This window comes from Stylophora pistillata, chromosome 13 (assembly GCF_964205215.1).
Source record: "Stylophora pistillata chromosome 13, jaStyPist1.2, whole genome shotgun sequence".
Lineage (NCBI taxonomy): Eukaryota > Metazoa > Cnidaria > Anthozoa > Scleractinia > Pocilloporidae > Stylophora > Stylophora pistillata.
In genome coordinates this window covers 12,540,705-12,612,112 of record NC_142531.1, presented here as the reverse complement: position 1 = coordinate 12,612,112, position 71,408 = coordinate 12,540,705, and the positions used below count along the sequence as shown (strand labels likewise).

Sequence of the window (71,408 nt, the reverse complement as noted above, 5' to 3'; positions counted from 1 at the left end):
ACATTGACTGATCGAGGAGTTAATTATATTACCTATTGGTTTAGCAATCACGGCTGCCGACTCTTTAAGTAATCTCAGAGAAATCATGTCGTGGCCACAGGATTTTTGAACATTTATATCAATAAGCAATTTTTCTACCAGAACCTGGTTTGTGAGTTGAAATTTAAAATAACCTTGTGGGTTGTGTTTATGAATGGCAAGAATGCTCGGATGATTTGCATAATCCTGTCCAGGCTCTACTTCACTTACTTGGGTAGCACAATCGGCAATTTAAACAAAATGATTATTAAATAAATCAGCATATTCTTTCTTAATTATCACTTATAATAATATCATTCTCCTTTGAAATAATATCATTTGCTTGTCTTTCTCCGCAGAGGACTTGACTGGAAATCTAGTAAAAACTAACACTTTTAATGAGTTTAGTTTCGTAGTGTCTAGGGGCAGTTTCTGGTGTGTTCCATCTGTATTGCTGGTGCTCATCTCATCTATAGTAAAGACCTATGGCAGAAGCATAAGCATGCATTTGTGCCATTCCGATTCACTCTGCAGAATGTTCATCACAGCTATTAGCTTTCTTGGGGTCACGCAGCTACCAATGATCTCATCGCCAACTTAAGTTTCTGTTAATCCGTGAAAGCTTTGGGTTGCAGGGGTTCAGGACGTTGAAGCTGTAGGTGGGGTTAGAACCGTTGGTGTTTCTGAAGGTAGTGCAAAGATGTCCATATCTTCGTTTAGACTGGCCAAGGCAACAGAATCTATAGTTTCAAGATCATCATGCTGAAGGATACTGCTGCCTGATAATGGCAGCTCAGTTTCTGGTTGTTGTATCTATTAAGAAGTTAAAAGTTGCGTGTCATTCTGTAACAAGGGAATTCAAAATATTTAAAAAAGGCCATTTTGGTTTGATGAGGTTGAGTGTGTAGAAAATAAATTGAAACCGCTAGCTTTTGATGGTCTTCTTTGATTATAACCTGTGTTTTATAATTCTCAAACTGCTTTTATTAGAGAGTAAAGAGGCATTCGAACAGTTTAGTCTTCTCCAACAAAGTTTGTCAAACTAGTAGTTCCATCTGTCTTTAAAGCCATAAACTAAAAAGACGTTAAAACTTACCATAACGTTTTGCTCTAAAGAATCCAATCTTTGTTCAATTCTACCCAATCGGAGTGTAATGTTTCTCTCCACTCCAGACAGGGTGTCCTTGAATTTCTCCATCATCTCTTTAAGTAAAACAAACAAATGAACAGTACGTTAATGAAACAAAGTGAACAATCAAACATCGGGCAAAACCAAAGAAAGTGTCTGTAAAAAAGAGGTTTCCGTATTAAGCGGGTCAGAAAGAATGATTTAAGACAGACGTACACTTTTCACTGGGTCAAAATACAACACATTAACACTGTCAAACTGACCGTATCTAACTTTAAAAAGTCGAAATATGATTCCATAGTCTGCCAAAGCACTCTGAAGATGCTTATATATAAATTACCCAGTAAAAAAAGTAATTTAGAGGTCATCGAAAGGTAAGGCTTGCTTCAGAAACTCACGGTTGACACTGGGTGCCCATAACGTAATCAAGGGTGCCAAATTCAGAGAAAAAAAAACTTAAAAGGACTTTCCAAGCGAAATTTTCTCGACAAATAATGCATTGTTGTTATGCTTACCTTACAGATACTCTATTGTACCAGCAGCTTTATGGAAGTAGCATCTTCTGCAGTTGCACCAGCACTGAAACTATTGGCCTCCTTTTCCTCATTTTCCTCATTTCTTGCTTTCTTTGCTTTAGCTTGCACACACCACTGTGCCTCTCTGTTCTGCCAAAAATGCTTGGTATGGGTTACCAGGGGTTGCAGAAAGTTTTTTCTGCCCAGCCTTCACCTAAAAGATCAATACAACATTTATCAAAACCAAAGTCTGTTATGGTAGTATAACATCTAACAACTTTAATGTGATAATACAATGTTGAAACAGGCTAGTTCATTTTGTCTCATGCAAGAAAACGTGATCTTAGACTTTCTGATGTTCGGGTTTGGCATGGGTCGCACTTGGCAAAGTTTGGTGCAAATGTGGTCACTTTGGTGTAAAAATCTGTCATCGGGGCACATTGCCTAATGCTACCCTAACTTTTCCGGTTCGCAAAAACTTTGAAAACCGGCCAAAACGTCAAAGACGCCGTAGTGCTTGGGTGGGGCAGGCAGATTTTGGAAAACTCTGGCTAAATAATAGCTATCACAGCGGTAACTGTCATTGCTTGTCAGTTAACAGCAAACAGATAATCTACAGCACGCGAGATCTGCTTCAGTTCGCGCTCTTTCTTTACCATGGACGGACGTGGATTTTATTATTACAGTTCATCACAGTTCCCCTTTTATTTTGGTGGCAACGCAGAGTATTCACAATATGTGTACCCTCAAGGCCAACGTTGTGGTCCTGAAGAGGCAGCTATTGAAAATATTGAGAGCCCTTCGCAGACTTCCTCTTCATCATCGTCTCCGGAGCTTGTCAAACTCAGTGGACCAATTTCTCCGTCTTCTTCTGCTGAGGAAAGACGAGTGTACGCTCGCTGGTCAAACGATGAGGAAAACATGTTGCTGAGGTTATGGGCCGAAAATTTTGACCGCTTTGAGAGCAAGGAAGCTCGAAAAGCGTGGGACGTTATTGCCAAGAAAATAAACGATAAATTCGGTATCAAGAGAACAACAGACAAGTACCAGAAGAAAATGAAGTACCTTGTCGATCGATACAAGCAGGCCAAAGACTGGAATAGTGAGCAGTCTGGAGGAAATCGAAGGAAATCAGCTCATTACAATGAAATTGACAAAGTTCTGGGTTACCGTGACATCGTTACCCTTCAAAATGTCCAAGAAGCGGGGAGTGCGTCGGAAGAAAGAGATAAAAACAAAATGAGTACCAATGCAAGCGTTGAATGCGACGATGACGCTTTAACAACTAGCAAGAAGGAAGCAAGATCAGCAAGGAAGAAAACAAAGAAGAGAGGAAGAAAAGGACAATGAGGACAGGAAAATGTTTAAATCTGCCTTGACGGGACTTGAAACTCAACTTTCTGACATGAATTCTTTTGCAACCAATTTTTCCAGAATGCAAGAACAACAACTGACGACCATGAATGCCTTGGTGGGTGCTCTAAGTAAGTTTTTAGAGAAACAGTAATACAGATCTGAACATATGATGAGCTTTTATTGAACGTTCTATTGCACATTTCATTGAACATTTTTGTTCAACATTTTGTGTTTATTTAGTTTCTGTTTCCACAGCATGCTTCCGATCGCATCTGTAGGACTGCAGTTTGAAGGAGACTAAAATTGTGGTTTTTTTGCGAAATGGTAAAAATTTTGTTCAATACACTTTTACTGAAAACCATTGAAAATTTCATGGGAAAATTGTATTGTTAGATTGTGGTGTTGCCGCTTATGCTGCGAGTGAAAAATCAAGAAAATCATGCAAATATACCGTAACAACAGATGACAAAAAATAATGTTAAAGTGTTCTTAATTGAATAAAAAAATTATTGGATGTAATCTATTAGGATTTCTCAAATGTTTTCTGCATCACGAATAATATTTGGCCCTGCGATAGGAGGGCAGGGGTTGTCATCATCGCAATCTTCTTCTTCCCAGTTGTCACCCAGTCATATGCAAAGGTTACGAAGAACTGCACAAGCTATAGCATTTTTTACAGCAAAGTCTACAGTAGTGTCAAATCTTTTCCGTAAAATTTTCCATCGACTTTTAATCAAACCAAATGCGCATTCTACTTTTACTGTAGCAGAGGAAAGTTCTTGTTGAATTTGATTTCATCACGATCTCTAGTACCTTCTGCATACGGTTTCATTAACCATGGGCTGAGGGGATATGCACTGTCGCCAACAAGGTACAGACGTATTTCGTTCCCATTTATGTCGACAGTAGGTGCAATCAGGATATCACCTCTCTCCGCTCTCCTAAAAATTGCGCTATGGCATAAAACTCGAGCATCATGCATGCTTCCTGGATAACCACAAGCAAAATCCAAGAAAAGTTTTTGGCCATTTACGACTGCTTGAATAATAAAGTCATGCTGCTGATATCTACTGAAATAGTCAACCGCACTGTCCTTGGGTGCCTTAATTCTTACGTGAGAGCCATCAATCGCACCAACTATGTTCGGTAGATTTGAGAGATCTTGAAATGTTTCTATGGCCAACCTCGTTTCTGCTTCACTTTCTGGAAATTTAATGTGTTCATTATGCATTTCGTAAAGTGCTTCCACCACGTCTTGCACCACTTCAACAACGGTCGCTTTACCAACATTAAACAATGGTCCAATGCTTACATAGGAGTTTCCATGACCCAGGCGATAAAGTCCTAATGCAAGTATTTTCTCCGGTGGTAATGGGTCCCTGAAACGCTATTGCTGTCGTACCAAACAGTGGTTGAACGTGTTCAAAATCTGGTCAAAAGTATTTCTTGTCACACGAAGCTGCTGACGGAAAAATTCTTGAGGTATAGTTGGATCGTAGTAGTGTAGGTCAAACCAGGAATCGACTGGTCTCGGAACTGACCAGGCATATGGCGCTCAAAGCAATCTTCGCTGACATCGATTTTTCGCTCTAATCATAGTGGCAGTCAAAACAGTTAAACAGGCGTTCCATCTTTCATACATCATACGAAAGGCAAAAAAGTGCTCCTGAATTAAGTGAATAAAAAGAATACGTATCATCGTGATCGTTATTAACAAAGCTTCAACGGGACGCATTTTTTTAACTTTTGTTTTCCTTTTTCAGCTCACTGCTCTCTCCCCATAACACGTGGATAAACGTGTGTCTGGTTTATCAGTGTCATCACTGACATATTTTAACACCTAGTGCGACCCTGGTAGTTGAAATTAAAAGTTTGCTTCCCGGTTGCGGTTTCAAATTTTCTGTGGTTTTTTTTCCGGCAAAGTTGAAAACTTTGCCCAATTGCAACCCATGCCTTATCAACAAAAGTCGCGTTAAAAAATATTTATAACTTATATAAAACAATTGCTGTAGATGGTAAATGCCCACTGACATAAAACTATATTAGAATCATAAAGGCAGCTTGTGCATTACATAATTAATTTCAATTACTTACACTTCACAAGAAGGTAAAAATACCACTTTGAATTTTAAAGTGACCGGCGTTATCAACATTTGTATAAAACGCGTTACTGAAGAGCACCATGTAGTAATCAGAATTACCTTGGTTGACTTGTTGGGCTGCTTTACCTCACTCTTTTGGCATGGTTGTTGGGCAATTTTCTTGGGGTCTGACTCCGGGTGTTGGTTGCAGCCCAAACTTGGTAACGGCGACAGGTTTATTTCCCACCACTCCAAGTCTTCCTGATTCAAGACTTATTCGTCGCCTACAAAAATAAATCGTAAGTATGGCAATTAGTTAGAGCTCAGACTAGTTACTTAAGTGAGTATTTGCAATGAAACTGACTTACACAAATATATTCCTGTGAATTCTGCCATGTAATTGAGATGTGAAAGGTATTACTTACCACTTAAGGCTAATAGTTCAGCAGGTACCTTTCTTCCTCGCCAGTTTATGGCCACCGCCATTCCTTCTTTTAAATCTATACTATTTTCAATGATGAGGCATGTTGGCGCTATTCCCGTCTTCTTTTCGTCTCGAAAAGAAAAAAAGGGGCCTTGCGGGGTCATCTACTGCTTTCTTTGCACAACTGTCTTACATTTGAAGCCATTTCAGGTCAAACGATGTCATATATACAGAATGGTCTCTCAAACTCAAATTTGTCGTACGTTAGAAATGGTTGTGAAACAGTGAAGAGTAAGATGCCTTTTTATACCAAGAACGCTTAATGAGGAGGATCGAAAATCTCGCTTTTTTGTTGGAGTAAAAAAATAAACATGGTAACATTTATTTTAATCCAATTACTAATCGACGAATCACAATACGACACAGTTCAGTTTTTTCCTAAGAAGTCCGTACTAAGATAATATTATTTGTGGCACGTTCCTTTAGAAGTGTTTTCGGTCAACTATGGACAACTTTGAAGCTGTTTTTACCATTACAATACAATACGTTTATTAGTAATTCCCAAAAGGGATTTTCAATACTAGTTTAGGCTAACAAATGAATATAAATTATTAAATCCTAATGAATGGACATAATGGCAAGAGAATAAATTATAAAACTATAAACTACTAAGAATTAAACTCATATTGATTTATCATTAAACGGGCCCACAGCTCCGCTCGGGCTGAGCGTTTGAAGCTGGTTATGTTTGTTCAATTTTTAGTGTCATCACTTAAGTTGTTCCATGAAGATATAGCATGGTCAAAAAAGGACATCTGAACTTTCTTTTTATTATTAGTTTTGCCTGGATATGTATATAATGAGAAAAATATTAATAAGAAAAATATTATTAAGAATATATATATTCAAAAATATCAGTAAGAATATATATACAATAAGAAAAATATTACAACAAATACAGGCAGGGGTGCCACAACAGCCAACAGGCAATTAGTGTGGTCGCAATTGAAAAACGATATTACAAAATATTTATAAATACAAGATCAAAAACAGCAGCAAACACTTACAGACAAATTACAGGTTACATTACAAGAAGGACAGATTGATTTCCAGGTTTTGGCGTCCTCAGGGTCGCACCACTTTGATAGAGCGGTAAAATAGTATTGGTACAGAGTAGACTTAAATCGATTAATATTTAAGTTTAAGGAGAGTTCCAAATCATTGGCAAGGCAGTTCCAAATTCTGAAAGTTCTATTGAACAACGCTCTTTGAAAGGTCGTTGTTCTACATCTTCTTTGCAGAAATTGAATGACATTAGGATTGCTATTAGATCTAGTGGTACGAGCTGAACGGATTTGGAGGAGAACTTCAGAATTTACATATTCTAGGCCAGTTACTGCTTTAAAAAAGAAAATCATGTCCAGTAGTTGATGCCAGTGGGAGATTGGGAGAAGGTTCAGTTTTATTAGCCTGCTTCTGTAAGATTCTTCACATCGAAAGGGCAGGCCCATGATAAACTTCGACGCACGTTGATGTTCTTTTGAGTGTAATGTTTATGTTGTTCTTTTGCCTGGTATTATAGTAATGGATGGTGGAATGCTTGACCAACTTGATTTCGAGGTAATTTGGAGCAAGGCCATGCAGACATTTATATACCACGATGATGTCTCTAAACTGTAACATTTCATTTATGGGTAGCCATCTTAGTTCCTTAAGGGATGGTGAGATATTGTGATACTTCCTCTTAATCGGTCAATATCCTAGCTGCAAAGTTCTGTCATAGCTGTAGTTGGTGGATGTTCTGCTGTGCTGTTCTCAACCAAACGGTGGAGCAATAAAACAGCTTACTGACTACCTAAGAGTTTAGGATAACAAAAAGAGTATCTCTCGTAAACAGGTGTCGGACTCTGTTGATTTGACACAGCTTAACTATCAACGTGGATGATAGGTAATCTATGTGATCGTTAAACGATAGGTAACTATCAAATATCACTCCCAAATCCTTGCAGAAGGGGGATGGAGATAATTCTTTACCAAGGACGGAGATAGTGATATCACTCAATCTTCCAACCAACCGTCTTGTTCGAAAAAGCATGAACTTCGTTTTTTGAGGATTGATCAAGTGCCGATTTGTGCAACACCACTCTGCTACTCTGTTAAGGTCTTGACTAATCTGACTAAGAGTGCTGATATTGTCAATAGTTGCAAAGGATAGGAAGAGCTTCCTGTCATCAACTAAGACTCAACTGAACAGTTTTTGCTAGTGTCAGGTAAGTCGTTCATATATAAACTGAATAACACTGGTCCCAGAATGGAGCCCTGCGGAACGCCATGAGTACCTGTTAACGACGAGGATATAGATGTTCCAATGCGAGTAGTTTGTTCCCTATTTCTAAGGCAGCTTTCAAACCAATCAAGGGCGTTCTTAGATGTTCCTAGTACCTGGAGTTTGTTTAGTAAGGTGAAATGGCTGATGCTGTCGAATGCTTTACTTAAGTCAATAAGTACCATAGCTGTAACTTTCTTCTCGTCAATAGCTTTGAAAAGGTGATGTGTGACCAGGAGGCTGAGGGTCTTGGTGGAATGGTATCTCTAGTTTCCACTTTAATGTTTGGTCAGGCGATTTTTTTCAGACAGGAAGGAGGTGAATTGTTGTAATGCCAGTTTTTCAGCCACTTTTGAAAGTAGAGGAAGAAGCGAGATAGTCTGTTGTTGTCTGTCACCTCATAATCACCTCCCTTAAGATGAGGGACAACCTTAGCCTTCTTCCATGCGCATGGAAAAATGGACGACTTCAACGACAGATTTATGAAATTAGTGATAATAGGCAATATGTGAGGCAAACAGTCCTTGTTGACTGAGACTAAAACTTTATCGTAACCCGGAGCTTTATTATTAGGGATCTCCATAATCACTTTATGAACATCAGAACATAGAACTGGTCTAAATTCAAACAGCTCATCTCGAGGAAGATTAGGGCAACTCGAACTGAGCGTATCATGTAGGGTGTGTAGGCCATATGTCTCGGCAAGTTTTTGTGATGCCAACGAGGCTTTTTCCCCTACAGATATGAAGAAACGATTGAACTCCTCTGCTAGAAGAGAAGTTTTGTAGTATATTCAAGATTAAAACTTGATTTTAGTGGTAAGGCACGGCGTATCGTTTTCTATAGTGATGCACTGTTGTTCTTGTTGGAGAGAATCTGATGGTTTTAATATTTGGTTTCTGATTTCTTATGCGCTAACTTTACTTTGCATCTTTGCTGTTTGAAGGCATTCCAGTCCCTGAGAGATCCACTCTGACAAGCAATCCTGTGTAAATTATTTCTGTGAACAATCATTTCTCTGATGTCATCTGTGATGAAGGGAATTGATTACGTTTGACTTTGACTGTCTTGTAGTTGCATGGTCGTTAAGACAAGCCAGGAATAAATCACTGAAGCCATCAACCTTTGCTTCAAGAGAGTCCATGAAGTCCAAGGTATTCCAAGGGATGTGCGAAATATCAGAAGAAAACTGTTCTGCATTGTAGTTCTTATAGATCATTTTCACTCACGTGACCACAACCCTGACAACTGTTGCTACGCCGCCATATTTGTGTACAGATATCGCATGCAAATCTACTGCGTCCTTTGAAAGAAGATGGTTTTGTGCTTGATTGTCGGCTGTGGAAATAGAAGTGGAAGGGACATATTTTGCCAAAGTACCTTCGATAATTCAAAAACAAGGAAAAGAAGCCAGAGAACTGTCAGCAGAAAGACGATAGCGCTGGATTTCTGTTATTAGCAGAGACGATCTCACCGATACCATTTTGGAAAACGATTGCGTGTGTGAGAAACACTTTGTTTCTGGAAAGGCCGCAAAATCATGGGATAAATTTAACATTGATTGGGTCCCAACTCTAAATTTAGGACATAATAAGAAGACTGGCCGTATGGATCGAGAACAAGCAGCAAAAAGAAGTAAGAGGGCGAGGGTACGCAAATTGGTGAAGAAGCTGGCGTTTGCCAAAAGGGTGAAAGTACTAGAGTCTGAGAGGGAGGAGAAGTTTTTCAAATTTAACGAATCGGGGCAGCAAAGTTTAGATTTAAACTTCGACGGTAGCGAAGCAGAAAGTCTAGAGAAGCCCGCAGGGGACTGGGTCAAGCAATGTGACGGAGTAAACGTGTTTTTGTCAGCTCCATGTTTTGAAGCTTTGCATGGCCACTTCTAACAAATTCCCCTCGAAAACAAATAAATACTATCAAAGACACTGAGACATACCTTGTTTGGCACAGAGAGAGGCTTTATTACCCACGACCGCCCCCAGGAGGAGACGGATGGGAAGAACACTAAACAATAAGAACCTCTCTGCCCACCAAAGGGTGGGGAGGGCGGGTACAAAAATACCGAACTAACTTTAGAGCGTACGAACTGAACACAAACGAAGATTAGAATGAAACAACAACGCCTTGAAATACGAGATCGAAATCATGTGACCTCCCTGTTAACCTCGGGAAATTAACCATTTTGAGTTCCCCAAAATAACACAATTCCCCTCGAAAACAAATAAATACTATCAAAGACACTGAGACATACCATGTCTCAAATCATTTCAGAAGAAAACGGAGAGGACTGTGAATGACATAGAGAACAGGATGAACCTCGCTGATGAGAAAAGGAAATCCTTCATGATGAGAATCCAAGAATTACAAACCCAGCTTAACCAGCTCAAAGATGAAAAACTTTATATGGAGGTCTGCCAGCCGCAGGAGAACTTACGCCTTTTTGGAATCAAAGAAGTAGGCGTAGAGGAGGACACAAAGAAGGTTTTGGTTAATTTTTTGAGAACAGAGCTAGGTTTGGAAGATGTCGATGGATTAGAATTTCAAAGAGTACACGGGATTGGAAAGCGGGACCCCTCCGACAGAAAACCCAGACAGATTATTGTACGTTTCCTGAGATACCCTGATCGAGAGAAGGTCATGTTTAATGCCAGAAAACTCGAAGGAAAAGACTTTGGGATATTGCCGAATCTTCCTAAAGAAATCATGGAGGCCAGAAAGAAGAATTTGGAACTGTTCAAGAAGGCTAAAGAAGATGGCAAGACCACCTATTTTAGTAGGGCAGAACCTGATAAGCTTTTTATCGACGGTGTTCAAATATAGAATTGTAGCTAAATACCAAAATTTGGGCCATGAACAAACATTTTTATATATTCAAATTCAAGCAATGTTTTGCTTCCAAAACCGGAGATTTTTGTAATCGTACTGTCTCTACGTGTTATGAGAATTGTAAGACCCTGTTTGTTGGTAGCTTACTTAGCAGCTTTTGCTGGCTACGTTGTTAATTGTTTAGTTGTATATTCTGTCTTTTTCCTTTTGTGTTCAACCCTAGAAATTAATGTGTTAATTGCTTATTGTACTATTACGTGTGGCTTGCACAACACCTATGGCTTGATGTGTGAAAGGGCTTTTCATAATATTAATCTCTCCCCTTACTTTATAAATTCTGGCACCGCTTTCATATTTTATGAAACTTAGCTTAAATCTCAAAATGTTATCTAAATGTTCGAGGGATTCGTTCTCTTGACAAAAGGAAAGCGTTATTTAATTGGCTTGCCAAAGAGAAATCTGATATCATCCTTTTACAAGAAACGTACAGTACTCCAGAAGTTGTTAACTTGTGGAAAGCTCAATGGAGGGGAGATATTTTCTACAGTCATGGTTCAGAACACAGCAAGGGAGTTATGATCCTTTTCAGGGTGAATTTTGATTACGAAATTGAGGTTATTTGAGAAGATGAGCAGGGGAGATTTGTTATTTTAAAGTGTCTTATTAAGAGCGAACCGTTTGTTTTGGTAAATATTTATGCGCCTAATAAGATTAAAGACCAAAGCGTTTTTCTCCAAGAAATCCAATAAAAGCTCGATGACTTAGAATTAGTAGAAAATTGCGAAGTAATTATTGGAGGCGACTTCAATGTCATTCTTGATGCCAATTTAGATGGTTCTGGAGGCAAGCCACAAATGAAAGAATCTTGCAAAAAGATCGAGGATTTGTGTTCGTCGTTTGATTTGATTGATATATGGAGAGTCAGAAATCCAGATGTCAAACGTTTTACGTGGAGACAAAAGAACCCAGTTATACAACGCCATCTAGATTTCTGGCTAATTACCAGTAGTATTCAGGAAGAGGTAGAGAACGTAGATATTATTCCGGCAATAAGAACCGATCACTCCGCTATTTCAATACATATAAATGAGATCGAAGAAACAAGAAGGAGTCCATTTTTTTGGAAATTTAATTCCAGTCTTTTAGAAGATGATGATTACATTAAATTAGTAACTAATAGATATAACATCTGGCTGGAAGAATGAAAAGATATCCAAGATCCAAGGGTCATTTGGGACTTTATTAAGTACAAAATCCACTATGAAACAATTTCCTATAGCAAACAGAAGGCTAAAAATCGAAGAGTGAAACTGTCACTGTTGGAACAAAAATTAAAAAAAGGCACAGCAAAATACGATGAACAGCCTAACCCAGAAAACATGAGTGAACTGGAAATCCTGCAAAGTGAATATGATAGACAATATTAATATATAGCTCAAGGGGCAATTATCCGATGAAGAATAAATTGATATGAACACGGAGAAAAAAGCAATAAATTTTTTTTGAATTTAGAAAATTATAGAAAGAAAAAAAGTAGTGTTAGAAAATTAGTGGTCACAAACAATGAATGCATGACTGATCCGAAACAGATAATGACAGAGATCCAAAACTTTTATGGAAGTCTCTACGATACAGGTTTACGTGATTGTGATGGCATATCAACTGACCAACTGTGACGAATCCGCGCCACAAAGGTGGGTGCCCCCTAACACAAACAAAACACAGAACATAAACGAGTCCGAGAACACACGCCACAATACAACTAAACGTAGGCCTAGAGATATTTATTATGCTAATAAAACAATAAAGCGACTAACAATAACGATAATACAATGATCTAATTAATTTACAGGAATACGCTAACTTAAACTACAGTACACTAAAACTATTTACAAGATTATTACTATTAAGATAAAAAAAGGTTTTTTTTTTTTAGTTCAGTTCGGTTGGGTTTCACCTTACGCCCGCGTCCGTGTTCTTCTCTTGTCCACAAATCACCACGCTCCACCAACAAACAGTGCCCTGACAAACCAAACTCCCGTTTCTCCAACCAGGTTCCTGTCTCACCAGTTCTCAACTTTGCTCGTTTCCTTCGTTTCAACTTTGCTTCGTCTTCTGACAACTTTGCAGTTTTCAACTTTTTACTTCTCGTAACTTGACTCACTCAGACTTGTTATTGAATTAGTTACTATCTCTTCTTCCTTTAGCTCACAGTCTGGTAGATTCTTTGCACACCCGTTCCCCCGCAAATGGTTTTCTACCGTGAAATGGAACGATTGTTCTGAATGAATTTCTCAGAAATTATACTGTGCCGAGTCTCCGTCGACTCAAATTTTTCCACGCTCTTCGCTCGTAACTCACAAACCTTCACCTCACTTCTTCCAAAAAAAAACCACACCGTACCAAACCACCCAAATCCTTAAATACACATGGACGCAAGGTGTCCGAAAAGAATGAAGAAAACTATTTGATATACACAATAAAGGTTAATTACACAACAGTTTACACAAGTGAAGAATAAAAATTACGTAACAGATACAAATAATCACGAACTACACTGATCCTAAGAGAATAAAAAAAATAATTTACATAAAATAAATAAATTCCTAACACTTCCATGACACCAACTCCTTCAGAATATTAATACTAAAATGCTGACGGACGAGCAGCGGGAGCTTTTGGACAGCAATATTACAACTAACGAATATTTCGAAGTTTTGAAATCTTTTCAGAAAAACAAAGCAGCTGGAAACGATGGTTTGACTGTGGAATTTTACCTCTGCTTTTGGAATCTCATATGGAGGTCCCTTGTCAATGCCTTAAATTTAGCTCATGAACAAGGAAAACTATCCATTTCACAGAAACAGGCTATGATTACTTTGATAGAAAAGAAAGACAAAGACAGATGTTTTGTAAAGAATTGGAGACCAATCTCTTTAATTAGTGTCGATGTTAAAATTGCATCCAAAGTAATTGCAAGAAGGCTAGAACAAATTCTACCTTATTTGATCCACCCTAACCAGAATGGCTTTATTAAAGCGAGATCAATTATGGACGGAGTTCGGACGATTGAAGATGTACTTGAATTTTCCCAATTTAGAGGTTGTTCTGGTATCCTTCTGGCTGTGGATTTCGAGAAAGCTTTCGACTCATTAAACCATACCTTCCTCCTCAAAGTCTTAAAAAAAATTAATTTTGGAACATTATTTCTACAGTGGATCAGGACGTTTTATACTGTGTCCAGCTGTGTTCTAAACAATGGTTTTGCTACTGATCAGTCATGCAGAGTTAGGCAAGGTGACCCCTTGTCACCTTTACAATTCATCCTTGCTCTTAAAATGCTCACTTGTCGAATTCGTGAAGACAATCAAATTAAAGGTATATTGGTTAAGGAGGAAGAAATCAAACTAACGCTTTTTGCAGATGACATGACTTGTTTCCTTAGAGATACTACGTCATATCACCGTTTAGTGTCGACTTTGGAGTCGTTTTCGAGATTCTCCAACCTCCAAGTTAATAAAGATAAGACTGAAATTTTTGCAATTGGTAGCCATCGTCTTGATCAAAACAATTATGCTCATAAAGTACGAACTTCAATTAAAATTCTAGGAATTGTTTTTTACTGTAATGTCTCATCCAGAATGAAAGCGAACTTTGAAGCAATTTTAAAGTTCATTAAAAACAATAAATATGTGGAAATGGAGAGGGCTTACACTTCTCGGAAGGATACAGCTTGTTATATCGTTTATTATCCCTAAAGTCTTGAGTAAAGTGGCGTTGATTACAGTCACAGATGATTTAATCAAAGAGGTCAACAGTCTGATGTACCATTTTATTTGGAAAGGCAATCATAAAATTAAACGCGCCCGCCGCTCTTATCAATGATATTGAGGATGGAGGGCTTAAGATGTTAGATATTCAGTCAATGATCCTTGCACAGAGGGTGATGGTATTAAAAAGATTTACAAATAAGGATAATAACAGCTCTTGGAAAATAACATTAAATTACTTCCTTTCTCGGGTAGGGGAGGAACTTATTCTTAAGTGTAATTTTGATACCAGACAGTTACCTATCTACCTTCCGACCTTTTATAAGGAGTGCCTGGACACTTGGTCCAGGTTGAGGCGACCTTCGATTCTTTCATACGAAGATGTAGTTCACCAGGTTATATGGAACATAAAAATATTACTGTCCAAAAGATCCCATTTTTTGAAAAACACTTGTTTTCTAAAGGAATTGTCACGATCGGTGATCTTATTTCTGAGACTGGAATCTTCTTAAAGGGTGTTAAGGTGTTACATGCAAATTTATCTCCGCTACAAAATTTATCTCCGCTACAATATTTTATCTCCGCTACAATATTTTAAATTAATGAGTGTCGTGGACACCATTCCTCGTGACTGGAGACGTATTATTAAACAAAGCGCTCAACATCCCCCCTCTAATACAGATGACATAATCTATTCGAATTTGGAAAATTCTGAGGTAATGTTAGCAAAAATCACATCCAAATCGCTTTACAACGCGTTTAAAAGCAAAAAGCAAATCCCTCGAACAGCACAAAAAAAGTTCAGGGAAAAATTTCCACAATTTCCGTTCAACTGGAAGAGGATATACTCCTTGCCTTTTACTGTCACAATTGAAACTAAAATTAGAGAATTCCAATATAAACTATTAAATAACATAGTATTTACGAACGAAAGATTGTTTAGGTGGTGATTGGCAGATTCGCCCTCATGTACTTTTTGTAAACAAGAGGTTGAATCCTTTGAACATATCTTTTTCTACTGTAATGTTACAAAGGTTTTCTGGGAAGCTTTCTGTTCTTGGCTTGGTGAATGTCAAGTTAGTTTTCAAACCTATACAGTAATGGGTATAATTTTTGGAGCTTTCAATGTGGAAGAGGACTTTACTATTTTGAAATCACCTAATACTGACAGCTAAATTTTATATATACAGGTGTAAATTGAATTCTAAAAATACTTCTATAGGAGTTTATAAGACCAAGATCGGGGAGATATACCAGGTAGAAATGAAGATAGCAACAAAGCGGAATAAATTAGCTAAACATTTTCAGAAATGGAATAAGCTCTTGCCACATATCGTTTTGTGGGATGGGTGTCCAAACAATGTAGAGTAGCATACGAAGTCAATTTTATTGTAAAACACACAATTTCGCTACATACTATTATTAAGGTACTGTAAGTAATTTATGTAATATGTCGTTACATCTTGGAAATGTAGAGTATCGTGTAGATAGTGGAAGTAATTGATAGTAAGTCATCTGCTGTAATCAAGTTTATTGTAAACTATACTTTGTTTGTGGTGTGTTCTCAGTAAACTATTGTAAGCAACGTACTGTAACTTAGTTCTGTAGTGTATTGTAAGTAGAGTAATGTTTTGTAAAAAGCCCACAGAGAAAGGCACACAAACTGACTCAAGAATGTTTGTTGACGTCGGCATGCAATCAGAAGAGTTTGCGTGCAAGCAAGTTTTCCATTTATCTTCGTCCATGCTTCTACGTAAAATAAAACGCTTGCAATATGCGAGCATGATTCAGCTAGCCTGGCCTTACAACCTAGGCAATGAGCGGATAAAATTGTCCCCTCCTTTTCTGCTATAATGCAGATAAGGATCAAAGAGTCATTCATTCTCTGCGAATGTCTCACCTTGGCTAACACAACAAATTTGTTTGGGATTATGTGGCCTTTTACGCTGGTTATAAATCCTGAAACCATCTGATTGTTGACTTCCAGGCTTCGGAAAGTCTTAAACTGTTGTTGCGTGTAGAAGCTCGTCTCCAAAACCAGATAGAAAAGGAGATCTGTAGATTCAACTGGAGGCAAGCAGTCTGGTTAAAAATTCTTACTCTGAATAAGGACGGGATCGATTCCAATCGCCGAAATTTTTTCCAAATAACGCTGCCTTACTCGTGGTTCTAGCTTCTTGGCATACTAAGAAAGAGGAGGATGGATAATGATATCAGTATTGGCACTTAATTTTGCTTCCGTTGCTGTAGTATTCATTTTTACAGGCAGAAATTGTTGATGTGGTTATTAGTTGCATATATAATAGTACCCTGGGTTGTACACAAATATGGCGACCGGAAATGATGTGACGTCACGTGAAAACGATCTATAGCTGCAGGTGGTGATGTACAATGCTTTGGATTTGGGTATCTTTAAGTCCACAACTGCATAAACCAAAAAGTGATCACTGATGGTCACATCCACGACACCACTGCCTTTTACTCGGTTAGAATCAGAGGTCAGTACAATGTGAATTAATGTAGAAGACGATCTGGTCACTCTGGTTCGATCTTTAATTAACTGTGTTGCGTTCACTGCTGTACAAAACGTGTGTAAGGCTTCTTGGGGATTGTCCACCAATAGATCGCAGTTCAGATCGCCTGTAAGTACAATGGGTTTGTTCAGAGAAAGGGCATGTGTTACAATAAGTTACGTCACTTGTCACTTTACGTAGATTCCTTATTTGGTCATAAATAAATCAGTTGAGATCTACAGAGTTTGCAGTGTGCATACTTTAACATGGTGTCAGGACAAAAATCAATTTTTTGATGATTCGGCACTTGTTTTCGCAAACTACTCGCCGAAGGTACCTTGCCAAGGCTGTTTTCTTTTATTGTCCCTAACTTGAAAGAGATTTTCAGACTCAAAGTGTAAAAAACAAACACTCAAGATGCCGTCAGACAACGACCACATGGAGTCGGGCGCGCACATCGCCGCACCGTCAACGGCAGCCCCAATTTATCCTCAAATTATCTCACCTAATTTTCCGCTACCAAGTCCTATGAAGTGTCACGGTGACATTACTGGCAACTGGGACTTTTTCAAGTGGCAATGGTGCGACTATGAAATAGCAACAGACCTAGACAAGCGAGAAGAATCGGTCCGTTTAGCGACTTTGCGTTCATCAATGGGCAGAGAATGTCATCAGATACTACTCAACCTAAACCTTTCAGAGGAAGACAAGAAGAAAATCGACAAATGTTTAGAAGCATTGGAAAACTAATTCAAGCCCAGCAGAAATTTAGTATACGAACGGTATGTTTTCAATACATGTGTGCAGCAAACCGAAGAAACCATCCAAAGTTATGTCACACGTTTAAGAAAATTAGCCGCAACCTGTGAATATGGTGCACTTACAGACGAACTTATAAGGGACAGGCTCGTCATTGGATTAAAGAATCAAGGTGACAAGGTAAGACTCTTGAGAGGAAAATTCCTAGACTTGAAGAAGCCATTCAAATGTGCACTACGAGTGAAATCGCTTCGCAGCAAATCAAGATGATAGCAGGTGCTGGAGACAACAAGTCAGAAGATGTAAAGAAGTTCAGCGACAAAAAAATCCGCTACGGAAGTCGTAGTAGGAAGAGAGATAAAGGAAGATCGTCAAATTCAGCGAAGAAATCTGAAAAAAAGAAATCCGAAGGATCTTCCGAACCGACCTGTAAGTAGAGTGGTCGTAAACAACATCATGAAAGAAGAACAGAGTGTCCCGCGTTCAAGAAAACGTGCAGCAAGTGTCAAAAAATAGGCCATTTTGCGTCTGTTTGCCGATCATCAAAGAAGGTACAACAATTTGAAGAGGACGAAGACAACAGTTCAGATGAAAGCTGTTTGCAAGTGGAAACTGTATCTCTAGTCCAAACTAAAGCAAAACAGTGGCTTGCAGATATAGAATTCTGCAAATCAGCTAAAGAAGACTTCACTACAATCTTGGCATGTCAATTAGGCACTGGAGCTACATGTAATGTAATGGGCTTGGATGACCTCTCAGCTATCACACAGTTAGGAGATCCACCCATGAACACCTCCTCAGTTAAGCTGAAGCTCTTTGGTGGTACAACTTTAAAGCCAGTTGATGAGTGCGACTTACATGTCAGACACAATGGCAAACGACAGATTCTGAAGTTTCGAGTAATAAAATACAAGTGTAAGCCCTTGCTATCAGCTGAAACCTGTGAAAAGTTGCAATTTATTCTCCTAAATGTCAGCGTTCCCGAGAATGTGCGTCAGATAAGTGAGACCCACTACAAAAATCTCTGTTAAAGGAAAAACTGTTGACCAAGTATCATGAAGTATTCACGGATTAGGGCATATTGGAGATGCAAAGATTGTGGTTGACCCGAATTTTAAACCAGTGCAACATACCCCTCGTCGCGTGCCAGTTGCACTACAAAAAGAAGTTAAGAACAAGATTCTAGAGTTGGAAGAGAAAGGCATTATGAAGAAAGCGGTAGAACCCTCAGAGTGGATCAGCAGTATGATAATAGTTGCCAAACCTCAGAAGATTCGAATCTGTCTGGACCCAAAAGTCCTGAACCATGCCATACAACGCCCCAAATTTCAAATGCCAACGTTGGAAGAGCTGTTACCAGACCTCAACAAAGCCAGAATCTTTAGCTCATTTGATGCCAAAGATGGATTCCATCAAGTTGACCCTGACCAAGAGAGCAGTAAACTAACCACTTTCTGGACATCCCTAGGAAGATACCGGTACTTAAGAATGCCCTTTGGTATAAGTCTAGCCCCAGAAGCCTTTGAAAACAGACTACAAGAATGTCTCGCTGACCTGCCTGGTGTGAAAATCATCAGAGACGATATTCTTGTTGTTGATTATGGTGTAAACGACTTGGAAGCCCTTCTTAATCATGATCAGAATGTGGTCCGCCTACTTGAACGAGTCAAACAAGTACATCTGAAACTCAACAAGAACAAAGTTAAGCTTCGACAGGCAGAAGTTAAATTCATGGGTCATGTGATTTCAAGGGATGGACTGAAGCCAGATCCCGATAAAGTTACTGCCATCAAGAATATGCCGAAGCCAACAACTAAGCCTGAAGTTCTTACCTTGCTTGGTTTTGTAAACTATCTATCTAAATTTCTACCAAAGCTTTCAGATGTGTCAGTACCTTTAAGAGAGCTTACAACCGAACAATCCAAGTTCACCTGGGCCAAACAGCACGATGAGGCTTTTGCCACTATTCAGCATTTGGTTACTCAACACCCGGTGCTTAAATTCTACAGTATAGAAGAAGAAGTAACTATTCAGACGGATGCCAGCAATAAAGGCCTTGGCGCAGTCCTTCTTCAAAATGGACAGCCAGTTGCCTTTGCGTCCAGAACTCTCTCACCAGCAGAACAAAGCTATGCAACCATAGAGATAGAATGTCTGGGAATAGTCTTCGCTTGTGAAAGATTCAATCAACACCTAGCACGCAGAGAGCAGATCTCAGTCAAAACTGACCACAAGCCTCTTGAGTCAATATTCAAGAAGTCTCTATTATCAGCTCCATGCTGCCTTCAAAGAATGCTTCTCAGGCTACAACGATTCAACCTGACCGTTAAGTACAAGCCTGGATCCCAAATGCTCTTAGCCGACCATTTGTCTAGAGCCGCACAACATGAAACTTCTGAGACAGAAGAATCTTTTCAGGTATTTTCCTAAGAGCTGGAGAGCCTTGACCCTTTGCAAACCCTGAAGGTCACGCCAGAACGACTGGATCAATTGCAACATAGCACAAGTCATGATGACACTCTGCAGACACTAAAATCCACAATTCTGACCGGATGGCCAATGAAGAAAGATCAGGTACCAATCCAGATCTGGGAGTATTGTTCTTACCGCGAGGTGCTATCAGTTCACAATGGTGTTCTTTTCAAAGGCTCAAGAGTAGTCATCCCGAAGTTACTAAGACCTAAAGTCTAGTCCAGAATTCATTCCAGTCATTTAGGAGTAGAAGCTTGCCTGTGCAAAGCTTGAGACGCTGTAATCTGGCCTGGTATGAATGCAGAAGTGAGTGACCTAATCAAACAATGTTCAATTTGCAACGAATTTCAAGTCAAAAATCAGAAGCTTCCAATGCAAAGCCATGAGCTTCCTGACCGCCCTTGGAGTCGAGTAGCTGCTGACCAGTTCAAACTTCATGGCAAAGAATACATAGTGCTCGTTGACTACCGCTCAGATTTCCTAGAAGTACAGAAATTGGAGGAAAACACTTCCGGTTCCGTGATTAAATTCTTTAAGGAACAACTCAGCCGACATGGCATTCCAGATACTCTAACTACTGACAACGCTTCTCAGTTTACAAGCCACGAGTTCCATCAGTTTTCAGCTGATTGGGAATTCACTCACATGTCCTTTTCACCACATCATCACAAATCCAACAGAAAGGCAGAGTCTGCTGTGAAAATTGTCAAGTCTTTGTTCAGAAAAGCTCTCAAAGTCAACAAAGACCCGTGGTTAGCCCTATTGGACCAACGCAACACACCAACAGAGTTCATGGAAAGTAGCCCTGCACAGAGATTGATGTCTAGACACACTAGAACCTTACTACCTACAGCTTCTAACTTACTGCTCCCTAAGATTCCCGAAAATGTGAATGCAAAGCTAAAATGAAAAGGCAAAAGGCCAAGTGGTACCATGATGGCACATCACGCTCCCTACCAGAATTACATGTTGGGCAAGAGGTAACAGTGGCACCTCTTCAGAAGAATCAAAGCTGGAAATCAGGTACCTGTATCAAGTAGCTATCAGACAGGTTCTATGTAGTAAAAACTAGTTCAGACAACCAAGTATTCCGTCGAAATTGGGAATTTCTGAAGCCAGCTACTCGACCTGCTGAACAACCCAAACCAGTTGAAAGCAGTGATAGCCAGCTTACAAAGAGTGTAAACCAGCCTTCAAAACAAGATGTCAAGTCAGCTAATCATGACCCGAAACCAACAATGACATCACAAACTGTTACTTTGAAGAAAATGCGTACCCAAGTTGTAAAGCCACCCTCGAGGTTCAATGACTTTGTTGCGTAGTTTATCATATGAAACTAGACTACAGCTCAAGAGAACTCGGAGTGTCTATATTAGAAAACCTGACTATCGGGCAACAACTTTAATAAGGACTCCTGACTTATAGTCCTATACCAAGTTCCATTTGTTCTGTTTTGTTTTGTTTCTTATTTTATTTAGTAATTTCCTTTCCGACCTGGACAGTAACATTTTATTTATGTTATAGAGTTTTCGTTAGGAAGTTAGCTTACTCCAAAAGAAGGGAGATGTTACAATAAGTTACGTCACTTGTCACTTTACGTATATTCCTTATTTGGTCATAAATAAATCAGTTGAGATCTACAGAGTTTGCAGCATGCATACTTTAACAGCGTGTGTGTAACTGTGCATTAGATCGTCCACCAGGCAAGAGAGGGCACACTCTGGTGGCCAATATACAATACAGACCACCAAAGACTTGAGATGTTTATATTGTATCTGGAGCCACAGTTGTTGCAGACCTGAATCCGATGTCTGGGTTAAATCCTTTAAAATCTTCACTTTCAGGGTACTTTTAACATAGGCGCAAATTGCTCCACCTTTTTTATATAAACGGTCTAAACGGAAGATGTTGTAGCCTTCAAGATGCACGCTAGCCTTAGTCACACTTGTATTAAACCACGTCTCTGAGAATGACAGGACGTCAAAACCTCTCTGGAAGGCCAATGCCTTGACTTCAGTGAGGCAGATTATTGGCGGAAAATAGACAGCAGATGCTGGATATTCTACTAGATGTTCTAGCAGATTCTGTTCGAATTATTTCCACTCACAATCTGAGGACTGTATAACATTCTTTTTCCTTCTGTTCGCTCACAATCTTGACACACATTCGCTTACAATCGTTCCCTCCTTTTCTTTTACACTGTCGCTCCAACATTTCACAATAACTACGATCGTATTAAAAGATTTCAAGATTTTAACAATTACACTGTTGACAGCTTGTTACATAATTGGTTCGTTCTGGTCACATAAGTTCTAAATCATGCACGTGTCCAACAAGTTGTCACCACATTGTGTCGCGCATCGCGCGTGGAAGTATAATTTTCCGACAGATTCAGCTATTAACTACGATGTCCAAATAGTTTTGCAGCAATACTTCAAGGAATACCATGATGTCAATGTGATGTATGTAAATCCAAACACAAGGTCAGTCACATACCGCTAGTTCTTTTTCGTCCTTTATTATTCTCGATATGCCCATTCAGCGCTCCACAAGCGGAATACTCAGCCTATACTTACTCGACTCAAAACAACCATGCCACTGCAACAGTTAAGCTCGAAAAAACTTTAAATGAACTCCACAAAAGGACGAGAAACAAAAGGCAATGCAAAGCTTAAAATTTCGTGACTGATTGCAAAAACTAAAAACCACATGAGCAAAGAAAACAATGAAATACATTAAAATAATTACTATCGGCGGGAAAAGACATGACAGTCAAAAAGAGCATCGATTGAACACTGACGAATCTGGACACGCTGGAACAAGAACTGGACTAGAGAAAGTTGTGAAATCGGGTCCGAAAGGATCTCATAAAATGGCTCTTGTTAGAGCCAACAGATGAAAAAAAGTCATGACACAGACTCTGGTCGTGACATATGATACTCGGTTTCCCAGCCCGAAGGAATTAGAAATTGTTCACCAGTAAATTTAACAATCTGATAGACGTGATTTGATATGTTGCTTCACTTCATCAAGAACTCCCAAACAAGTGATTTGGGCGTCCAGTTGCAAAATACTTTGAGAAACTCACTGGCAGAATGTGATATTTATTCTACTAAATCATTAGACAGACATAAGGACTATATTCTACAACTGTGCTGAGTGAAAGTAACTACATTTAGTTCTGACAGTCAATACCGTTTGTCAATACACTTTCAAAATTTTTATATGGTCCATCCATTTATGGTTTCCTAGAGTCCATGGTGTTCAAAATAAAAATGCATATAACTGACAGTCGCGTTTGCTCCCTTTCCTGCAGAGGCGGCCTCGTTAATAAGAAAGCTCACTTGTCTGGGCAGTGCTTCATACATAACTCCGAATATTCCACACTTTTGCGGGGTCTTAAAGAAAATCTGCCCACGTTGCATAGGGTTGCTAGGTATTTGAACTTGTTACGGGCAATCGAATGAATAGTGAATTTTTAGTTGGGCGACCGACTATAGGTTTACCCTCTGGTTTCTCCACAAAGCTCAGTCATGTGCAATGGGGAATACCGCAGACATAATAACAGCACAGTCTTCTTTCCATGTTAACAAATGGTGTCATCTTTTCTACGCTCAAACTTACAGACCCACACAACGTTCGTGGTAGACCCACTTCAACAGATAGCATGTGTAATGAGCATATATTTTGAAGCGGGTTGTTCTGCATACTCAAAATAGCAAAAGAATCAGATGATTTAACGAGGGTCTCACTCGAATCAAACCAGAAATCAAATGAGTTAAATGTGAACAGAGGGACAGAAGAACATTTGCTGATAAAACCAAGGTGCCTCGTGATCAAACTCTGGGAAACGAAAACAAGGATGCCATGTTGGACTTTCATCAGAGTGGGGATAAATGCATTTGTTATATTTATGTGACCTTTATCGTGACCTTTATCGTGATAAGCTTACATTTGTTGTTTTTGCTTAAACAGAGTACATTATCAGCTATTATTTTTCTATTTGTTCCATTAGTTTTGTCACTTTTGTGCGTATATTATACTTGCATATTGTTGCGCAGGAATGTCTGGTACCAAACAACGTGTTGTCAGGTATGATGATGTTTTGGTCAAAGTAGCGCCATGTATACAACAAAATGACGAATCAGCGTTGTGTGTACGAAAAAAGATGATGTTGCAAAAGAAATAACATAATTATGCAAAAGAAGTCATATCTCGTTATGCGATGTTTGTTAATCATTATAATATTAACAATGGTGATCGAGTACCATGTGCAAAGACGATTCAATCGTGATCTTACTCTAACGATCAAGGTACCATATAGTCAAGTTGATATTATGTACTTTGGTGAAAGTGTTGGAAAACAATGTATTGCTATGAGTTTGATTGCTTTGATTTATATTAAGATAAAAAGAATGCATACCTGTAGTGAACTGGTACAAATTTTGCAGAGGGTAATCAATTGTTGTTAATGATCGACAATATGGTTTCCGTGAGAAACGATCTACTGAACATGCTATCCTGGACATAATTGTGACGATGTCAGTTGGATGGCCGAGCAATAACCCAGGTTAAACTATAAAGTGAAACTAGTCTTTATTCATCCGCCATGACAACCGGAAAGCATGGCCCATACAAATATCCATCATCCTTTGCAATGTCTTAGAACTTCTGCTAGGACAACTTCCGGTAGAATATCAAAACATTACAATAATCAGTCAAATTGAAAATAACATTATGATGGAGGAAACACATATGTCCATCTTAATGTGGATAATTGCGCAGGACAGAACAAAAACAACACCTTCCTCTGGTACTTAGCATGGAGGACTTTGATGAAACTTCATCATTCAATTACATACTCATTTCTGATAGCAGGACATACAAAATTTGCTCCGGGTCGCTGTTTTGGCCTGATCAAGAAAGCATACAAAGTCACGTACGTGTCTTCACTTTACGAATTTGCAAGACTTCCTGTACTTCTGGATTGAACAAATCTCAACTCATTGGGACACACGACGGGAGAATTCTTGTCCCTGTCTATGACTGGGCTTCGTTTCTTGGACAATACTTTAGAAAGTTGCTGAATATAAAGAGTTACCACCACTTTCGTTTTTCAAAGGAAACCCCTGGAAAGGTCTACTAGAAGGAGTTTGTAACAAGCCCTGAACAATCTTTCATGTTACTAAAGAACAATGTGACTCTACCACCTCCAACAACCTTTCCTCATGTGGTCAATCCTGAGGGGCTTACTGAGGAATGAAAGAACTACCTTTATCGCGAGATACGACAATTTTGTAAACCAGGGAATGAGGATATTATAGCACAAGCCCTGTGAACATTTCATGTGTGCCTGCGAAGCTTCATTGACCTTTTGTTTGACTCCTTTTACGACATGAATTGTCTGCTTGTGATGCACATGTATAACAAGGTTGTTACACATTATAATTGTGAAACCTTTGTGGGATAACAGCCTGTGAAAACATCCGTTTGTCTTGGCTCATCACCGCCAGGCACATTCATGAGGGAACATGTGCCTCAACGACAGAAACTCCATACTAAGGATGCAAATCAATGTCTCGTAGTTATGGGGTAGCAAATTCAAATTGTTCAATTTTACGTTTCTCCTGGTCGATTTTCATGAAGTATTGTGCTCATCTGTGAGTGAGCTCCAGCAAAAGTCAATTCCTTTTTCTGAACACTGTAAAGAAGGCAATATTGACTGTTTTGTGAGAAATTCGTCACGTTTCATTTCACTTCTGCTGCCTTTGTCTGTGATTCATAAACAATAGCTACTAAAAAACAATGAAACTACTCCGTTCCCCAATAAGCGCTTCTGGACATATTTATGTCATCAGTGTGGAATTTTTGTCGCTGAGTTGCAGACACTTCTTGCGATATGTCCCTGGTTGCGAGGAGCAAAGAGAAATGGATGTTTTCCAGGCAGGAGGAAACACATATGTCCATCATAACATTCAGTTTGCAAAGATTCATCTTTGTTGCGTACTTGATCCGTTTGCATACCTTGATCACTTGTGAGCAGCACATCCTCCGTCCGACAGAGATCACATTCTGGCAAAGGGTCTTCGGAATGGACTTTCTTTACAATTTCATTCGGAAGAAACACGCTTTAAAATACGTCGAGTTTCCACATGCTTAGACCATGGAAAAATCGAAGGTAAATGAAGCCTGCTGCGCTTATGTCCACCCTCAAAGTGATCTCCACAAATACATTTATTATGGGCGTTGATTTTTAATGTTGCATTACGAATTAGAATTTTGTACTGCCTTCGTAATTTTTTGTCCTTTGGAATTCGGTAATACAAAAGCCCATCCTTGGTTCTGTAATTCTTCTTACATCCAGGAACACAACAATTAGCATGCTTTACCATTTTTTTCTTTAGTTTTTTGCGAAAACTTTCCTCGCTACTGCCATTTTGAAGTTTCGCGCGTCCACCCAAACGATCCCAGACAACCCTACGAGTCAACTTCGTGCCCAGATTCCCAATAGTTTCTGGAGTGGGGAATTTACCCATGTGCTTCATACTAATTAGATTACGTCATCACCGATATTATTACAGAAACACTAAAACACTATCCAGCTCAAGTGAATCAAAATATGCGTGCACATCGTGATTCGTTGGAGGATCATGCTTATTTGTTTATTTATTTATTTAATCGGTTTCACCATACTTACAATACTAAGAAGACTAAAATATACATATGAACAAGACACAAGAGAACGGAGGACAAGGGTGCGGGACACACAACAGATCGAGGCTCCAAATTAAGTGTGCTCTTACGAGAAATACATATATACTAATTTTGTAAACAATATAATTTGGATATATCAACAAAGTTGAAATGGTAAATTGCCCACCGTAACGATTACAAAAGCTGACGTTTGGAGAGTTAGAGGAATTGTGGGTTGTGTGTGCTTTTAAAGGCAGAAATTTACCATTTCAACTTTGTTGATATATCCAAATTATTTCGTTACCCCCACCGACGCAGCCCCAAACAGTTTCTTTAGAAACTATCAGCCTTTATTCATATGTAAACAATAGACAGTGTAAAAAGTATATATATAAAAAAATCCAATTATAAAGGAAAAAGCGATAGGAATAAATCCCTTATGCAGCCGATAAAAAGTCCTAATAGCAGCAGTTACCAACTGATTGAAGATCACGTGACCTACTGCATTTGCAGCAAATCGATTTCGAGGTGTTGAAGCTAGTGACGTCATAGTTTATACGAAAAGCAGCCGAATAGCGTTGGAGTACGTGAGATTTAAACTGGTTGAGAGAACTAATAGTACGAGTGGATACAGCTAAGGTATTCCAGAGTTTAGCGACACGATTAAAGTAACTAAATTGAAAAAGCTTTGTACAGGACGTGGGAATTAGTACATCTTGATCAGAGCTATGACGAGTAAGATGGGAGCCTTTAGGCCTGACATAAACAGCTATGGGTAAGGTGTAGTGGCCAGCGCGACACTTGAAATAGAAAGTTAAGTCTTTAGCTTCGTGCCAGTATGTTAACGGTAGCAGGTCGAGGCGAGAAAGGCGCTCACTACTTGCTCCATGGGTGCAAGTAGTGCACCTTCACCCCTTAGTTCTTTGCACACTTGTGCAAAGTGTCCTTCCTTCTGACAATTGTTGCATTTCTTTCCAAGAGCTGGGCAGCGAAGTGGCTGAGTAAATGGGTGCTTGTAACTACAGAACTTACAGTTATGTGCAGGTGTCTTTTCTTGAACCTTGACTTTCTTGAGAGGTGAAGCACCGCTCAGAACCCGCCATGGTTGGTGTATTGAATTTGTATATCTGGTTTTTGGCTGCCTCAAATGTACGGCAATAATCATGAACAGTTTGCAGCATTGAATCTGGTTTCTTCAGCAGTCCACCTTGCAATGCGTCGTACAAAAGTCCTCCAACAATACGATCACGAATGAGTGAATCTCGGAGGTCGCTAAATTCACAAGTTAAAGACAGGCTTTTCAGTTCACTGACGAAAATGTCAATCCTCTCACCTTCCTTCTGGTTTCGCTGATTAAACACCAGTTGTTCGTAAATTACATTTTTCGCACCCTGGCACAATTCGTCAAATTTGCGACAGACATCTTGATAGCAATATTTGTCTTCTTCATTGGTAAACACGAAGTGACTGCACTCTTCGATAGCTTCTTGCCAAGCACAATGTAACAGCAAATATACCTTTAGCTTGCCCGCTTTATGATCCTTCCCCTTTGCAACAAGGAAAATCTCAAATTACATAAGAATTTCCTCCAATTCTCAGCAGCAGTTGCATCTAGGAGCAGTGGACCAGGCTGCATTCGAGAATCTCGCTTGGCCATTATACAAGATACAGAAATACAACTCACAGGAAACTTGCTTGTCCTATCCACTCGTCTCACAATGCGGCAAGGCAGGATCCCACTCCTGACACAGAGCTTTTTTTAAAACATGCTCGCCGACTTGAAAGTTCAACAACAGAACGCAGATGGCTTCCCGTTTTAGGGGTGCCCATGCGAGTCACTGAGGGGTCCCTAAGGGGATCTCCAAAGGTTTCAATTTTACAACTTTACAACAAGGACCAGTTGCCTTGGTGACATCAAGATTTTGTAGGATTCTTTATGTTCAACAACAAGTTTGGATTAACAACATCAATAGAAAATGTTTTATCGGAAGTTGGGGCAGAATAGATTGTACGAAAGAATTTATTAAACAGTTCCACCTTTGTTGCTGGATTAGCAGAGTGTGCTTCATTGTAATAAACAATTTCTGGAATCCTCTTTCGTTTCAACTTCATTGAATGGAATGACCAGAAAAGTTTAGGATCCGTCTTCAGCTTCACAGATAGGTTTTTTAAATACTGAATATAGCTCAAATGAATATACTTCGTAATTTTCCTAATTTCCTTGAATTTAAAAAATAAATCAAGTGATCCACTAGTCTTCACTCACTTTCATAATTTTTTCTTTTTCTAATCAGTTTCATTCTCTCATTACTTATCCAAGGAGGTCTTGATTGACGGCAAAGTGTAACCTGAGGTATAAATTGATTGATGGCAGGAAATAATATGTCCTGAAACCTGGTAAGACAGTCCTCAAAAGGGCGGTCAGAGATAACTGATTCCCAAGGCATGTGATGTAGAGTCTCACACAGACCAATGAAATCCACTTTCTTGTAGGAGTACACTTTCCTCTGCACATCCTTTGGGCTATTGGTCTAAGTGTACCCCTGCCTTAAACAACGAGTGCGCTAGCACGATATTTCAGTTTGACCTTCTTACAATCTCTGCTCGATTGTAAGAAATGGCGGCAATATCAGGGGTGCGTTGGCCACTCTGTTAGTTGGATGAAACACGTGAAGAAAGAAAGATTGTGAAAAGAAGCTTTAATATTCGAATGACATGAGATTTTGTTGGACATTTAAGAATAAATATTAGCGAGAAAAACACACAACGTTTCGATGACTTTATGTCATCACTTTCAAGTGAGAAGAGAATAAAAATGAATAGTTAATTTTTACTATTAAAAATTTTTAAAAAAACTTTTTTTTAAATTTTTTTTTTTTTAATTTTTAAAAAAGTTTTTTTAAAAATTTTTAATTTTTTATGTTTGTCACCTTCGTACGGTATAAATTAATTATTCATTTTTATTCTCTTCTCACTTGAGAACGATGACATGGATTCATCGAAACGTTGTATTTTTCTCGCTAATATTTATTCTTAAATGTCTAAAAGAAGCTTTACCAAAGAAAATTTACAATTTCTTTTCTTTTTAAAATTTACGAACAGAGGCCCTGCATTAGGCTTCCGTGCCTACCCCTTCAATACTTTATTTTAAGGAAATGCACTCACGACTCGTGATTACGAACTACAGATAAAGTTTATTTGAGGACCTCCTGAAAAAATTCATATCAGAATATTGAAAGGGGATACACCTAGATAAAGCCCCTTTCTCTTCGATAAAATATTTTAACAAAACTGCGCAACAGCCTTTCTTAAACTTACTGTATAACATTGTAACCTACTATTTATTTTTTCCGCAAAGATAATCTTGTTATATACATATATTGCTCAGGTTGTTTTATTTGGACCAGATGCTTCGTGGAAAATGGCGAAGATAGTGGAAAAAGACCATTCCAACATCATTAAATATCGGAACATGTTTGTAGAGGGGTGTGATAACAAGCTTACATTAGCCTATACATCCTCCATGATACAAAATTGATGGCCTCAAATTGGTCCCAACAAAAGAATGCAGCAAAGTTTAGTGAACGCAATTGTAGTGAGATCTCTAAGTAAAGAGTCCTAAAATTGGTCCTGGAAGAAGCTTGATTGAATATGCTTGTGAAAGTAAGAGTATGCTGAACGCCAATCTCCTGAACAGTGATACAGAAAACCCTCTTTCTACACATGGTAGCATTGGGATAATGCTAAAAAAACACGAAGCCATTCCGCGTTAGGTTTTAGAATTCATGGAAAAGTTTGCGGCAACTACAAAACTGCAGGCTTCTGTATCACAAATTTATCAATAAAGCTCTTGAGGCGAAAACATGTGGTGGTTTCTTTTTCTCGGCTAAAGGGGATTTAACAATATTACATACAATATTACTCATGTCAGGTTTTTTTTGGGGGGTATGCGTGCTTGTAGATACCTATAATTACTTTTATCGTTAAGTCTTTCTCCTTTTCAATTGGGCCTAATTCTTCCTTAGCCCTGATGACTTGATCCTTTACTTGGGTTTTACATTCTGCATCAAAGACTCTCATTCCTCCGTCATTGGTTAACAAAACAAATGTGAAGAAAAATGTAGTAGAGTTATAAATTTGATAGAATGATGCTGTTTTAGATATTGCAAGTAAACAGTAAATAAATGTGAAAAGTTACAAGTGCAGTTTGTTTAGATTAACAGTGTAAATTAAAAGATGCCTAGACTTGTCAGTGCTACGATTCTCATGAATGACGAGTTGCTTTATCGTACCACTGTTTTAATCAATAGCACTCAGGGTGGGAGTGCCTTTTAACCTTCATACCTTGTTTGAACTGTGATCGGCGAAGAGCCAAACATTGCATTTAGAAACAGCCTATTTTGCCAGAGGTCCTTTTCCAAAGGCACCGAAATGTGCGACTTTCAAACCCAAACAATGGACTCGGAATATCCTTTGGAATTCTGATCAATGACTTCGGCACTGTCCATCGGAAGCACTTTCACTCGGACAATTCCCTTTTCACCGCAACTTGAGACTGCAAGTAATGATAATAATGATAATATTATAATAATAATAATAATTTACATTTCTAAAGCGCTAAAATTATAAAATATTCTAAAGCGCTTTACAACATTATTAACTACAAATATTAAAATGATAAACGACAAAATATCAAAACAAACTGTAGGCCAGCTTGAATAGATGTGTCTTAAGCTTTGACTTAAAAATCGTTACACTTGGACTATTTCGAATTTCAAGCGGCAGTTCGTTCCACAAAAAAGGTCCAGAACGGGCAAAGGCACGATCACCAAAGGTCTTAAAGTTAGTTCTTGGGACCTTAAGGAGACCCTGATCGCAGGAACGTAGCTGATGACCCTTGACACTGTGTGGCTGCAGATATTCTTTTATGTATAGTGGGCCTTGGTTATTTAAAGCTTTATAAATTAAAAGTAACAACTTGAAATGGACGCGATAAGCCACAGGAAGCCAGTGAAGATTATATAAGGCGGACGAGATGTGGTGAAACTTGGGAATCCTAAAAATTAGTCGAGCAGCGGCGTTGAGCACCTTCTGAAGACGCTCTGTCTGGTACTTGGGTACGCCAAATAAAAGGGAGTTGCAATAGTCTAAATGCGAAGTCACAAATGCGTGAACAAGAGTCTTCGTGGACTCAGGACTGAGGAATTTCCTAATTTGGCGAATTTTATACAATCCATGAAAAGCTTATTAATAATAATCATAATGATAATAATGCAATTTAAAAGCAAAGAAGGAAGCAAAAACGAAAAACCTCATTATTCAAACTGAATGAAAGGTGTCGTAAGTCTTACACTTGAAAACGAATCTTGTCTAAAGGTGATCAATAAACTTTTACACAATTGGCGGAAAATGTCCATTTCGGTCGGCTACAGTACACCAACATATCGGAATTTTCAATATTCGCTCACTATGATGAAGGTTTTCCCATAGTTCCGTTACACGAAAATGCCATTGCAAATTTAGTTCCTACCTGTCTTGCATACCTCTGTTGTTCTTGCTTTTGCCCGGCCTCGTTTTAAATGGTCCTCTTACCATTACTTTAACTTCTGGCATACCGGGGGCATTACTTGTGATCTACGTTGAGTTCATATCTGGTAACTGTGGGCCGATCAGGTAACTTACTAACCTTGTCATATATCGCGCGCTGAAGACTAACTCGACTCTTAAGTAATGCTTGACGGCTTTCTTGGTACTGTTCTTTGTGGACAGTTTCCATTCCTAATTGGTAGTAAAGGTTACATCCTGCCACACTGCATTTGATGATTTTTTTCGGACATGTATCCAAATGAAGGTGAACATGAGACCTGAAATAGACACACATGGATCATATGTTATTGGGCTTCTTAGGGAATTTTCTACTATTGCTGGGCTGATCCTAGATGAGACCAAGAAAAAAAATTGAAAACAAACTTTAACCTAACGGTGCCCTACTACTAAGGCAAAACCGCGCATTGGTCGTATTGATCAATTATAATTTTAATTTTTTTTCCCAAGCCCTTTCCCCTTTAACTAAATAATGACAAAATTTCTTTAATCACTTTTAATAGCGAGAACTGGATGATTACTAACTTGGGAAAATTATGGCCACAATTTAATGGACATGGTCCAAGCTTTTCTTGACACAATCGTTCATGCAGATCTAGCTTACACCTCTCCACCTGTGCAGTGCAGTACTTACAAGGTACTTTCTCTTTGGGGCAGATCTCCAAGTGGAATCGAATCTCAGAGATGCGATTCAGCGCAGCCATCGGGGAATTCCATAAGGAGGAATGAGCAGTTCTCGATTTCTCTCTTTACAACCATGCTCACCGACCCACGTGCCGTCAATGTTTGTGCATTTAACAGTCAATTTTAATATGACTGAGCACAGTGGTATGCTGATATTCTACGTCTGCTCGTTGATTTTCTCTCGACATACTGCACAAGCCTTTTCCCTCCCATCTCCGGATTGAGCGGAAATGAACTGCGGCAAACATTCCTGGCATCCACTGTGTCCACACAATAGGGACACCGGTCTGTTCATCAGCTCCTTGCTAAGAGGTACCGCATCTACGATAGTACGTTGTGTACATCCCGCAACATGGACGCACGCATAAATGCTTAAAAACCTAAACGTGAGCGCAAGCGTTACTTACAGTTATCAGCCAAATAGCGTCTTTTGATAGTTGATTAACACTTAACCCAATATGAAAGCAGGAAAAAATCACAAACTTAAAATGTTTACAGGAGACCCCATGAAGTTGACAAACTACAATCAAAAGTTCTCCAGAAAAAGAATTATTGAAAAACCAGACCGAGGAATAAAAACCAACCACTTTTACGAGTGAAGGGAATGAATTTTTCCGCCTTGAAGGCGTAATTTGGGTCTGCGCTTCTAGGGTTACTGTGCCTTCTTTACCCGGACCAAAAGTTCATGTTCTCGGAAAAGGAATTGGTAGGGAACGTTGAAGGAAAAACCAACTTATCAATTTTAATCGTAAATGAGCTAGAACGAGCGCCAAAAGAGATTGAGAACTGTAGATAGTTCAACCTCCTCTAAATGTTTGAATATAAATTCTTATTTACTTCTACTGAATAATTTGCACGGAATGCTTTTAAAATTTGCTGAATTGTCGAGGTTAGGACGTAGTTGCCATAAATTTCTCTTGTATTGACGCTTTGGCTAAACTTCAGAATACCTGGCCACTTAAACACGAAGGTGCGCTATATAAGGAAGTCTTCCCTGGGAAGACCTAGGCTCATTTGTCACTCACCGTTGACGTGTGCGGGTCAAATTCAAATGCTGGTAGAGGAAGAAAAGGAGCTAATGAGATATCTATTGTTTACTTCCACCAGCATGGTGGCATGAGGTAACGTGCGAACCACCTACTTCGATCTAAAATTTACCGCCACAAATAAAAACAGTTTCCATTGGAGAAAGGAAATACAAATCTCAAAAATTCTTGTATTGTGATGAAGACATAAAACAATTTTAAGGAATGCGCCCACTGTTCACTGCTTTGGAGTAGCTGTAGCTCAAGCTGACTTGACTCTAAGAGTTCTACATCACACGACGGTTGATTGACAAATTGTCCAGTGGGACCTAAGGCTCCTTTTATAGCGCGCCTTCATGTTTAATATGTGTCTTTAACTAGCTGCTCCCGCAGTCCCCTAGTTGGTAAATTAAACAGAACCCACACATTTTCAAATACACATTCGCTAGATATTTTCATTTACCTAAGCATTCTAAGCAACATATGGCAATCTGCAGTCTTTCCTTACACTTAGGTAGCACGGAAAGCCGGCAGTCTAAATCCCACAGGGATCAACGAACGCGTTTCATTCCACTAATTTATTCGTGTTTTTCTCGTTGCCATGTTCCCACCAATAACATAGCTCCATTGTCTGCCTTTAAAAGAACACACAACCCACAATTCCTCAATTCGCTCCAACGAAGGGCTAACGCTGGAAACATCAGCTTTTGTACTCATTATGGAGGCCAATTCACCATTTCAACTTTTTCGATATATCCAAATTATTTCGTTACCCCCACCGACGCAGCCCCAAACAGTTTCTGTAGAAACTATCAGCCTTTATTCATTCATATATATAATGTTACTGATGTTACTATAATATTACAATAGTTTAATGTAGGCTTTGTAACTGAAAAACCCAGCTTGGGAGTTGCAATAAACGTATGTATGTATGTATGTATGTATGTATGTGTGTGTGTGTGTGTATGTATAGGATTCGATCCCCCATTTCCAAGGTCAAAAATCTGATGTTTCATCATTTCTTGGTAAAAAGGTAACTTTAAAAATTTCCCAAAAAAACTAATCTCTTAGTTATGAGGAGGAAAAGAAAAAAAATGTAACCGTGTGCAGGAATGTTTATTAGTATTTGTTTATATCACCACGTTTTTAGCATACACGAGCACTGCAGTTTACAAGAGAAGTATTTTAACCTATTTTTTTCTCAGTTCGTGAGCGGGCGGTATTCTACAAATCCTGCAATCTGATTGGTTCCAAGAGCGGGTAGTATTCTCCCCATCCAGGCTGCTCACAGCGGGCGGTATCCATTCCACTTGAGTCACTTTGCAGAACATCTTAATAAGGTGGCTTGTACTAGTTTCCTCGCGCGGGGAACAGATAACTCTTGCGTCACGCGCGAGAGCAACATGCAAAAGAAGTGCGAAATTAAAAGACAAAAATTTAAAACAAAGATGGCGGCGCAAGGATTTTTTTCTACTTTTGTGAGAAGTTCACCTAAGAGTGTGTATTTGATGTGTTGAGCAGCCACTGTGAATGCAGGAGATAAAAACTAAAATAAAGAAGACAATTTTTGGAGAAGTAGAGGTTGCTTTGCTTCGCATCTCAACCGATATGAAATCTTGCGATGGCGTAAACAGGAGAATTCAAGTGAAGAATAATCTACCTGAAGTGGAAGACTTTGGAACTTAAAGGAAAACAATATGATATAGCCAGAAGTCGTGTGTAGGATTTTTAAGATGAGTCCGGGAGGCTGTCTTTGACAGCTGTTTAATGATTTTCTTAGCAGTAAACGTCTATAAACATCAGATCGTAGGCGCTCACGCGAGCACACGCAATTGTCAGCGGTAGCTCAAACAGATCATGAGCAAATGTCGATCTTATAGAATGCATATTTTTAAATGCGCGCGAACGCGTGTGGAAATAGCATAAAAGTGTTCAACTGGCCTTGGTTAGTCTTTCTGTTGTATTCTTTCAAAGTTACAAACCATCAAAAAGATGAAAACTGGTACGAGCCACCTTAAGCTTTGCAGGATTTCACAAATATATCTCATTTTGCTGGCCGGGCAGAGTGTTTGAGCAAAGACTTCGGTGACGACCTTTTGGCGATAAATAATATTCATTCCATCTTCTCTCTCGTTCTCAAATCAGAAGGGTTTTTCTGCAAAAATTGATTTCGAAATAGATTTGGTGGTACTAAATTTGTTTTTAAAACGATTGAAACGCGGCCTAAAAACAATTTTTTGTTTAATAATCCTTCACAAAAAGTAACTCAGAAAGTTACAAGGAGAGGTGGTTGCGTGACTCTCATTCGATAATATCTGAATTCTTCAAAACAATTTGTTCGTTGCCTGAAACGTTGAGAGAAGTTTTGAGTTCTTCTTTAAATACACTTTCGCCTATTCTTTGCAAATCCCTTGAATTTGCATATTTCTACCATAAATTTCCCATCAGAAACTGCAGGAATTTGATGAATAAAAGTCACATTGAATCCCCTTGTGTCTACCTAGAAAGAGTCTCACTGACTTAGCTTTTTAATGGAAGAAAGACAGATTTACACACACCATTGCAGAAAACGAACAAGGAGACTAACAACTCGAAACACACATTTCCATTCACTTACAATTTAACTCTCTTTTTAAAACGGAAGAGAAGTAAATCTTCGAAGATTAATCGTCGCTGGAAATAAACAATACTTTCCGTAAGATCTCTGAGGCCCTGTTTAAACGTCGCATTTTACATGCGCCAAATCTAATACTAATTTAAGTCGACCTGAATTAAAAAAGTTCGGCATTTGATTTAAACGTCGCATTTAATTGTGTCGAATTTAATTGCCGAGTGCGAGTGACAGCTTCATTCCCAGACTCCGCTCTAAGTCCACCGCCAATATGGCTGACAAAAATAAGGAGGATATTTTGTGTTTTCGGCGTTTATGCAGGGTTGTCAGTAGAATTTAAAGTAGCTGTCTGATCTCAAGAGAGTAGCCGGTTAGTAAAGGGCTAGCACGTGTAGCGTGCGTTCTGGGGTGCGCAGCGCCCCTATCTAGGGCATGCCCCCCGGAAAAGTTTTGAAATATACAGTTGCTAAGGTGTCCATTTCCTGGAATTTGAGCATGTTTTCAAGGGGAATTTTCAGATGTACATTAAGGTAAAATTCAGTGAAAAATCCACTTAAAAAGTTCCACTTGCTGTTCTTTGACAAATTTAGCTCAGTCTTATTTTACGTCACACTGCCTAGTCACGTTTTAAAAGTTGATTGCAATTTGATTCACAAACAATTTGATTTGGGAAGGTACAGTTCAAAAATTACAAAGTTCATTGTCTATGCTAGCATGACAAACAATTTGACTGTTTGAGTTCATTACGCTACATTTGACAGACTATACTTTACAACAAAATCAAAACCAAGTCATGTAATTTATAAAAATAAGGCATCATCAACATCGTCGACGTCACAATCGCTATCGTAATCAGAGTCTGCTTCTTCTTGGCACAAAGCATCATCAGTCAGGTTCAGGGCGGCACTAGCAATCTGCACCTCCAATTCACCATCTATGTTATCACCAGCCTGGGACGGGTGTGTTTGCACACAGGCATCAGCTGTCTCGATCACATCATTTTCTGCCAGTTGTGGGGAGGTAGAGGCTGCAACAGTTGACGACACTCTGATCTTTGGCATTTTTCGCCTCTTCTTCTGGTTTTGCCACTTCTCTACTGCGGCTGTGACAAGGGATTCACATTCTGAGGTTCCAACCTTGGGACCATTAATAGTGATCATTAGAAGAGATTGAAGCATGGTAACACTTAGCCGGTTTTTCAGCCGAGTCTTGATACGTTTCAGGGCGCTGCCACCTCTTTCTGGCCATGCGTTAGAAACGGCCATTGACAAACAGACTTCAGCAATGTTTGTTAGAGCAGGAAACACAATGCTGTAAGATGTCTTGAGCGAGATCAGTCGTTTGAGGCACCACTCTGTTGCTGTTTCAAGGTGGCTCTCCTTCACCTCTTCTGGGATTTCTTGCTTCCATGCATCCATATCATATTTAAATTTCTCCCATTCAGCTAGTAGCTGCTCTTGTTTTGCTGGTTCACTGAAGAGGTGTTTTGCCAATGTCTGTGCCTTCTTTGTTCCATGCTCCTTAAATGCACCAGACCCTGGCTGGGGCAAGGTTAATGGGTTGAAAATGGACAATGCGCTGACAACAGGGAGATCATCATCAAACCGGCTGTGAATGCTGTCCTTCAGGGCTGTTACATATTTTAAAAGAAAATAGGAAAGCTGATTTTCTGTGGCAGTACTCAAGTTTACCCCAGATATAGACAGGCGTCCTTCTATGTCTCGCTTCAGGGCTGTTATTGGGGACTTGGAATCTGCAATTTCAGTCAGCTTCTGCAGGGTGTAACTAATGGACGGCTGGATATGTGAGAAGTTGACTTGCCCTCGTTGAAAGTTTTTGCTTAAGTTGGAAAGAACTAGAAGAATTTCCTTAAGGATGTAAATTGTTCCAATAAACTTGGAAGAATCTATCTTGCTGAGGAGGCCAGAAGCTACTGCATCAGTCTCTTTCAGCTGCCTTAAAGTCTGCAATATTGCATTGAAATCTTCATAGATGGCACTTGTAGCTGCATCAAAAGACAGCCATCTGGTCTGGCAGGCCTTCTTAATCTTCTTTGTTACAACCTTCTTACTCTTATCAGAGAGGACTAAGGATTTCAAATTTATTTGAACTTTCAAGTACATTGCAGTACGCTTTGGTGAATTGTCAAACATTTTCCAAAGCTGCCTAAGCCAGAGCTCAACATTTCGTATGTATTCTATTTGGCTGCTGGTGTCTGTGCAGGCTAATGCAAGCTTATGGCACAAGCAGTGCAGAGAAATCAATTGAGGATTAAGTTCCTTCAGACGGGTTGCCACTCCACCACGTGCACCGGTCATAACACTTGCACCATCTGACACAAATGAGCCGCACTTCTTTATCTCTAGACCAAACTCAGCTAGCTGGCTTGTGAGGACTGTAAAGATAGTTTCTGCATTGGCTGAATTGGAGTTCTTTAGAACGTCTTCGATAAACAAGAAACTTGTCTCAGCTTGCCTTGTTTCTTTGTTGAAGTACTGGATGAAGGTGATAAGCATTTCCATGACTGTAACATCAGTTACTTCATCAGTAAGCAAGCCATAGCAGCCTGCTTTCTTTACCTTTTCCAACAACTTTTCGAGCAATGCAGAGCCCAGTGCAAAAAAGATTTCTCTTACAGAACCCTGTGAAGAATACTGGAAATGCTTCATTTGATCGAGACCAAGCAATTTAAGCAGATCCAGAAGAGATGAAAACTTTTGGTTGGAAATTTCCTCTTTGATAAGCCAGTATGCCCCATAGAAAGCCTTAAACATGACATCATCTTTCACTATTTTCCTTTCCTGCATCTCTTTATGAAACACTGACACCCTTCCTAACATTTCAGCTCCAACAGCATCCTTATGTTGCTGGGTTGCTAAATGTTCTTGAACTGCTGACTTCTTAAAGCGTATGCACGGGGTTGCATTATAAACCTTGGACTTGTTTTGTTGATTTTCTGTATTGTGCTTCTTGCACAGATAGCAAAACATGCCCTTTCCTTCCTCATAAACCAGCCAAGCAATTTCCGTTTTATGGCAAAAGTTGAGCATGTTGTCGAACAACCAGCTGTGGACAAATCTATCGCGGCTAGGCTTTAGACGGGTTTGCTCCTGGGATGTCAGGTGTTGGCAGTTATCGGAAGTGCACTTATAAAAGTTGTGCACTACAGCTCCTTCAGGAAAAGCAAAGAGCGTCTCAATTTCCTTCTTCATTGCGGTCGCGTCTTCAGGCGTACATTTGACAGACTTTAAGGCTGGTGATCTCAAATTCGTTTCTGGTTGAGCTGCAGTTAAAGTGGGGCTTTTAGTTGAAGCAAGGGTAGTTGAAGCGTTACTCTTCTCAGTCGCACTTGCGCTCTGATCACCAAAAGAAATTGAGGAGTTTGTTTTGTCAGCAACATTGTCCTTTGGATTTCCTGACAAAATGTTGAATTGAGAAAAGCGTTTTAAATACGTTTTATTATGCCATAGTAAACACAGCTGTCCATCTCACAAAACGATTTTCCCGCCAACAATTGATAGTCAAACCTTTAAAAAAGTCGTGGCACATTTCGCATTCAAAACCTTTTTTTTTTATAAATATTCATTAGTTTTAGTTTGCTAGCATTGAAAAACTTTCATTTTCTTTCTTAACTGGAAAACAAGACAAGTTTAATTCAGGACCTTAGAATTCATCGCAAATCTCATGTTAAATAAAGGATAAACATCCAGAATAAGCATGCAGTCGAGACAAACTTCGTCATGTGTAAACGCCTGACGCGAAAATTTGCTGAATAATTTCAGATTTCTATTGAAATCATATTAAATATAAAAGTCCTTTATAGCTCCATGCATTTAAGCAGTACAAGTTTCATTCAATTTATCCTTTGAAGTTTTATCATTTTGTGTATCTTTGTGCAAATCTGTGGTAATTACAAAAAGGCCGCCATGTCTAGACTTAAATACGGCGCCCACAAAACACCGAAGAAAACATGCACGAAATATTATCTTCTTCACAGCGTTACCGTCCTTGTCGACTAAACAGGCAAAAGATATATTGCGAAAAAAAGTGAGCTTTTGAAAAAGACGGCAAAAGAAACCCCAGCGCCTTTCCCGTAAATCCGATCCTTAGCTATATTTTTAGCTCTTTCTCGATGACTTCATCGAGACTCTTCCGACTTTGTCCCTTATTAAATTGGCGATGCCGTGCGTTCAATGAGAAGTAATTCGTAAACAAGCAGTCAAACAACGCTGCTTGTAAAGATTTACAAAAAGGAGCAGATACTGAAAATTTATTACACGGTTTATTACTGTTTTTTTCGGCGAAAACGGTACTGTAAGTGATGTTTCTTGCCGGACCCGAGAAATTCTCACGAATTGCGAATTTTAATTCTACAATTAAATTACTTTATTCACTTAAGGAAGCGATTCCTTACCTTGATCATCCTCGCTGTCTTCATTGTTCTTCTTTTTTGATTTTACAGAACTCGAAAAAAAATCATGTAATGTATATGATCCTGACCGCTTTCGCGCGTCCATCTTCAACTCGCTTCTGTCACGCAATTTCCCGTAAAAGAAAACGTGACACCGCTGATGTATTTTTGTTTGCTAAATTTTAGAAATAATTAGTTGAGAATACATGCGTTTATATTTAGTAACGTCAACCGATAAACAGGCTACACGTTAGGGATATCATTCATTTTGATTCAGAAAAGGAAAAAAAGATTTTCTACAAAATGTATTTCAAATTCTTTACAGCAAGAACGGGTCGAGTAGCCGGCGCAATATGGTCTGACAACCGGCGGATTTCCGCCGGCTACCGGCTTCTATTGACAACCCTGTTTATGCCTTTCAAAAACCATTCGCGCTAACAGGAAATGGCGACTTATCATGCAGATGGCAGTGCATCTGCTAGCAAGAAGAAGACGACTTCTGTATGTTTGTTCCCTTCTTATGCTTTTCCTATCGCATAGAAATGCCATGGCACGTGTCCCAAGACCACGATCGTGCCGTCGATTGATACGAAGTGAAGGCTGGTGGCACAAGGTATGGATTACATATTCTGATGTTCGGTTTAAGAAAACCTTACGTGTTTCACGGACAACATTTCATTTTATTTTAAGTCGTGTGGGGAACGTACTTCAAAGACAAATTGTGACAGAGGAACCAATTTCACCTGAGGAAAGACTGGGCATATGTCTCTATAGACTTGGAAGAAGCGACTACTATTAGACTATCGCTGAAATGGTAGGAAGAGGAGTTGCCACTGTGAGCGCCATTGTACTGGAAGTATGCCAGGTTCTTGTTGAATATTTGTGGGCTGAAAGTATTTCAAGTAACATGCCGAAATCTCGAGAAGACTTTGAGCTAAAGATTCTTGACATGGAGGAATTATGGCAATTCCCTTGCTGCTGGGTGGCACTGGATGGATGCCACATACCCATCAAATGTCCTCCCGGCGGCCTTGAAGCATGTAAAGAATATCAGAATATTAAAAAATTTTATTCAGTTGTTCTGATGGCCATGGTTGATTCTCATTACCGTTTTGTATGGGGTAGTTGTGGTTATCCTGGGAACTCCCATGATGCTATCATTTTTAGGTCTACAAACCTTTGGAATTCAATCCAAGATGGCCTTCTACCCAACGTGGGCAAAGCTGTTGGTGAAGTAAATGTACCACCTCTTATACTAGCCGATTCTGTCTTTCCCCTCAGTATATGGCTCATGAAACCCTACACAAATGTTGTTTTAAGCCCTCAACAAAGATATCTCATACTACAGGCTTAGTAGGGGACGTATGGTCACCGAGGGAGCGTAGGGTCAGTTAAAGGGAATGTGGAGGGTGCTGTTGCGGAAAAACGAAAGTGACAAAGAACATGTTCACTTAGCAACACTCGCATGTATGGTCCTACACAATATTTGTCTCATGCAAGGGGACTCCATTCCAAGAAAGCTCCATTTAACAGTCGGTACAGATGGCAATGAGAGAAGAAACAGGGATGAAATCAGGAAACTGTTACGCATGAGAGAGTGCAGAAGTGTGCATTGAATTGAATTGAATCTTTATTAAGTCATAAGATAAATAATCACATATCCTATGTTACAAGGCCATCTTGGATTGAATTCCAAAGGTTTGTAGACCTAAAAATGATAGCATCATGGGAGTTCCCAGGATAACCACAACTACCCCATACAAAACGGTAATGAGAATCAACCATGGCCATCAGAACAACTGAATAAAATTTTTTAATATTCTGATATTCTTTACATGCTTCAAGGCCGCCGGGAGGACATTTGATGGGTATGTGGCATGATGTTTCAGAAGAGGCGACTAGAGTCAGAGATGCCCTTTGTGGAAAGTTATGGGTGGAGAAAGAAACTGGGAGAGTTTCCTAACTTGATTCTCTAACCTGATTGAAAACAACAGTGACATAGCTCAGAAGTTTTTGCCAGCAGTAGGTTTTGTTTACCTTTTATTCATAAAAATGTACAAACATGTAAGATTTTCTTCAGAAGGATCTAAACTTAATTCAGAACGTTTGTTTCAAAACATTATCAGGGATAATTGAGTAAACTAAAAGAACCATTACCCCAAAAGTGGGAGTCTTGTTATTAATATTAATATTGTATCGTCATTGCCCTTGCTATAATTGTTAGAACTTAAAATGTCTTAAATCATCACAGTTATTCAGATCATGTAGTTACAACATCAAAAAAGTAACTGATATTTTTGTGACAAACTCCATTTCATTAATCGAAACAAAACTATTTGATAATTGGAACCAACCCAAGCTCTTTTGCAGGTTATGTAGGTTGTGACTACAAACTTAGGTGACGACAACTAAAGAGTTAAGATACCAAAATTTAGCAACTGACGACACATTTTATATGGTGTTGACTGATTTCTTTTCACAGTACATCATCATCTGTAGTCTTTTTCAGTAATTTGTAGTTTTCAAGTTAAATTGTAGTAATTTGTAGTTTTCATTTTTGTAGTTTTTTTAGTTTTTCAGTAATTTTGTAATTTTCATTATCTGTAGTCTTTTTCAGTAATTTACAGGGAACATTCTCTCACCTCTTAAATAGTCTTGGGTCCCTGATCGAGATCTGCTGCTCAAACACCTACCGGTATTCCATAATTATGGAAGTGTTAAATTTATGAGTTGTGCAGTTACATGTATTTGTCAGGCCCTTCATGGGCTTTTACTTTTGTACTGTGAAAAAAAATCAGTCAACACCATATAAAATGTGTTGTCAGTTGCTAAATTTTGGTATCGTTTAACTCTTTAGTTGTCATGAGCTGTTGCTTTTTATTATTTGCATTTAAACGAGCAGAACATTATGACAAGGAATTTTTGCTAATATGAGGAGAATAAAAAAGGTTCCCTTCCCAAAGTGTAGCCATTTTAACTATTAAAGCCCCAACATCAACAAACAGATTCTCCTTAAGGATATCCTTACGTTTCTTATTGTTGTGCTTGGGGAAAGTTGTTTAAACACTAAGACAACTGACCTTTAGTTATCATACTGTATATTCTCATGGCTTGTATCTTTGATTGTGTAACTGTGTTAGAAATTATGATATAATGTGCACTCTCAGAGTGATGCACTGCTTAGAAAAGAGGTTGTTGAAAGCTGGCAGAACCTAAATTTGGTTGGGTTAGAAGCTGAATCATTTTGAATTCATGTTCACGGGATTTGTTCATTTCTTCTTGCAAGAACCTGATAAACTCTTTCGTTGGATCATTATTGCAAACCTCTTTAACTAGCTCTGCAGCTTCCATAACAGCAGCTGCAAGGTTTTCCTTTGGTTTTTCCTTCTTCCTTTTCTTTATGGGAATAAAAAGTCCCCCTTCAGAATCGTTATTATTTTCCAAATCATCTTGAAGTGATTTATCCGCATCAGCTGATTTGGAGGACTTCTCTGAACTGGTAGACTGCTCTAAAGAAGAAGGCTCTATGGCTTGGTCTGGTTGGCAGCTATCTCTTGTTTGCACTACTGTAAATAGAGGCTTAAACCAGTTGCCAAGCCCTCGATCTTCTTGGAATCGTTTGATCCCTGTGGCTGTTCGTATGGTGAGTGCTGCTTGTTTGCAATCACTTACACATTTTTTAAACTTTGTACGCAGTTGTTTCACGCTAAATTTAAACTCTTTACCCCTTGCAGAAGCCCTTTTCTTCAATTCAGTCAAAATTTTCTCATAAATTTCGCCATTCCTTTGACACTTGGTGTTAGTAAAAATGAGCTTTCTCTTGTAGTAAGTATTGCTCACCACAATATCGATGAAGAAGTCAACATCCTCAGGGCTCCAAGCTGATTTACGACCAGATTTCTTTTTCTTCCCCTTAGACTTCTTCACAAAAAGACTTAGCGACCCTCCTTCCTCCTCCTCCCTCCTCCTCCTCCTCCTCCCTCCTCCTCCTCATCCCTCCTCCTCCTCCTCCCTCCTCCCTCCTCCCTCCTCCCTCCTCCTTCCTCCCTCCTCCCTCCTCCCTCCTCCTTCCTCCCTCCTCCTCCTCTCTCCTCCTCCTCCTCCTCCCTCCTCCCTCCTCCTCCCTCCTCCCTCCTCCCTCCTCCCTCCTCCCTCCTCCTTCCTCCCTCCTCCTCCTCTCTCCTCCTCCTCCTCCTCCTCCCTCCTCCCTCCTCCCTCCTCCCTCCTCCTCCCTTCTCCCTCCTCCTCCTCCTCCCTCCTCCCTCCTCCTCCCTCCTCCTCCTCCTCCTCCTCCTCCTCATCATCATCATTATCATCATTATTGGATTTCTCGTCTACATCACCATCTTCCAACTTAGCAGCTTCCACTCTAAATAACCAAGATATAGCATTTTGATCATTTTCACTGAACTACCATAACTAATAAACAATGTGACGTGAAAACATTTGGAACAGAGAGGGGAGGAGGAAAGGCATCTCTGAAGCCTTCAAATTAAAATTATTGCACATTTTTGCTCACCCTGGAGCAAATTAAATAGACAGAAATACAGGAAGAGTAGAATTTTTTCACATTTCCCAGACCCAACGTTTATGGATAAGTTAACGAAAAACACCTTCTGACCCTTCTGTAAAATTCACTGACTTGTGCATGAAAAATTTACGCTCCTATATTCCAATATTCCAGAATAAAATAAACATAATTAAACAGTGTAAAGGGAAAAGCCACATATCAAACGTCTCGGTCCCGTTTGCAAAGCCAATACATACCTGTCTCGTCGATTCTTTGCCGTACTTTGTAAGGCTCACCACAACTTGAGCTTGAGCGAGAGGAGACACTGATATTCGTTTCACTTTCCTTATCAAATTCTCGTTCATTGACTTTGTTCTCCATCTTCTCCCAAAAACAAATTTCGCAACGAGCTACACTTCGTCCTGCCTTCCAACCCAGTGTTTCGTTGTCTTCTTCAAAAACAGAGCATCTCATACAAAAAGAAATTCTCGCATGTCAAACATGTATACTTTGTTGTAGAGAAGCACGAATCACACATACTATCTTCGACAGCCGCCATATTCAGTTGCTCTGGTACACCTGTGATTCCTTCCTTCCAGTTTTCTTTGCGCATGTCATGTAGCATAAAACTGTTGTGTTGTGGGTAAAATATAATTAAACATAATTTATGAATTAGATTCGGCACATGTAAAATGCGACGTTTAAATCTACTGTCAAGCTTCAGTCGCATATTCGACTGGATCAGTCGAATATTCCACTGCATTCGTATTTAAAACAAATCTGCCGAATTTAATTGATTTGAACTTCGCATTTTACACGCACTTAATTCGGCAATTAGATTCGGCGCATGTAAAATGCGAAGTTTAAACTGGGCCTGAGTGTTTTTTGTTGTTGTTGTTTTTACGAGATCTTCGCATCGTCATTTAACTCGTGTGTGTTTGTCAGTCACACCAGCACTGCTGTCAATTCAAAAGCGTACGCTTTTTTTCTTCTTCAATTGACAGGTGTCGCAAGGTGACAGTTACTTGACAAAACTGTTTCAAAGTTTACTCGGAAGCCTTTTCAGTTACATTTACAAATTAAAATTATTTCAGTGAAAGCTTTCAATTTAATTTGAATGACGTCTGTATTCTTTATCATCCACTCGCTAACAAATTGTCAAGTTTATGGAGGTTTTCCCGTAAATAAACTTGTAATTGTAGCCCTAAATCATTCGGGTTCTTTTGGCAATCATTTTGTTATGTGTTAGAAAAAATTAAAATGTTATTCACCAGCATAGGTCGGTCCGTATTGGGAAAAACGTGCCCGAGGTCTTGGGTACCGCCCTCGGGCACAGTTTTTCCCAATACAGACCTCCCGGATGGTGAATAACATATATATACTTTAACCGATATTTGTTAATTTGTGGAGTGTTGCTTTATATTGACGGGCTTTAGCCTTAATAACCGTACATCGCCGTACAGTTAATAATCAGATCTGACAGAAACGTCAGAAGATATCGTACTCCTCTCTAATAAAAGTCCAAGTAGAACTTTTTATAAAAAATAGGACCAACATTTCTTTGCAAATAGGACAGTATTTCTTTGCAAATGGCTTCTAAGGCAGTAAATGTCACATATCTGAATCAAGTCTTCTGGAGTTCATTTTCTCAATGAACTTCATTTTTGTTCAAAAAAAGGGGTTTACCAACGATGGTTTCTCCGTCTTTCGCCCTTCAGCGAAGTTTAGCGTGGGTTTTCGGTGTGGTGAGAGAATCGACTAACACTTCTGCTTTATTAAAATGCAAGTAAATGGTAAGGAGCCACTACAAGTACTTAAGTTTACATGAAGAACGCTTTTAAAACTTGGTGTTGAATTATCGATCGTCTTACCTCCAGTTTGCTTCTGCTCTTGAAATTACTCTCTCTCTCATGAAATCTATCTCCCACTTGAAATCTCTCTTGAATCTCTTTTGAATCTCTTTTGAATCTCTCTCTTGAACCTCTCTCTTGAACCTCTCTCTTGAACCTCTCTCTTGAACCTCTCTCCCTCCTGAAATCGGCTCTCTTTCATGTGATGGAGATGATATATCCTCGATTTTGTTAATTGCCTCTTGTAAAATCCCCCTCAACTCCTCCATCTCCTCCCTACGAGTCACATGTAAAGAACGAGAACTGCGGGCATCTGAATCACGGGAAAAGTTAGATGCTGTTGACATATTAGCCATGATGGTGAATGTATCGTCAACACACGATATCTTCTATAGAAAGAAGGGAGTTTACCCTATCGCTCAAGGTTTTGTTTAGCGTGGGACATGATGAACACATTAGCTGGTAAGGGACATAGAGGGGATCCCATAGCCACGCCATCCGTGAAGAAATTAGAATTTCCCCCTTTCACGGGTGTATCCAAGATTGTTGTTCGTTATCAAAGCATTTTGATTTGCCATCTTAAGTCACTCTTTAAGATGGTGATTTAGAGAACAGATATTTGAGCTTGTTTTTCAGTTCCTATAAATCTGTGCAAACTGAAACTCGATGGCAGCAAAATTTCAGGGCAATATTTGTCTTTTCTAGTAACAAGTGCTTTCCTTTTTTTTCAGCTCTCTGACGAACTCTTGACCTCGTTTTGCTGTAAAATAAAAGCTTGCCAAGTTTCGTTTGACAGCCGGCCTGCACACACAAGCTTCCTCGTTTGTTGTAATGTTTAGGAAACGCCCCATTTGAAAAGATCTGCTTATGCAGTTTCGCTTTACGAACTTGTTTTACAATGACTCTCATCGTCTTTATTTAAACGAGAGTTTTGAACAAAGCTGTTTTGTGAAGAGCAGATTTTGAAATGAATTATCTACGGAAGATTTTATAAGGATCATAAAATTTATAATAGTGGGCACTGACCTCAGCTGTAGTGAAAATAACGGATAGTACGGGAGTTGAATCTAGTCAGTAATGTGCTTTACAAGTGCTCTACAGTGCTCTAAAAAGCCACCTAGGAGCTGGTCATTTTCTTGGTTTATGATAAATCCGTGAGTAATAATTAAATTACTGTGAATGCATGAATATCACACATTCGAACTGCTGATTATTAGATAAAGATGAGATCGATCGTTGCTTTAATAGTGGCGAGAAAGAGGAACTTACAAGTTGGTATACAACAACCTGGAGTGAGGCTTTCTGCCGTGGAATTCACCCCAAAAAATAACATGTGGGGGAGGGGTGAGATATTGCATAGCACGTGGCCAGTTCGTTTTCAAAAACCTGATTACTTTTCAAAGAATTATATTAAGAACCCAGAGAAAGCTCATATTTGATCATAAATCTGGTTTAACATTTCATTTGTTACTGTAACATCACGGAGCGAACAAATGTGATAAATACACAGCCGAAAGCATGAAGCGGTTTTTAAATGACTTAGATGACTCAACTTGTACACAGTCAAGTAAGGAGAGGGTTGACATAATTTGACGTATAGTCACTCAAAGTCATGAAACATTTGCAAAATTTCAAAAGCAAAAAGAATATCTATGCCGGAACGACCCCTGGATCCTGTAAACTTAAACAACCGCCTTTGTAATAAGTTGTACATGTCACTGCCACCAAGAACAACCAACATTTGATGAGCTCTTTGCAACAAACACTCCAGCCGAGGAGGAATGTTAAACAACGAAGATGCCCGAGCTAAGATATACAAGACTGTCAAGGTGTGTTATTAGATATCCAATTCCATTGTCACTTTCATGGAAACGATCATTCACTTGACTTAAGACGAATTCTATGCTGTGCCGTAAGTAGCTCTTCAAAAGATCCATTTCCTTCGGCAGAGGGCAAATAATCGATACCACATTATTGCTTCATGTAAGAGTGTATGGAATCAAGTGAACGCTTCATGTAATTTAGGTTGAATTATAGCTCTTCTTGAGTGGACAAATCGAAACGACGAAACGACATAACGACATAACGACACGGCAAAATGCCATGACGAAACGACAAAAGGACGAACCGATGTGGTCGGTGACGAGTCGGCCTCGTAAAACGACGAGTCGAAGAGGCCAGCTGACATATCGAACTAGACAATACGACGAAATGAACTGGAAGTTCGACAAGTCGAACTTGGAAAACAACGACTTGACATAACAAAACGATGAAACGCCATAACGAAACGAACATTTTGTCCAGGATCTACCTTTCATAGCATCACGAACCCCTGTTTGAAATTCTACGAACGACTATTTTCTGTACATTTTATGGATCAATTTTACTGTAGGTAGTGTCGGCCGACATGGCGACCGACATGTCGGTCGGTCGACAATCGACCGACTGTCGGTTGATATGTCGACCGATATATATGTCGGCCAATAGTCGGTCAATATTTGACCGACACTTGGCCGACACTCGGTCAACACTCGGTCGACACTTGGCCGATGCTTCACCGATACTTCGCTGACACTTAAGTGACACTTAAGTGATGCTTCAATAGCGTTTTACCTATTGTCGACTGTATGGACGTGTTTTAAGAAAATCTTAACAGGATAAAACCTCTGCTGTTCTTTGGGGCATAGACTAAAACTAGAAACAACGAAACGACCGAAACTGCCGAAACGAAACGTCCAAAACAAAACCACCGAAACATGGGAAACGAAACCACCGACTGACAGCCAAAGCGACTGGAGCAACTGAAACGAAACCACCAAATCAAGCGAAACGAAGCCACCAGAATGAGGTATTTTAATTTAGGCATGAATCCTCTTCAACTGCACTGCTTTCCTAGCAGAGGTATGTTAAAATCTAACATATCGCTTGGGCCGTGTTTACGTGGAGGTGGTGAAATCCTCCTAGGAGGATCAGTTCTCTATGAACAGCTTCATTGTATTTCAATAAACAATAACTTTAATGAAGCAATTCAGTATCCATGATTAAAAAATTAATTAAAAATCATTAATCGTTATTATCACAAATCTAATATTATCTTTACTCACGCAGCCGGGTAAGGCAACTGAAACATAATAACAACGAAAATGAAGTCAAGAAGCTGAGGCTCTGTCGAAATCCTGCGGTTACATGTCTGATCTACCGTTTGTTATAATTACCCACTACATTTTGAAATAACCGATTGCTTTCTACAGAACGTCAAAGAAAATAATCCTAGCTAAAAAACGCTTCGCCAGAACCTCGCGAAAATTGCCCCCCATTCTGAAAATGATTAAGAGTAAAATCCGTCATTTGGACAGAAGGAGCTACTTTTCCTCCTTCAATTCGTTTACGCGAGTTTTGAGTTCTTTCAAAGTAACCCTGCAACGACGTTCAATACTCTTGGCGGATGTTTTCCCTGTCTTCTCACGCTCAGTCGCCAGAATTCTTTCATATTTCTTGGGGTCCACGATGTTGAGTTCACACAGGTCGATATAGTCTCTTAACGTGTTTCGTGCGATGCCAAAGCGTCGCATAGCTTCTGTTTAGGAACAGTGATGATTTTGTAAAATTGTGAGGACGCCTTTCTATCTTCGATGAATGCCTTCCAGATTTCATCCTGATATCGGTAATTCTGAAAAAAAAATGGAGTAGTTTAAGTTCAGTTATAGGTGAATGTAACCTTTTTGTTTGTGAAATAATATTTAAATGTTTATAATGTGATACGGTGATTCCGTGCCACCACAATGGGTTTTCACTACGACAATATATAAGGAAAATATCGATTCCCAGGGATAAGGTCATGTTTGGTCAACAGGTCTTATTGACGGCGCAATTGAGCGCGTGGGACGCGCGCGAAACGCGAGGGATATTCCCTCTCTCGCTCCCCTTTCTGTTCCGGTATGCAGGCTAGACAGCAGGCTACAGATGATCGTAATCGTGCAAACCTGGGGGCGGGGACTCTCATGAAAATGACAGGGATGATCTTCGTCTTGCTTAGGGTAAAATCAGGGATTGTCGTCTTGCTTACGTTTTTCAGGAGTAAAATCTCACATTTCTGGCTGTCAAGCTATCTTTTGAGGTTGCTTGCGAATAAATTTCAATAAAGAAACCCGCTGTCATTCAGTTTTGGTTGTCTAAGTCTATGAAAAAGGAAATCAAGATACCTACAGCTAAAAATTGGTATCTTTTAGGGGTCCATAAACCCAGAGCCACGCCCAGATTGGTCTCCTTTAGGGGTAAATTTAAAATTTCCCATGAACAACCCCGTCATTTGTATTAGAGAGTCTCCTCCCTCCCTGGCCATGCAAATTAATGATCAAAACTTCAAAATCGATTTTGAGGTAATCCTTAGTCTGCAAAGTGTGGAAGATATTGTGGCCCCGAATACTGGAGATTTTGACCAATTTATTTAAGAGCAAGTCAAATGCCGTGGGGAAAGTTTCATTGGATTCGACTCGTATATAAATCACCCACGATCCACTAATTGTTCAGTCATGCACACGAACTAACCTTTAGTCTTTCTTTTAGCACACTCTGCTCCTTCTTCATCGTCTTTTGTTTCCTTTTCCCAAGTATCGTCCTCGATGAAATTGTCGTCCCCAATGTCAGTATCAGACATTTGGTCTGTCCCATCGTCAGTGTCCACTTCAGTCAGCTGATTTTTGTTCACTCTTGCCCATGCTAACCGACTCTACAAAAAATATTGCATTTTCAGTTGCATGTACAGTTTGAGGATCGAATAAAATGGTTTCTTTAGTATTTGGCCAAACTATTAGTCCACGATAGAATTTGTAATTGTACATTGAAAATTCCTGATATGCTTAACTTTGCAATGTTTTTAACGCGTATTTTTGTTTTCGAAAAAGTGCAGTGCGTTTAGCTTGAGGCAAACTAAACGGCAGGGTTGAATCAAGAGCAGCATGCATCACAGAAAGACCCCGAAAGCATCAGGGGCGTAGCTAGCGATTTTGTAACTATACGCCGAAGTGTACTATTTTGAGTGGCAGAGGCTCCTCACTAGGGGGGTCTGGAAATGTTAAAATTTTGGCGGAAATGCCATTTCCTGCATCTTCCGTGGGATATTACAAGAAATAAATGCCTCAGTGAAACGCAGTAGTTAGTTGTTTATTTTAATTTATCTATCAGCCAACTGAATTAAAAAAGAAACGATATATGAAATAAATTCAAATCAGCCAATCTAAAGATAAGAACGCGTTCGGGCAATAGAAAATGTTTTCATCAGATTGAAAAGAAATTTTCAGATTTCAGCTGTACACACATGCATATGTGCGTATGTGGTATCTACGCCCCTGAGCATCTCTGTTCTACACCGCATCTTCGCATCGTTGACAACGAAGTTGCAGCGTGTGTACATCTCTACTAAATACTCTGTCTTTTTAATTCGCATAACTGGCGCTCCATTTTGGTGTGCGACCATCCTGCGGTGAACAGAAAAGCAACATTTGAAGTTTGAGGAGGGGGGTATAAGGGTTTGCGGTGATGCGATTTTTGCGGTATTTTTGATGCGGTTTTTTTGATGCGGTTTTGCGAACATTTTCGTTTTATCTTGCGGTTTTGTAGTTTTACAAGACTATGCGGTTTGCGTTTTCCATGCATTTTGATAAAACTCGATGCGGTATTACTGTTTTAACGTATTTATGCGGGGACCCCCCTTATGATCCCCTCTTTGAGCGATGTTGCAAGGTATGTCCACCCCAGAATTGTTGCAGGAAACATTGCGCGCAACTTTTCCAAAGTAGAAAGATAGATGTAATAAATTGAAAAGAGATATTTTCCTGTTAAAGAACACCGAATTTCATATTTTTTTATTTCCCAACAATGTTTACACTTTTTCCCCGCGTCCAATTCCTACTGTTCTCCCTTCCCTTTCTAGCGCCTGTCAGCAGGCGAAAATATAGTCTAAGCATCGAAATAATAGTCTGACACACCAAATAGCGCCAAATCATGACAAACATGATCATGCATAATTCAGAGAATACTCTCGGACAATAGGTCCAATAGCGTTGACAAAAAACCGTTGACAAGAAACCGTGCACAAAATTCTACATACCTTCAAGTTCTTCGATGCATTTTTCCAAGGCGGCGATCGTTTCCTGGTAATCCTCCTCCTTCTTCCTATTGAGTTCTTCCGATTTTTTCAATTGCTTCATAGCAGCCTGCAGGTCATTCTTGGCTTCTTTGAATTTCTTTTCTGGCACTGTTTTTTCTGGCCTCTTTTGTCCAATTTTATTGCTTGTCCCACACCTGTAAATGCAATAAGAGAATACGAAAGTAAGAAATAAGGCCTATTCGTTAGGGAGTTAGTGGCGATCTATAATTTTGCTCCATTTATAGACTAGTTCGCCTGTTCATAATTCCACATACTGATAAGGATAAATTTCGATTTTAAATCTTGCACGACGGCCATAGCTATCTATATTTTTCCTGCAATAATCCATATATCTACTGCATATACTATTTGCAAACGAAATCTATAATTAGGAATAGTTTGCTTACCAGTCATGGGTACTTCCTTTGCGTTTCTCATGGGCTGCTTGTGGCGGTGCTGGTGTTGATGTTGACGTTTCGGTCCTTGTGCCCTCCTTTTCGGGGGTCTCCAACGCCAAAACGCTGCTTACAATACTAGAATCATGGCACTCACAATTTTTCACCGATACGCTGCAAAACTCGCAGCGGTAAGGGCAGTCCATCAGAGTGTGGCCATCCGATAAACCACATATCATACATGTCTTTTGTCGTGCAGCCATAACGCGTTAATGTTCTCGAATACACCTAATGCAACTGCAACGAATCCTCTTCGCTGAGAGTTATATATATTTATCCCGTGTCTCTCTTGGGGTCGATATCATGGAGTGTGGGAAAGTGGCATGTCTCCAAGAAAATTTCTGCTGTCTGAAATTCTCACATTAAAAAAGTGTAAAAGTTACATGGTTCAATTACTTGCAAACTCTTCAAAGGACCTATCTTCCGAGCTAATTACTTTTTGCCGCAAACTTGGGTGTTGGATTTTGGGAACAAAGAACAGATGCAAAACTTATATCAATTTCAGTTTGCGTTTCCAGGCAATTTCAATTTTTCTTGTTAGCAGTTTTTCCTTTGGGCCTGCAATACTGGGCTTATTTCATTGTACCTGAATGTTTATGAAAATACGTTTTGATCATTGGTCTCGGTCATGAAGTACAAGAGTAATGGGGAGTTTTGCGACACGGTGCCTCTCGCTGTTCGTGGTTTATCAAAGTCCTGCACACGTACGTTAAGGGCTGTCATTCTGTTCCCGTCGGCCTCCAAGAGTGAGATGGGTACTGGGGTTGTTTGACACACAGTATGCTCCAGCCCGACCATACCTACAGCTCGTAAGGCGACGCAATGCGGCGACTCTTTTGCGTATTATTCAACGGAAGGTTCAACCTGGCTCCAACCTTGGTAGCAAAACTACTATCAGAAATCAAATTCTCCAAAAAGGGATTTCGTTGAAATTAAAAAAAGATCATTTATCTTTTGTAACACTATACCAGCAATCAAATAAGTATCAAACTTGAAAGAAGGTTTACACAGAAAATGGTATTTAATACAAAATTACCACTCATATCCTTTGAAAGAAGAAAATACCTTAGACATGCTCGTGAGAGCAAAGAACTGATTCAACAAAACTCTAAAAGGTTCTATACATGTTTTCACACAGGAAGGGAATCAGTGTGGCCTGTCAATCTTTGCCAATGAGGCGATAAAGGTGGGCGGCATTCAAAATACCCAAGTTCTCTGGCAGGCGGTATTTCTCGCGGCTTCGCCCCTCGGTTCTGGGGGCTTCGCCAGCAAAACTTTATTTCGCGCGCGCCAACAATACCGCAAGCTACGCAGGCTAAAAGGGATTCGATTTACATTGTATGTCAAAAGCCAAGCTTCCTAAAATGCCCCACTTTTTCCGAGAAGTTCTTTGTCCCCTTATTTTTGCAAAAAGCAGTAGAGGAAAACTCCGCCTTATAAATTGGTTACAAAGTTACAGACTACTGAAAAGAAATGTCAACTGCGGGAATTGTAGGAATGCAATGCGTCTCATTCGCCATCTGCGCAATGGGACGGATACATTTGGTAAGTAATTTCAATTCCAATTTTAATTAATCTAACTACAGATTTTCCCTGCCGACCTGAGCTAAAATTCAATAGCTTTCAACTATTTCAGACCAGTTGGAGTGGAACCGGGATTTGCGATAACAGTTTGTAAACGGTTTTCGTAAACTCTTGAGAAGGGCTTCAAATTAAAAAACAACAACCTTGTAGCGTTACCCTTGCGTGACTTGGTTGTTTAGTCACGTCACAAGTCATGCGCAGTAAGCATAGACCAGACCTTGTGCTTTCATATTTCGACGGTGCTCCATTACAAACGATAGCACCCAAAGTTTTGTAGATTTATCGTTTCTGTTTAGTTTGTGCACGTTTTCACCCCAAGATCGGGATAGAGGTACGCCCTTTATATTACTCATCGTAATCGCTCTAACGTTTGTATGAAGGCCCATACTGGTCAAAATTACACTCTCAATAAATGGTATTGACTGGACTGTTTTTTCATGCTACTATCATGTTTTAGTGCATCTGTGTCGCTTTCTTGTTTGTATTAATATTTGATTTTTTGTGTATCATGCAAGAAAAAATTACAAATTCCAATTTTTTTAATGTATATGTACATATTTTTTTGTATCATGATAGTATAAATTTTTTTCCATGGTACTCAAAAATTTTGGGGATTGTGAGCTAATTTTTGGGTTCCATGATACATTGCGGTCATTGTGGAGAAAGGTATGGGTCGAGGGTAAGTTCCCGCCAAAACGGGCTGCCGTCGCCGCCATCTTGGAATATGTCTTCGTCAAGTAGAGAAACGAGAATAGCTAATATAGCATTAAACGCCATCCGCGAGATTAATTCCCTATTAAATACATCAGCCAGACAATCATCTTCTTCTGGTACCGATAACCAATCTCCAGGGCAAGCTGGAAGTAGACCTAGCAATGTTCTCAGCGAGCTTCGTTCTCGTTTCCCAACTCTATCGGGCAATGCAACTAATGCTCCCCGGAATGTTGCATCGTCATCCCATAATATTGGAAGAACAAATCGTACTGCAACAAGGGATTGTGCAATCAAAGATATTGTAATTGTCGGGGAAAACACTGAAAAAACACCACAAGCGAGAGAAGAAAAGCTGCAACTGGAAAGAAAGAATCGAGTTATTTCAGGTTTTGCGATTGACAAAACATGGAATGATAAGACTTTGTACAGCAAAGTGAAATCACAACTCCCAGATGATTGCAAGGATATCGATTTTGAGTTTGTAAAGAACTGTTATGGGACACTTATCAAGCCTCGGTTAGCGAATGGAGTAAAAATTGATGGCAGCATACTGTTGAAATCTATTGCATCCACCACCACCGTCTACGTTCGTTTATTTGCTGATGACTTTGATGACTCCGAGTTTGATAAAAGCCCTTTTGAATTTGATAAAAAGAAGTCAGAAAAAGATGACCCAAGTGCTATACTTCATGATGCTGATAAGACTACTGCCGGTAATATTGTAAGGTAGTAGTTAATTCTATTGTATTGTCTTTGGTTTTAATAGTTGCATTGGTATTGTGTTAGGTTGTTTTTTTAAATCATTACAATCATCAAATCTGTCTGGCATTATTAGAGCGCTATATACATGTAATTATTGAAACAACAATGTACCATACATGTAGCTCAAAATGGGACTAAATGATCCTCAAATTTACATTTTGATTTGTTCATGCTTGGAATGTTTATTATTATAAATAAAAGGCTAATAGATTTTTTAACAGACAAACGTTTTTGAACTTGTTCAGTTCATTGTCAGAACTAAAAAAAATGGAAATAAACGTCCAAGTAATCCCATAAGGGGATAGTGTTAAGGAGAATGCTTCAATTTGTTTTAAACAAAACTATTCTCTTATGGGATTACTTAACACTCTGCAATTTAGATGTTCATTTCCAAATTTTTTAGTTCAGATGATGAGCTGAACAATTTTAAAAGAACATTAGACTGTTAAAAAATCTATTAGCTTTTTAAGTATAATATTCAAACAACACTAGGGGATTACATTATGTTAATTTCTGTCTTTCTCTCCACGTTTTCATTGTATATAATAATGAACACTATAAGAACTGAGTATATTGTGCTTTTCAGTTGAGAAGAGGGAAATTATTGACCTTACTGAAGATAAGGAGTTTACAGAAAGAGATGTAATCACCCAAGAGATCATAAATCACTGTGTATATGATGTGCAAAACCCTGTTGAAATACTGAAGTATGCTCAAGGGAAGATTCTAAATGGTAGACCATTGGAGAGAGCAGATGTATCAATTGAAATTGAAGGGGAAACCAATTTCATTCTGGTTGACAGAGAGAATTTACTGGAATCGGGATTTGAGGAAATAAGCACAATAAGTAACGTCAGGTTACCATTAGAAGTGAACTTTATTGGCGAGGCTGCAAGGGACTTTGGAGGCCCTAGGAAGGAGTTTTTTCGATTGATGTTGATTGAGATTAAACACAACCTTTTTGAAGGTGGAGTGTTACGGGAAGATTTGTCTGAAAAATACAAGCCAGCTGGCATTGTAATGGGGCTGAGTGTTCTTCAGAATGGTAAAATTCCTCAATTCTTCCCTGAAAAAAGGATGATAGTTTCGAAAGAAACTGTTTGGGGCTGCGTCGGTGGGAGTAACGAAATAATTTGGATATATCAACAAAGTTGAAATGGTAAATTGGCCACCGTAATGATTACAAAAGCTGACGTTTCGAGCGTTAGCCCTTCGAAGGCTAACGCTCGAAACGTCAGCTTTTGTAATCATTACGGTGGCCAATTTACCATTTCAACTTTGTTGATATATCCAAATTCTTCCCTGAAAACATTCTTAAAGAACTAGCAAATGGCCACTCATCATCATCATGTGTAAGAAATCTCATTAGAGGGTTTCGTAAAGTTGGTGTTCTCCAGCTATTGATGAAACTACCCACTTTCATGTATCTCTTCATTCCAAGTGAGGCAAGTGCTCTCAGTGTGAAGAAGCTTGCTAATCTTCTTACTCCTAAACTCAGCGAGGAAGGCTCAAATGCAAGAAAATACCAGAAGGAAGTATATGCTGCATTTATTCGTTACATTAAAGAAGTTGCTGCTGGAAGGAGAGTGTCAGGAAATAACACCCTTAACCTTGGTCATGTGCTGCAGTTTGTGTGTGGAACAGATGAAGAACCTACACTAGGATTTGTTTTATCACCAGAAATCAATTTCAATGAATGTGGTGATGCATTTATGCCCACAGCCAATACATGCATAAATGTTCTCAATCTACCCATCCCAAGCTACTCCAAACAGCTTCCAGGTGACGAGTTTTTGTTCAACCTTTATGACTTGGCTTTCAGTAGTTCCTACTTTGGTGTTGTATAATTTTACAAAAACTGTGGGCTAGGAAAAAAAAGGGGGAGATCGACTGTTTGTTATCAAGGGAACATGTTTTGAATCGTGGTTTTAACCTTTTGCATGTTAACAGTTTGTTCTAACTAAAAACATTGTCATAATAACACCTTTGGTTGTGGTTTCATATATTTACAAAGTTTTAAAATCTATTATTGTTTACTGAGATGTTTTTAGAATCAGAATGTCCACTGTGCCTACATACAAACCCAAGCTTTTAAGTTGTGTAGGAATAATTTATGTTATATTTTTGGGAGTTTATAAAAATTGTTGTTCATGGTTATCACTGCTATTCATAAAAATATACCAAATAAAGTTTTCCATTTGATCATGATGTAATTATTTCCTTTCTTAGTTTTGATGTCATTGTGATTGTTGCCTACACTGGAATGACTAACTACTGTTGTAGACATCTCACAATGTATGGCTTCCTGAGCCACATGAGACAGCATTGTCAGCATATGGTTTCAGAATTCAAAACCAATGGCACTCTAATTTAATGTTTTTCTTTGCCTTTCCACAATCCTTTTGCATATGAAAAAAACATAAAACAATGAAAACTACTTCATAAATAATGAGATGTAGGGTGCAGTGGTGTTTAATGAACCAGTGATAGTTGAGATCAGGTCAGGTAGTGAAAGGTGTGTACTGTCGTTTCAGATGTTAGTCCTTCGTTGGAGTACCAATAATTCTTATAAATATCATGTAGAAATATACATTATTTTCTACTTAATGAAGTCATAAAATCCTAAACTTTGTTTTAAACAGTTAACCATTCTCATTGCCAAAGAGGAGGTGGGTGGGTTAAAATTTCGTATCCAAAACTTTATTTGGTGATATGTGAAAAGAAGAATTCTTCGATTTGAGCAGTTTTAACTAACTTCAAATTCCCAATGGACGATGATCATTGGCTATGAATACAATGGGTGTTTAACCCAACTACTCGGCTGAATATTATGTAGATTTCATCAATGAATAGCAAAAATAATTGCCATAAAAAAAACTATTTGATAAGCTGAAAACAACACAGGAAATTAATTTCTAAAGTGAATTTGTAGTAAGGGACTATTCGTTATTTCTGGGAGGAGGGGAGGGGTGATTAAATGGGGGACCTGAATTTTTTTTTAAGCTTACAAAAGAGGGTCTTGAAATACACTCTTGAGCTATCTTGGGGTAGCAAAATTTTTCTATCGGAATTAAAGGGCAGTCATTGAAAAAATGTGTTTATCATAGTTGGACCCTTTAACAAAAAGGTACCTTTGCTAATTAATCACCCAGCCCCCCCCCCCCCCACCACCCCATCCCCTCCATAAATAATGAACAGTCCCTAAGAATCAACCGTAGAATTGTGGAAAGTAAAAATAATTCAGAAATATTTCTTTATTCAATCAGAATCTGCCTTGATTTTTTTTCTATTTTTTAGTGTAACTAAGTATTCACATTTGGAAATGAAGAAATGAGATCTACACATTGCAAATAGCTAAGCTGTCCCTGATATTCATCATTATCCAAGGGATCAGGTAATTGTAACATTTGTTCTCCTGAAATTGCACATGTTGGTGGATTCAATTGTACCTGATAGTCAACATCCTCCACAGGGACTAACCCTTCAGGATCAAAACCATACAGATTTAATTCACTTTCTGATAGTGAGGGTTCAGGGGGGTTGACATTCTGTAGCATACCAGCTGTCCATAATTGAAGTGAGGAATTGTTTTTCTCTGTTGAAACTGGCCTGTTATTCATCTGTGCAACAAATTCTTGAAGGGAAATATTGATCCTTGGAAGGTAGATGTAGTGTAAACAATACAAATGCAAATCATTCAAAGGATCAAGAATGCCAGTTTTCTCCATTTCATTAAACAACTGTGCATAGAAACATAGGACCCCAGAATTAACATCTCTATGACTTCTTTCCACTCGGCAGTTATGAACAGGACCCAGTGATGATACTACCCCTGTTTAAGCCCTGTTTTTCCAACATGAATTGAGCAACATGCACATTTTCCATTCCATAGTCGCATCTTGCTCTGGAAGGTAATCCATATTTATGAGTTCCCTCAACAAAGAGTTCTAAAACAGTTTCAGCTCTATTGTTGTCACAGCACTTGCAGTAAATTATTAAACTCGAGAATCCATCAATACAAAGATGAACTACAAGCTTCCACCTAATTAGTTTGTGAGCACCATCAAAGTGCCAGAGTGAATTGGGTCCAGGTACACTGTACTTGCGACGGTATACAACCAATCTCCATCTGGAACCTCCTTCCCGAAGACATGAAGAACAGTTCAAACTTAACTTCCTTCAAGAGAAAACTCAGGGAAAATAAGAGAATTCTGAAATCTATCAGTTTTGCTAAAGCTTCCTGCAGCGTTTCCTACAAATCTATTGACTTTAAATACTTTTAACATTTACTCCGTATTGTTATTAATATTTATTTCTTTTAATTGTCATTATTTACATACCATTTTCGGTCTATTCACTAATTAGGTATTTATTAATTGATAGTTTAATTGATGCAGGTCCACATCAGGACGTAATGTCTTGCCTATCCCTCAACCTGCTTTATTAAATAAACTATGATGATGGTGATGATGATGATCTTAACGAAGTGCCAATAGAATCCATTCTTCTAAGACATTCGCTTACTCTTGACCGCTGAACCCTAATACCTCGGCTTCTCAAGGCACCAATAAATCTCCTTCGGCCAATATTTGGTGTGAGAAACCCCCCCCCCCCCTCTTGCTTGATTTGTGTCAGGTGCAGTCAATTCTTTATAGATGAGGTCAAACCGTTCATCTGAAATGTTTGAAAACTTTTCAAGTTTATCATCTATTTCAAACATCTTTCTCCTTCTTTGAAGTGTAGATACACTGATACCGAGCAGCTTGGCTATTTTTTCCCAAGAAAAATGGATTGTACATAAGTATTCTATTTGGTCCTTACTGATCACAATGATTGGTCTTCCAGGTCCCTCTCTGCCTTCCAATTTTTTCGAAAAATGGGGAGCTTCGAGAAAGCGGGAGTAAAATTACAGTGAAGTAAATGCAAAGGAAACGAATTTTCTTTCCAAAAAAGGGGATTTTCGGAAAATTGAGTATTGGAGAAATCTGCATTCCACTGTACAACGGTCGTAGTTTCTAAGAGAATGCAAGCATTGCGAGTACATACAGTACATGAACTCACGACTGGAACCTTTGTCAGAGTGTAGGAAAATGTGAAATGTATGCACTAGCTGACCTCAGCTGTTTCCATCCTCTCATTACAGAACCAAACTAAGCCATTTAATCTGATGCTAAAGATTTTTGGGAGCGCGTCGTATCACCTCCGCCCCCTCCCATGTACCGCATTTCCAAAGATTCTTTTCATAATATTTTAATTCATGCAGCTGTAATTGTTATTCCTTTGCAGTTTCATAGGGGGCGTCGGCCTCGAAGAGAGAGATGGGTACTGGGGTTGTTTGACACACAGTATGCTCCAGCCCAACCATACCTACAGCTCGTAAGGCGACGCAATGCGGCGACTCTTTTGCGTATTATTTAACGGAAGGTTCAACCTGGCTCCATAGTGCACTCAGACCAGTGGGCGGCTTATCGGCAACTCCAGAGAAGACTCGGTTTACTACACAGGGCGGTGAATCATTCGCTACATTTTGTTGATCCAGTAACCGGAGTCCATACACAGAATGCTGAAAGCAACTAGTGTACGGCAAAGGAAAAATTTAAGAAAATGAAGGGAAACACAAACCCTGACTTTCTCCTTGAATACCTACAGGAATTCACGTGGCGAAGGTGGTATGGTGAGCCTCACCCAAATGGATGCTTTCGAAGGCTGCTCGATGACATTGCTGAACAGTATCCTCTTAAGGGAATCAGTCAAAACCATTGTATTCGTACGGGACCCAACACACAGCAAAAAAGGTCGTCTCTTTCTGCTACCATCATCCCCCACCCTCAAAGTAGGCTTGGTTCCATACCCCCACACTGGAGTAAATCTATCTGAGTGTGTTGTTTTACAAGCTTCTTGGACACAAAATAATTTAAATAATCTTTGTTGAGAAAATTTTTGTTGGTTATTTTACTTGTCAGAATAAAGTTTTATTGGTTTAATATTGACTGTCTCAGAATTTTTGCTATTTGAAGAGATGCAATTCAGCCAGTTCCGGCTTTACCATGGACATGTGTGAACTAAAAACTAAAAAGCATGTTACTCGGCTAGAGTTTATTCCCATGAGGTGACGCCCCTGCGATTCGCATTAGTCATTAGTTATTGTAAAGCTCCCATTAGCCGAGTAGGAAAAAGCTAAAGTCTCAAAAATAAAGGGAAAATATTCGAGAGAAAAGTACAGATTGAAACCATAAAGAGATTAGGTCTTCAGAAAGTTTTATCATAGGTGCTAACTTTTTCTTAAAGTGGGACGGTGACGCAAGGATTTGCGTTTATGAGGATTTTCACTTTCCCGTTATTGTTACTTGCTTAACGGATTTCAATTCGTGAGTGGCTCATGTTGTAGTAAATAAGTCACCCCAATTTTTTTTTTTCACCACGCCACTCATAAGTCGTTTCTTATCTTAATCATAAACCTGAAAGTTTATGCCTTCAAATCAAATTTTTCAATACTGACACTGCAGCAATACACAACCACACAAGCGACGTTCAAACTATATTTACGGATAAAGTTCGAATTCAGACACTTGGCCGATAGACTACCAACACTCGGCCGATAGACCACTGACACTTGACCGATATTCCACCAACACTTGACATATTCCCCCGAGACGCGACACTCCATCTGTCGGTCGACATGTCGACCGACTATCTTCCGACTATCGACCGACCTATTGACCGACCTATCGACCGACCTATCGACTGACTGTCGACCGACTCTCGACTGACTGTCGACCGACTGTCGACCGACATATCGACCGATATGTTGGTCGACATGTCGGTCACCATGTCGGTCACCATGTCGGCCGACACTACCTATAGTAAAATTGATCCCATTTTATTGCTTCCATTCGCCATGCTGTTCTTAAAATTCGCGCTCACGTGATAGCGGCATTCCATTAGGTACTCAGATGACGCATAGAGAGATTCCAAAGTTGAATGACATCAGGCACTTAACATAAAAAATATATTTGTCGAAATACTGAGTGAAATATTTATATCGACACGAAAGAAATATATAAAGCGAGAAAATAACTCAGAAGAATAAATTATACCATTTGGACATATATATTGCAGTTTTTGGAGGTAAATATTGCTCTTTGAATATATATATATATATATATATATTGAAATTTGAACATAAATATGGCAACTCAATACATAAATTCTGTCTTCGACATTTTGATCCTCTTTGACAAGCATACGTGGGATCTCATGTTCAAATTGTACCCTTACTCTGCTCAATCAACTAACATTTTATGCCATTGACTTATTCGAATCTCTAGAGGAAGATGACAGTTTACAACAAATTGACAACGTCGAGCATTTCACGAGTTCACTTGCATGATACGAATCAAATGTCAGCAACTATTACAAGACAAACCTTAAGATAGCCTGTGTAAACATTAACAGTATAATCAACAAATTAGACGAAGTTAAAGGTATGCTTAACTTCGATAAGTTCCACATCCTATTCATCGCTGAAACTAAGATTGACGGCACTGTTTCAGACGCTTTACTCAAACACCCCGGCTTTCGTTTGATCCGAAAGGACCGCAAGAAGGTAGCAGGAGGCAGTTTGGTATACAGTCAAGTCGCTGACGGTTCAACTCGCCAACGCCAACTCGTTGGCGAGTTGGTGCTCAATCCAGTACGACTTATTAGAAGTTAAACATGTAGAAAAGTAAATGATCATTAGTAAAAAAAAAAAAACATTCTTTTTCTTCCAACAAAGTTTAGAAGGATCTCAAGGTGAATAAAAGCTAATTTTCCTTCGCTAGTAAACAGACGCTTACAGGATATATGCATTTTAATGTACAAAGTTAAACACAACCTTAGCCCCTTGAATATTTGTAATATATTTCAGAAACAAAACGCTTCCTATAATTTAAGACAGGCCGACTTCTCTATTCCAAGATACAACACGAAAACTTACGGCAAACATTCACTACGCTATTTAGGACCTAAATTATGGAGTAAACTGACAACTTATGACAGATCAGCCACAACATTAGCTTGTTTCAAAAACCGCCTACGTAAGCGTGACCTCAGCTCCCTATTAGAGGATGGCTGCAGGGGCTGTGCTCTATGTACTTCTTAATTCATTTCATATTTTTTCATACATGATATGACTTAATTTTATTACGTATGATGCACGATCCTCGCAGTAGAGAGCGCTATTTATGCAATAGCGAAAATCAGACCTGAAAAAAATCAGGCCTGTACGGGATTCGAACCACTGACCTCTGCGATATTAGTGCAGCGCTCTACCAATTGAGCTAACAAGCCAACTGGGAGCAGGCCATTAAGTTGATTCGTAAAAAACCCGTGATGATGGGTTGTTAGCTCAATTGGTAGAGCACCACACTAGAATCGCAGAGGTCAGTGGTTCGAATCCCGTACAGGCCTGATTTTCGCTATTGCATAAATAGCGCTCTCTACTGCGAGGATCGTGCATCATACGTATCTATAACCGCAGTTCAAAACATATCAACTTCATATATTCATCGTATCTGATTTATCATCACGGGTTTATTACGAATCAACTTAATGGCCTGCTCCCAGTTGGCTTGTTAGCTCAATTGGTAGAGCGCTGCACTAGTATCGCAGAGGTCAGTGGTTCGAATCCCGTACAGGCCTGATTTTTTTCAGGTCTGATTTTCGCTATTGCATAAATAGCGCTCTCTACTGCGAGGATCGTGCATCATACTTATTTATAACCGCAGTTCAAAATATATGAACTTAACTTTATTCTTAAGTAGGTAATATTCTTTGTAAATAATTTTTATCCATTTTATTTGTGTCCCCACATTAGTATGGGATATCTCCCAAACTGGGTTCTTTGACACGTTAATAAAGTTTCTATCTATCTATCTATAAAGCTTCAGACGCGAACGTGACAACAACACTGCAAAGACTCATCATGTCAATCGGTCAGATTTTTTTTCAGAAAACTTGGCTTTGAAGACAAGAGCTTCAGTAAAAAGCAATTCTTTTTATTTCCGAAAAAGTTTCTAAGGGCCTGTTTACATGAGTGAGGGTGCCCCTACATAGTAGGGTTACCCTAGCTAGTAGGGTGACCCTTCTCTATTGTAATTATACTGCGTGTTTACATGTGAGGTAGGATGACCCTAGGGATAGGGTTACCCTACCTGAAAGGTAGGGTGACCCTACTGTGTAGGGACGAGTTTTGCCGCCATTAGCCCATGTAAACGCAAAACCTAGGGCTATCCCTAGGGGAAGAGCTATGTCCAGTCATACCGCTGACACACAGCGTTACGGAGGTGATTCATAGCAATGTTATATTGGGCTGAAATGTGCTGGCTAGCCAGTTGTAAACGCTGTCTTTCAGCCATTAGAGATATCAACAACAAAGCACAAAGTTGAAAAGAAGGAACTAAAGAAGCGAGTGCCGTAAGAATCGAATTAACCGCCAAAACTTTATCTCCCGCCGTCATTTTGGTTGTTTTCCTTGCTGGGTGACCTGGCTATAGTGTCAGCCCTCGCCCCTAGGGTTTCAAATTACCATGTAAACGCTCGGTATCTTCAACCCTACCAAGTAGGGTAACCCTATCCCCTAGGGGCACCCTCTTCCCATGTAAACAGGCCCTAACAGTCTCAAGGCTAACAAAGCAAGATAAACATCGCCAATTACCATAACAGCTTCAGACGCGAACGAGTTGCTGTGGACAACAGCGCCTTAAAGCCTCATCATGACAATCGATTAGATTTTTTTAAGAAAACTTAGCTTTCTAGACAAGATTTTTAGTAAAATGCAATTCTTTTTATGTCCAACAAATTTTTTAAGGATTTCCTGATGAGAAAAGAAAGGTAAACATCACCAATGACTATACCAGCTTCAGACGCGAACAAGTGAGTGTGACAATAATACCGTAAAGACTCATCATGTCGATCGGTCAGATTTTTTAAAGAAAACCTAGCTTTCTAGTCGAGATCTTTTTTAAAAAACAATTCTTTTCATTTCTAACGAGGTTTTTAAGGATTTCAACGCGAATAAACAAGATAAACATCGACAATGACTGTAAAAGCTTCAGACGCGAACGAGTGGTAACCGGTCGAGTCACCCGAAAGTTATCTCGCTCCAAGTCATGTTGCCCGAAACTCCGCAGTTACTAAAACCCGGAACGACCCACAACGGATCACAACGACCCACAACGATCCACAACGATCTTCAAACGACCGAGGACGATCTCAAAATTGTTAGAAAAGTTAAAAAAATTATCAAATCGAGGAATTCGAGTTAATCCAAACTGTCAGAGATCAATCATCGCAGCAACCGGCTTTGTAGGATTTCTCCACCATCTCTACTGTTGTACTGTCTTAGTCGTGAGTCGAGAGATGTTCATGACAATGTTATGCAAAGTAAGGCGTGACAAGTGTCGCAAAACATGTTTTCGTTCTCAGAGACTAGCATAAACAAAGTGCTGGACTTGAGATCCTATAAAATTAAATCATTTCAGGATCGCTTGACTTTTCCTAATCGACATACGATTATTTGGATTAGCTGGAATTGTTTTATTTGATAATTTTTAAAAGAGATATCATACTTTCGGTCATTTAATGTTTTTGCCGAACACCTTGACCGGTTACCGCCCATATAGCCACAGCGCATTTATTTTAACTCGAGTGAGCTAAGCTGAATATCAACCATATTTTGTTTGGTATAAACAGTTGTTGATGTTCCTCCAAAGATTTGATGCCGCCAGCACGAGCGACTCCGAGAAAAAACCTCTGGTACAGAGCGGTTTCGTTCACAACGAGCACAACTCACTGCAGTACTCTAAAAAAAAAAAATAATAAAATGATCTAAAACCAAGTACAACAACCTACAAACAGCTTCAGAATACTATTTTTATGATGTTGAGGCACTTTAGTGAAAGTTTTTGCTAACCCATTAGGGACTTTGATAAATGCACATGCCACCGGAAACGTTGTCTTTTGGAAATGCTGTCCTCTGGTTTCTTTTGTTGTGGGATCGTTGTGGGTCATTTTGAGATCGTCCTCGGTGTAGTGTCTAAAAATGAAGAAGTATGCCACAAAAGGCAGCCACGAAGGCGAACAACAACAGTACACACAGTACACGTTTCTTTAATAATCTTCCCGCGCTCACACTTTCCCGGATGTATACTTTTACATAAACAACCGCTGTCCTAGTATACTACATTCCCTCTCTTTCTTCGCTTAGATGGTTGACCTCGAAAGACAGAAACATTACAAACTTCCACTTTGTTTAGACACCGTAAAAGTTCAATTCGATTCCAAATGTTCAAGACAAAAATCACGCTAAACATAAACATAGCCTTGGCCGTTCAGCTTATAAAACAACGTTTCAATGTCACTCATGTAATAACAACGAACAGTAATATGAAAATGCCAATGTCACTAGTTTTAGTACAGAACGTAGTCACTCAGAGCCTTTGGACGGCTCGTAATTCTGCCGGATCTTCTCACATGCTGCTCAGCTGTAGGTACAGTAGAAGGTACATCTTCTGGTGGTGATTCAGCCATTGGTACTTGATCCTCTGCCACAGGTGGCGTCTCAAATGACTTAGGTTCAGTCCGTGGTTTAGCGTCCTGTTGTGGCGTTTCCTGTTCTTCTAGATCTGGCATATTAAAGGACTTAATATGCTGAAGGCTGCGTTTGTACTGGACACCTTGAGGCGATCGCAACACCACCTGGTCCCCATAACGAGATATCACCTGATATGGTTCCTTCTCATAGCAAGGTGACAGCTTATTTTCTTTCTTCTTCTCAAGCAGAACACTGTCTCCTTCTTTCACATTTCGATCTCTGGCATGGAACTTCTTGTCCACATAGTCCTTGTTAAACTGCTTTCTCTGATTGTCCCGATCACGAATGGCTTGGTCGCTCACTTCTACCTCCTCCTCTTCAACATTGACTAGCTCAGGCATTTTAGATGTCAGCTTTCTCCTAAACAATAACTCGGCGGGACTGTTTCCTGTGGTTGAATGTGGCGTGGACCTGTATGCCAAAAGGAACCTGTTTAGCTCCTCTCTCCAGTTCTTTCCTTCTGCATGGGCTGCTCTCATGGACTTCAGAAGCGACCTGTTTTGCCTCTCTACCTCACCATTAGCTCTTGGCCATAGAGGTGTTGTGTAATGGTGATCAATCCCCATTTCATTCAGGTAATCTTCTACTTCTTTAGATACAAGATTTGAGCCATTGTCGGTACGCAGACCTTTAGGCAACCCATGTCTTGCAAATTGGGCATTCAAGCAATGAATGATGGTTTTGCTGGAAGTTGTTCGGATAACATCAACCTCTATCCACCGGCTGTAATAATCAACGAGAACTAACAAATGTTCCCCAGAAGGTAACGGACCCATTAGATCCACAGCTACTTCTTCCCATGGTTGGTTGGGTAACGGTGTTGACTTCAATGGTGGGGGTGGAACGTTCTTTGTAACCATCTGGCACCCGTAACACTCTGCACATCTTTTCTCGGCATCACGATCCATAGCAGGCCACCAGACTTTTGTTCTAAGTCTCTCCTTTGTCTTTGTGACTCCTTGGTGCCCCTCATGTGCCAAACTAACGACTCTCTTGCGAAGTGCTTGGGGTATAACAATTCTTGTCCCCCGGAGAATTACATGGCCAATAAAAGTCAACTCATTGCGCACTGGCAAATACTGCTTTGGGGCATTGTCCCATTTCCCTTCGATGAGACAATTCCTGAGTGCTTGCAACTCAGAGTCTTGTGCTGAGACTTGTTCAATCTCTTTGATTCTCAATGCAGCAGGGACAGCATGTAGAGCTATCGCGCGTACATATCCATCATCTTCCGCGGAATTGTCTGAAGCAGGTATCTTCGTCAGTCGGGAAAGGGCATCTGCGATGTTTTTTCTTGAAGGCACATAGCAAACTTGATAGTTGTACGGTTGTAAACGCAGAACCCAGCGCTCTATTCTGGCTGAAGGTTTAGACTTCCTTGAATAGATGACTTTAAGTGCTTCATGGTCTGTCACCAGATCAAACTGTGGAAGCCCGTACAAGTAGAGGTGGAAGCGTTCACAAGCCCAGACTAAGGCTAGTGCTTCCTTTTCTGTCTGACTATAACGACGCTCCACTTGACTCAAACTACGACTAGCATAACAGATGGCACGGCTTTCCCCATTCTTTTCTTGCACCAGCACGGCGCCAAGTCCAACAGGACTTGCATCAGCAATAACACGGGTGGGTGTGTCCTTATCGAAGTAAGCTAGGACTGGTGCACTTGCAACTTGACTCTTCAATCTCTGAAACGATTGCTCCTGCTCCTTACCCCAAACGAACGGTTCCCCTTTTCTTGCAAGTTTTCTGAGGGGATCAGCAGTGGTAGCAAAATCGGGTATAAACCTGGCACTGAATCCAACGAGCCCCAAGAAGCTACGGACTTCTGAGGGTGTCTGAGGCTGACTTGCCTCTGCAACTGCTCTGACTTTTTCCTCCGTTGGGCCGATGCCATGCTTACTCAGCAAAAGACCCATGAATACCACTTTAGTCATTCGGAAAGTGCATTTTTCAGCATTCAAAGTCAGCTGCTTCTCACTAAGACGTTGCAACACACCGTGTAAGTTCTTATCATGTTCCTCAGTGTCTCGACCATGAACGATAAGATCATCTGCTATGTTTGACACCCCTTGTAGACCTGCCATTGACTGGGTGATGATATGCTGGTACTTCTCTGGTGCGGCATTTACACCGAAACTCAAACGTTTGTAGCGGAATATACCATCATGGGTGGTAAAAGCAGTGATATCCCTTGAATCAGGATCCAGCTCAATTTGGTGAAAACCCCACCTTAAATCTAACTTCGAGAAAACACCACTCCCATTAAGACTTTCAAGGACTTCATCTATGGTTGGTATGGGCAATCTTTGCCGAATAATGGCCTCGTTGGCTCTCCGCATGTCGACACACAACCTTATGTCTCCGGACGGTTTAGGAGCAACAACGACTGGGCTTACCCACACCGTCGGCCCCTCGACTTTCTCAATTATGTCCTTTTCAAGGAGTTCGTTAACCTTGGCAGTTACTTTGTCCTTTACAGAAAAAGGTACTCGTCGCATTTTTTGAACGACTGGAGTTACACTGGGGTCAATGT

General features: G+C 39.5%; 5 protein-coding genes, 1 long non-coding RNA gene, 1 other non-coding gene and 3 pseudogenes across 9 annotated transcripts; 4 read left to right on the top strand and 6 right to left on the bottom strand.

The window, feature by feature from the left end:
• Positions 1-1,965: 1,965 nt before the first annotated feature.
• LOC148717701 (uncharacterized) lies at positions 1,966-3,295 on the top strand. The gene has a single exon (XM_088744070.1). It carries the CDS (start codon positions 2,320-2,322, stop codon positions 3,010-3,012), a length of 693 nt encoding a protein of 230 aa, XP_088600196.1. The 5' UTR covers positions 1,966-2,319; the 3' UTR covers positions 3,013-3,295.
• A 6,371-nt stretch (positions 3,296-9,666) lies between these two features.
• LOC148717700 (uncharacterized) lies at positions 9,667-11,649 on the top strand. Its single transcript, XM_088743523.1, has one exon. The coding sequence runs from the start codon at positions 10,160-10,162 to the stop codon at positions 10,667-10,669; it is 510 nt and encodes a 169-aa protein (XP_088599649.1). The 5' UTR covers positions 9,667-10,159; the 3' UTR covers positions 10,670-11,649.
• A 9,445-nt stretch (positions 11,650-21,094) lies between these two features.
• LOC148717699 (uncharacterized) lies at positions 21,095-25,950 on the top strand (annotated as a pseudogene).
• Positions 25,951-27,144: 1,194 nt separating this feature from the next.
• Positions 27,145-29,117, bottom strand: LOC148717698 (uncharacterized; annotated as a pseudogene).
• A 939-nt stretch (positions 29,118-30,056) lies between these two features.
• LOC148717697 (uncharacterized) lies at positions 30,057-33,678 on the bottom strand. The gene is made up of 4 exons (XM_088742397.1): positions 33,654-33,678; positions 33,332-33,572; positions 32,569-32,767; positions 30,057-31,437 (listed from the first exon to the last, which is right to left on the bottom strand). The coding sequence occupies exons 1-4, from the start codon at positions 33,676-33,678 to the stop codon at positions 31,402-31,404; spliced, it is 501 nt and encodes a 166-aa protein (XP_088598523.1). The 3' UTR covers positions 30,057-31,401.
• A 446-nt stretch (positions 33,679-34,124) lies between these two features.
• LOC111336246 (zinc finger protein 862) lies at positions 34,125-41,323 on the bottom strand. Its single transcript, XM_088742396.1, has 2 exons — positions 41,221-41,323; positions 34,125-40,221 (listed from the first exon to the last, which is right to left on the bottom strand). The coding sequence occupies exons 1-2, from the start codon at positions 41,321-41,323 to the stop codon at positions 37,607-37,609; spliced, it is 2,718 nt and encodes a 905-aa protein (XP_088598522.1). The 3' UTR covers positions 34,125-37,606.
• Positions 41,324-43,275: 1,952 nt separating this feature from the next.
• Positions 43,276-47,933, bottom strand: LOC148717696 (uncharacterized; annotated as a pseudogene).
• Positions 47,934-47,981: 48 nt separating this feature from the next.
• LOC148717694 (uncharacterized) lies at positions 47,982-63,228 on the top strand. 3 transcript variants are annotated; one of them, XR_015994736.1, is made up of 3 exons: positions 47,982-50,425; positions 60,538-60,634; positions 62,527-63,228. XR_015994736.1 is itself a non-coding variant. In XM_088743437.1 (3 exons), exons 1-2 carry the CDS (start codon positions 58,174-58,176, stop codon positions 59,085-59,087), a joined length of 681 nt encoding a protein of 226 aa, XP_088599563.1. In that variant the 5' UTR covers positions 58,039-58,173; the 3' UTR covers positions 59,088-60,634; positions 62,527-63,228. The 3 variants fall into 3 exon arrangements, 2 of the variants coding, with proteins under 2 accessions (XP_088599562.1, XP_088599563.1); XM_088743437.1 differs by lacking the exon at positions 47,982-50,425 and adding an exon at positions 58,039-58,317 and having other exon boundaries at positions 58,551-60,634; XM_088743436.1 differs by lacking the exons at positions 47,982-50,425; positions 60,538-60,634 and adding an exon at positions 52,306-57,204.
• Positions 51,133-53,825, bottom strand: LOC148717695 (uncharacterized). Its single transcript, XR_015994737.1, has 3 exons — positions 53,687-53,825; positions 52,126-52,306; positions 51,133-51,247 (listed from the first exon to the last, which is right to left on the bottom strand). It is a non-coding gene; the product is annotated as an uncharacterized LOC148717695 (long non-coding RNA).
• Positions 63,229-65,498: 2,270 nt separating the features above from the next.
• On the bottom strand, positions 65,499-65,571 carry Trnai-aau (transfer RNA isoleucine (anticodon AAU)). The gene has a single exon. It is a non-coding gene; the product is annotated as a tRNA-Ile (tRNA).
• Positions 65,572-71,408: the final 5,837 nt, after the last annotated feature.

Bases quoted from the DNA above. Each gene is read 5' to 3' on its own strand.
- LOC148717701 (XM_088744070.1), top strand. From the start codon at position 2,320: ATGGACGGACGTGGATTTTATTATTACAGTTCATCACAGTTCCCCTTT.
- LOC148717697 (XM_088742397.1), bottom strand. From the start codon at position 33,678: ATGGGGTCTCCTGTAAACATTTTAA. The intron at 32,768-33,331 runs GTAGAATATCAG...CAATAACATATG, and splicing joins GAGAAAATCAACGAGCAGAC to ATCCATGTGTGTCTATTTCA. The intron at 31,438-32,568 runs GTTAGTAAGTTA...CATTACTTGCAG, and splicing joins AGCGCGCGATATATGACAAG to TCTCAAGTTGCGGTGAAAAG.
- LOC148717694 (XM_088743436.1), top strand. From the start codon at position 56,402: ATGATACATTGCGGTCATTGTGGAGAAAGGTATGGGTCGAGGGTAAGT. The intron at 57,205-62,526 runs GTAGTAGTTAAT...ATTCCTTTGCAG, and splicing joins ACTGCCGGTAATATTGTAAG to TTTCATAGGGGGCGTCGGCC.
- LOC148717700 (XM_088743523.1), top strand. From the start codon at position 10,160: ATGAACCTCGCTGATGAGAAAAGGAAATCCTTCATGATGAGAATCCAA.
- LOC111336246 (XM_088742396.1), bottom strand. From the start codon at position 41,323: ATGGACGCGCGAAAGCGGTCAGGATCATATACATTACATGATTTTTTT. The intron at 40,222-41,220 runs GTAAGGAATCGC...ACATTTTGTCAG, and splicing joins AGACAGCGAGGATGATCAAG to GAAATCCAAAGGACAATGTT.